At 43.2% G+C, this 71203-nt stretch overlaps 2 protein-coding genes across 3 annotated transcripts; both read left to right on the forward strand.

Annotated features, from left to right (window-relative positions):
• The first annotated feature begins 6701 nt into the window (after positions 1-6701).
• ACVR1B (activin A receptor type 1B) lies at positions 6702-51023 on the forward strand. Of its 2 annotated transcripts, XM_020966199.2 has the most exons (9): positions 6703-6874; positions 27082-27321; positions 28425-28667; positions 30466-30696; positions 40531-40698; positions 41537-41693; positions 42883-43007; positions 44229-44359; positions 47731-51023. In XM_020966199.2, the coding sequence occupies exons 1-9, from the start codon at positions 6718-6720 to the stop codon at positions 47854-47856; spliced, it is 1578 nt and encodes a 525-aa protein (XP_020821858.1). In that variant the 5' UTR covers positions 6703-6717; the 3' UTR covers positions 47857-51023. The 2 variants fall into 2 exon arrangements, with proteins under 2 accessions (XP_020821859.1, XP_020821858.1); XM_020966200.2 differs by lacking the exon at positions 30466-30696 and having other exon boundaries at positions 6702-6874.
• A 10557-nt stretch (positions 51024-61580) lies between these two features.
• TAMALIN (trafficking regulator and scaffold protein tamalin) lies at positions 61581-70852 on the forward strand. Its single transcript, XM_020966116.2, has 8 exons — positions 61581-61954; positions 64418-64467; positions 65751-65805; positions 65943-66045; positions 68949-69042; positions 69641-69707; positions 69974-70040; positions 70374-70852. The coding sequence occupies exons 1-8, from the start codon at positions 61706-61708 to the stop codon at positions 70844-70846; spliced, it is 1158 nt and encodes a 385-aa protein (XP_020821775.1). The 5' UTR covers positions 61581-61705; the 3' UTR covers positions 70847-70852.
• The last annotated feature ends 351 nt before the right edge of the window (positions 70853-71203 follow it).

Genomic DNA, 71203 nt, shown 5'->3' on the forward strand with positions numbered 1-71203 from the left:
TTTGGCTGATTGTTAAGGGAAAGAATACTGATGGGGGCTCCTGATCTAGTCTTTGGGAGGGTAGCTACTCACAAGGTTGTCCCTAGAATGGCTGGAGTAGTAACAGCCACTCCTCTGAGGACCCAAGTAGCCAGTGATGGTGAGATATGCATAGGGAAGACCTTAATGGGTGTTGCATATGCAAAGGCAAGGATGTAAGATGTAGAATTACTTATTTTGGTGAAAAGTGAGACCAGTTTGCTTGAAACAGAGAGTACATGTTAGGAAGTGGAAAGAAAGTTATTTTGTGTGATTGTTTTATTCATCTTATGAGAATAAGCTCCTTTGGGGCAGCTAGGTGACACAGTGGATAGAACACCGGCCCTGGATTCAGGAAGACCTGAGTTCAAATTCGGCCTCAGACACATAACACTTACTAGCTGCGTGACCCTGGGCAAGTCACTTAACCCTATTGCCTAACCCCCCCCAAAAAAAAAGAGAGCATAAGCTCCTTGGTGCTATGTTATAATGAATAAGTCCCTGGACCTGGAAGAAATCCTATCTTTGACACCTGATGACTCTGTGGTCATAGAAATCACTTAGCCTTTCTTAACCTTCATCTATAAAATGAGGTTAGACTTCATGGTTTCTAATGTCTCTTCTAGTTATAAAAGTCATAATTTATAATGTATATAATTCCATGGCTTATGCCTAATTCACTTCTGTGCTTACCACCCCCTACACATACACACACAGCATACAATGTTTTACACATAGTAAATGAGTAAATGAAGCAATGAATGAAAAGCATTTATTAAGTGTTTTCTATATGACAGGCACTGTGGTAAGTGCTGGGGAGACAAACAGTGAACAGGCATTTAACAAATGCTTAACTACGTACAAAACAGTTTTAAGTGCTGGAGATGCAAAGAAAGGTGAAAACACAACTGTATACATAAGACATTCAGGATTAGAAAAATGGGATTAATTAGAAACAGAATCAGGGTCATCTCAGATGGAATACAAAATACAAATAAGCAAAAAAAGATCCTGCTTAGAGGGAGCTTAAATCCTGAATGGGGGAAAGACATAGGACTGCCATGTCTAGGGAAGATATTTTTGTTCTGGGATGTCACAGAGTAGAGCGGAGCAAGCCATAGAGGTATTCACTGGTCTGCCCCTTCCAGAAACAATGGTAATATTAATTTCATTATGGTTCCCAGAGCAAAAGGTAGAAACTGTGAACTGGGGAATTTGTTTCTGGTACTCTCTGACCACCCTCATCAGATCTTCCTCTGTGCTGTCTTTGACCTGACCTGCCCCTCCCCTCATCTTCTACACATGTCTTGTGACTTGTTCATAGCTGCTGGGCAGGTGGTAAGAAGATGACTAAGGTGGATGGCTAGAAACATGGTTCTGTAGTTGAGAACCCAAGAGATATAATGGGCTACCTGAGTTTGCATTCACTGACTCACAAATCAAGGCACTAGGTGACTTTGGGCAGCATAGCCCAAAGCAGGAGTTCCAAAGCTGAGTTCTTAACAAATGTTTGAATAGATGTTTAAGGCCCTCCACAAACTTTCCTAATCTTATTTTATATAAAATCCTTTTCAGGACCCTGTGTTCACCCAACCTGGACTGCTATCATTCCATCCTCTTGCAACATACATTTGTGCAGGCCTGAAATATTCTTCCTCTTTCTGCTTTCAGACTCCTTATCTGGGTTCAAAGCCTAGCTCAGGTGTCCTCTCCTCTTGACCCCTCCCTGATTCTCACTCCCATCCTTCCCCACAATTATGAGTGCTTTCTTTCTCTTCAACTTAATCTTGTATATAGATGGGTATGTATCAGTTTTATCAGCACCACAGTAGAATGTTAGCTTCTTTAGGGCAGGAACTATCCTATTTGTCTTTGTGTTCCCAGACCTAGCATAGCAGGTAATTTACAAATGTATTCAGTAAGTAATTTACAAATGTTCATTGAATTGTAGTATACAATAAAGGACAGCTAGGTGCATGGTGGATAGAACATAGGAGTTGTAGTCAGGAAGACCTGGGTTTGAATTCTGTTTTAGACATTTACTAGCTGCTTGACGCTGGGCAAGTCATTTAACCTCTGTCTGCTTCAGTTTCTTCATCTATAAAATGGGGTTAATAATATCACCTACCTCTCAGGGTTTTTGTGAAGAAAAATGAGATAATGCTTGTAAAGTGCTTCAAGAACTATATAAATGCAAGCTATTGTAAATAAGGTGGGGACTAATTATTGAGGCCTTGAAGGATAGGCAAATGAGTTAAGACTTGAACCGGGCCTATTTTCAACAGTACTAGTACTGGCTTCTTTCTGAAGGATCTAATGAAAATTCTTAAGACATGAAATATAGATGGAAATAGATAACAATAAGAAAAAAGGAAACAGATGGAAGAATTGGATCTGGATTCAACAGGAAAGATGCTTTTGCATGACACCAGACAAAGCTGTGAACTGGGGAATTTGTTTCTGGTACTCTCTGACCACCCTCATCAGACTCCTCTTCCTCTGTGCTATCCTTGACCTGACCTGCCCCTCCCCTTATCCTCTATACACGTCTCGTGACTTGTTCATATTTGTAGCTAGTAATGAATCAATCTCTGATAAGGTATTAATAAAGATATCAGCTAAGGAGCATTCCCAGAGGACATCTGCATTTTTGAAGGGTATAGTGAGAGATCCAAAGATGAGGAAATTGAATTAGCAGTGGACAATACAGACCCACCATAGATTCTTGAACAGGGCAATATCATGAAGATGGTGGTTCAGAATGACTAATACTGGCAATGGTCTGGACTAGGGTCAAGGGAGACTGCAAGCAGAAAGATCAGTTAGGTGTTGAAACAACAAGTCAGGCCAATAAGTCAATAAGCATTAATTAAGTAATTTTTACGAGCTAGGCACTGTGCTAAGTATTGGGGATACAAAGAAATGCAAAAAATAGTCTCTGCTCTCAAGGAGACAGGAGTGTAATGGGAGGAGAAAACATACAGTCAACTAGGTATAAGCAAAAAATAGACTGAATAAATTGGAGGGAATCTCAGAGGGAAGGCATTAAGGTCAAGGGGGATCAGGAATGGCTTCTTGCTGAAGGTTGGACTTGTTGAAACTTGAATGAAGCCAGGAAAACAAGCAGGCAGAGATGAGGAGGGAGACAGCATCTGACACATGATAAGTACTTAACAAATGCTTTATCCATCTCTCTGTCTCTGTTTCTCTTTGTCTCTCTATCTCTGTTCTCTGAGACGGAAAAGCCTACTCCCTACGAAGAGGTTAACACCTCAGGTGAAGATTCCCGTCAAGATCCAATAGGTGGCAGCAGTGAGAACAGCCCAGTAGGGTACACGGAGCAGCCCGTGGCTCAAAGACAGAATGCATTACCTAGTGGGGAGCAGGCCAAGCACAGAGCCACACCCAGTAAGAAACCAGTTCAACAAGAGCAGCACAGTGATGTCACCAAGAAACACAGGACACTGAAACATCAAAGCCATGAGTGGGCCTTACACACCTGTGCCCTAATTGCATCCTCTCTTTCCACTGATGGTATATGCATTTGTGGGAAAATGTGTCCCAAATTTATGGGGAAAATATTCTACTGATATTTTCTTTCCTTTTCGTTCCCCTCTCTCTTTCCCCCTTCCTTCACTTCCCCACTTATTGTTACCTCAGTCATTTCTCCGTACTTCCACCTCCACCAACTGAGTCTTCCCTTATAACGAAGAACAATAGTTCCAGCATTATTTCTCTTACTATGTGATTTCATTAAATGCTTTTGTTTCGAACTAATTGCATCCTCTGAGTGGCTAGTAATAGTAAACACATCAGTGGGGGCTCATGAGCTATGGTTTTGAATAGATGTAGAACCATAGACTACCTTGAAGCTATGACAGCTTTGGGTATTGGAGTGGGCATTATATGGGTGGGGAGTGGGGGGAGTACACTTATGTGTTACAAGAATAATAATACATACATGATCTGCTTACATTGTTGTTTTAGAACAAGTGGGAGGGTTGGACTAAAGGGTGTAATCACTGAAAAGCCTCTGCACATGGGCAAGGAGATTGTGGTACATCTTGGTCACCAGGTCTAGCAAATAGGTTCTCCAGATTGTGGGAGTTGAATGCGGCCCCTGTCTCTCAGGTCAGCATGGAGGTACAACTACCCTAACCTCTTCTAAAAAAAAAGTCCTTTTTACAAAGAAGTGAGATCTCCTTTTCCCCAGAGACTAGGATACCTGGCTAATCTACCTCTTAGAATTGTTAGAATCTTTCAAAGTTTAGTTTCCATAAATCCTTCCTTGATTCTTTGCTCTTTCTCCCTACTCAGTTATCAGTGCTTTCTCTTTCCTAAGCTTACCTTGTATCATAGACAGACAGACAATAGATAGATAGATTTAAAAATATTTATTAAACACTGCTAAATACTTGGGATACAAATACATTTTTCAAAAAGTCCCTGCCCTCAAAGGGGTTACATTGCAATAGGGGAAGATAACACATAAACAGGAGCTAGAAGGTAGGGTGAGAGGATGCCCAGGGGACCAAAGCTGCTGTTGAGGAGGTAGAGGTAGAGAAATTCAGAAAGTGAGGAGTGGTGCTATGAATGAAGTAAACATGGCCTAGGTGCCTTATAAAATGGTAATCAGGGTGGAAGACTGACTGATCAAAATTAAGGGCTATAGGGTAGCAGTATTTCTGGGGTAAGAAGCCTGCTGGCAGATAGACAGATCTGGAGAAGCAAGAGTAGAGCTGGGAGCGAAGATTATGTTTTATTATATTATCTTTGTACATGTTGTATTCTTCCAGTTCCTTGAGAGCAGGGACTGTTTCATTTTTTATCTTTATATTCCCAGTGCTAAGCATAGAACCTTGTACATTTTTTGTTGTTGTGGTTGAACCTATGATTTCATTAGCATAAAGAATGTTCAGTCAAATTGTGCTATCATATAGGTCCATCAGTTTCCTACTATACTTTTACTCTGTTCATTGGGAATGCCTTGCTCATCTCTGTCTTTGCCTGTTGACATCCTATTTATCCTTCAAGCCAGTGTTCAGCAGTGAGGAGAGGATAGGACTTAGCATCAGAAGAGTTCGAACATTGCCTCAGACACTTAGTAGCGCTGTGATCATGGGACAGGTAGGTTACTTAATCTCCCCAAGCCTGTTTCCTCAGCTGTAAAGTGAGGATAAAAGTTGTACTATCTGATTCAGAGAGTTAAAGGAAGTACTTTGCAAATACCATATAAATGTAGTTTCTTATTAATATGAAATCTTAGCTCAAATGCTACCTACCTCTTTCATGAAGCCTTTCTGGGTTCCCCCCTCCTCTTCATCCTCAGTAGTCAATAATGATCTTTTCTTTCCTTAGACCTCAAAGAGCACTTTGTTTATGTTTCTCTAATGCATTTGTATGTATGTATAGTTCCTCACTTGTGTAAATAGATTCTGAGCTCAAGAGGGTAGATCTTGTCTTCTTTAGTTTTTATATCCCATTACAGGTTAGCATAGTGCTCTACTCCATAGTAGGTGCTTAATAAAGGCTTTAAGTGAATTGAATCCAGGCAGCTAGGGTCCTTCATGGCAGACACCTGATAAAACGCAGGCCAGTACACCACCAAGGTTATATTTGTTCTAAGGTTAAGTACAGAGAAGAGTGATTGGGAGTTCTGTTTCAGATATGTAAAGGACAGTGGAGATTAAGGTGTGTACACGAAGTGCTCCCTTGGAGCATGGGAGGCAGGTGTTCCCATGGGTACCATTGGCTCAATGTCTAAAGCAGTGCCTGGGACCAGACCAAAGGCACTGTGACCTAGACATCTTCCCCATTCATACCAAAGGGCACCTACTGTAACTCTTTTGGGGAGCTTTCCTGGGTGTTGGAATAGGGGAAATCTCAGGTCACCCCCTCCCCCCATACATACACAATAATACTAGCTAACCTTTAGATAGCTCCCAATGTGATCCTCCCCACAACCCTTCTAAAGTAACACGAATACCATCATTCCCTTTGACAGAAGGAAACCAAGGGTCAGTGCGACTCCACGACCGGGGGTCTTTTCATTATGTGCACTACCTCTCACCCTGACAGGCCCTCAGCGGGCTCTGATCTGATTGGGGGAGATCTCTGGGTGGTGTCTGGTCACTGACGCATGTACCCATGGGGTGGGCGGACAGTAGGATCAAGGACAAATGGCTCCTGCATGCTGCTACCTTAGACAGGGACTCAGGTGTCCTGACCCCTGGCAGCGTGTGTGTGTGTGTGTGTGTGTGTGTGTGTGTGTGTGTGTGTGTGTGTGTGTGAACGGCAGCTGGTGTGACTCAGTGTGTGTGTGCATGCACCGAGGTTCTGGGCAGCCAAGGTCCCACAGGTGACCGGCCCCCAAAGTGCGCGCTCTCCGGGCTCCTCGTGCTCGGTGCGCAGCTCCGTGCCCAGGCGCGCGCGCGTACACGCACGAACCGTGGCACCGCCTTCTCTGCTCGCGCTCCTCGCCGGTTCTTTGAGAGGAAGAGACTTCAGCGGGGCGCGCGCGCGCTCTCTCCGCCGCTGCCCAGCGCGGAGGGGCGCTCCCGCACACCCCTTGCCCCTCCCTTCGGGGGTTCTGGTCGTCTCCCCGCGCACGCGCGCCGCAGGCGGGCCCCGCGCGGCCGCCGGGACAGCACGTGCAGGGAGGAGGCGGAGGCGGCGGGCGCGCGCGCGGGGCGGGCGCGGATGCGCGCCGGGAGCTGCTGGGCTGCGGTGGCGGCGGCGGCGGCGGCGGCAGCAGCGACGGTTACTATGGCGGAGTCGTTCGGAGCCTCCTCCTTCCTCCTCCTGGTCTTCCTCCTCCTGGAGGGCGGCGGCGGCGCCGGGCCCCGGGGGACCCAGGGTGAGTCCCGGGGAGGGTGGGGAGGGCGAGTGGGGAGAGCGGGCGGGATCCGGGGCGAGGCCTGGAACCGAGGCACCCCCTCCCTCCCTCCCTCTTTCCCTCCACCCGCCGGGCTCGGCTCGGCCCCGGCGGTCCGGGGAGCCCTGCTCCCCCTGCCCGGCGAGGCGTGGCCGCCGCCTTCCGGGCCTGGCCCGGGGAGGGCTCCAACCCTGCCCCCTACCCCGAGAGGCCGGGGGGTCCCTGCTCTCTTCCTCCAGATCTCCCGGGGCCAGGGTCTCCATCGTCCTCCCTACCTGCCCGTGTCCTGGGGAGGGGAATAGCTCTGATCCCCTCCCCCCTTCACCAGGAAACTCCCCCAAATTACACACACACACACACACACACACACACACATACATACATATACACATATATCTATATATACACATACACATATATACATACATATACACACGTCCAGGAGATGGTGTTTGAAAGGACCAGGGAGGGCTGAAAATTGAGAAATGTTTCGCACCCCAGAATAGAGAAATGAATTGACGAATTGACGTGTGTTAAGAGTTGCTTTCCCCCCACCCCAGGGGCCCCATTCATTTAATTACTTGGTGGATGCCTTTTATTTGAAATCTTGATAAAAATCTAAGATCTACCTTTCGACTGCAAGATTACATAAAGATCCTAGGGGAGGAAGTTCTCCCACTGCCCTTGGCCAAGATTTCCCTCCTCCTCCCCCAAGAAAAAATTAGCAAACAAAAACTTACCTTCTATCCGAAACAACCTTATGCTTTCTTGACTGACATCCCCTTCCGCCACCACGGGAGATGGACTTGTTTCAGCAACACTGTCTCTTGTTTGTGTAGCCCTTTGGTTTGAGAGGCGCCATTGATATTCTAAAATATTATTTAGTTTAAGGGATTAATCGATTCTAATGGTTTTGCCATAGGGATGGTAGGTGAAGATTCTCTTTGAATTGAAACGATTATTGACGTGCAGATTTGTCTGGGAGGGATGATCGGAACTCCAGACTAATAACAGAATGTGCTGCTTTGAATTCTCAGCAACCACCCTAACCTTTCAACAATGGAATATAAAATGTGTGTGTATGTATATATTTGCTAACACTATTTTTCCACTAAAGGTGACAGTCTTGGCTTTCTTAAATAATCCAATCAAACAAGAAAGGGATCATTGCACTTTGAGTCTTAAAAGCGATTTTATTATCTTTAGCTTTGATATCTGGTCTTGCTGGTAGCTGGTGTGTTCATTCGGTCTTTGTTCACTTCACCAGTGCTTCTGTTCAGTGTTTCTGTTTCAGTGTTCTGTGTTTTCTTCCTTATTGCTGTATGGTATAGGCAACTACTCTGTGTGGTATGATTCTTGAACACAGTTTGAAGGTGTGTGAGCAGAAACTGACAGCATTTGTGGTGAAATGATGACTTCCATGAATAAGGAGATCTCATGGGGGTGGGGTGGGAGGTAGTTACAATGGACCATGTTTCTGGAAGATATAATGTTATTAAGAAAAAGAGCTTGGTTTAACCTCTCGTTTGCTTGTTAGGATATTATGAATAACTCCTTAATTTCTTTCACAAGTATTTTTATTGTATTCCTACTGTGTCAAATATTGTAACAAGTCTTTCCCTGGTGTCTTTTTTTAATGTCTGTTTTGGAAAGTCTGAGTAAAATAATAAAGTACCTACCTAAAATGTTTAATTGATAATCCAGCTTGTTCTGAATGAGCCACAGTTTTTTCCTTAACCTTTCCTAAAAAGAATGTCCGATAAGGGAGGGGAGGGGGTTGGGCAAGATTTAGTTTCTTTTTTTAATTAGAAAATGGGTTGTATGTCCAGCAGATATTCTCCAATGCCTTAAACTTCTTGGCCAGACGCTACAATTTTTTCCGGGATACATCTAGTTACCCGCAGTGAATGCACCGGAAACCACTGTTGCAAAAGGATTAGAGTAGAACGTCAGTTCTGGGAAAGCAAACTATGGGCCATGGGGTGACAACTAGTTGAATCTTTTCTCCTATGTATGTCCATCGTATATTTATTTTATCTGTATTGAATGGGCTAGAAGTAGAGGCAGGGTAGCTCTAAAGCATTTCAGACTTTGCCTCGGACTCTGTAACAGAAGAATGAGTAGTGTGGGAGGATGTCCATTTAATAAAAAGAGAGGCTTGTGGGGCACCGGGACCTTTGTACCTTAATTAAATGCTGACAGTGGGAAAGGGAAGGAGTTTGTAAAGTTGTGGCATAGAACCCATTTGATTAGGAACACCATGCTTTTTCAGATTCATCTGTGGACTTCACAATTCAGTGCTGTAGTGTTTAAAAATATGAAATTATTTGATTTAGAATAGAAAAGTATACTCATTTCTCAAGATTAGCAGAAACCTTGGTAGTAGCGATACTAGAAATTCTGATAGGAAGATAATGAAATTTAGAGGAACATATTTAAGATCTCATTTGAATCCAGCTGTCCATTCAGCAAAATAATATGCCCAGTAAAAGTGGGTTGTTACAACAGAATAAGTGAATCTCGTCTGTCTCCATGACTTTTATCTGTCCAAAAAGGCTTATGGAAGACGTATTAGTTGGAACATTTGCAATACCAGAACTTTGCTCCCTCACAGGTTGTCCTTGAGCAAGTTTAACCTCTTTGTACCTCAGTTTTTCTTTCTATGTTGTAAAGGAAATGATACATGCTGTTCTTTTTGGGACATTTGTGCGACTGAACTACTGATATCCAGTTGGCCGGGTATTTTTAGATGCAATTTCTGTACTTATGTGAATAAGCAATGTTAGGTTACTTTTTATCTAATCAGGGCAGAATAACTGCTTTGTGATTGAAGGAAATACCATTTGTCACAGTGTTATTTCTTTTTATTTATGCATTTGGGCAGGCTACTTTCAGATTCTTTCAAATTAATCTCTGCCTTAGAGGACAGGTCTTTAACATTTGTACAATTAACAGTGTACCTGGGCCATCTGAGATTCTGGAGGGAGTGACCTGCTTAGCTTTATTGGTTTGGCACCACATTATTTATTATGCAACTCTGGGTATGTTTATGGCACTATGTAAATGTTACGTAAGAACATACAGCCTTAGATTTGGGCCAGTTGGTGACTGAACAAGAGGAGGTTAAACTGAGAACTTCATCTTAAAAAGTTCCTTGGAATGTCAGAGACAAGGGTGTGATTAAAACTACTCCTTTCATGGGAATTTTTATTGTGTCTTTATTATGTCGAAGATTTTAATAAATATTTACCTGATGATTTGGCATAATGTATTTAAAGCTAGAAGGGACTTTAGAAGTGGTTTAGTCCAGGGGTGGGAAACCTGTGGCCTTGAGGCCCCACCCCGGTCCAGTACCTTTGTTTTATTTATGTAGAAAATGAAGCCTAGAGAGGTTATGCCCAGGGCACATATGTACTAAGTGACAAAGCAGGGATTTATCTCACTTTCAATCTTGGCGCTCTGTTTAACCAATTAAACTTTACACTGTCTTCTGTCCTTGAATTCCTTGCCCCCATTGTCCTATATTGCTGCTCATCCTTTTCCAAACCCCAAACCTGGATTCCCCTCGCTATTTCTCATCTTTAGTCCTACTCCATGCTGCTGATCGCTGCTGCCCGGAAATCCCACATCCCAGATACCTGAATCCACTGCAAGTTTATTTTATCTAATCTCACTTGGGCCCTCATTGCCTACAGGGCAAACCTTTAAATTATCTCTCATTCACCTTTTATCACACTCCCAAGAGATCTGTTCCAGGCCTTTCCTTCATTTCTCAAACTACTTGTATCACCCCTTTCCACTCTCCAGGGAGGACCTCATACTTAACCAAGAAAAGGAAGGCCATTCTTCATTAGCGCCTTCTTGTTATCAGTTCTACATCTCATATCCCTTCATCTTTCCCCATTGTCTTAGAAAGAGATGAATCTTCTGCTTGCCAAGACCAGACTCTCTTCTTATTCCCTAGATTCTCATCCTTTCCTTTCTCCTCCAAGAATTTACTCTGTCAATCATCTCTTCCACTCTCTCCAATCTTCAGTCACTCCTTATCCACTGCCTCCTTAATTACTACCAACAAACATGCCTAGATTTCACCATCATAAAAAACAAGTAGACCAACAACCTTTCATTCAGTCCTGCTATCGCTTCAAGCTTTTAGTCCTATGTACCCTCCCTTTCCCTGCCAAGTTCCTAGCAAAAGCTCTCTTCATGGGGCAGTTAGGTGGCACAGTGGATAGAGCAACAGCCCTGAAGTCAGGAGGACCTGAGTTCAAATCCAGCTTCAGACCAAACACTTGACACTTACTAGCTGTGTGACCCTGGACAAGTCACTTAACCCCAATTGCCAAAAAAAAAAAGCTCTCTTCACCCTTTGCCTTCACATTCTTACTTTCCTCTTTCTTGTCAGTCTCTAATCTAACTTCTGACCCTACCTTATCACTTGACTGAAATTGTTCTTTCTAAAAATCTCTTAATTGCTATATTCAGTGTTTTTTTCTTAAAATTTTATCCTCCTTGACTGTTCTACTGACTACCCCCTGCTTAGGGATACTTTCTGTTCCCTGGATTTCCATGACATTCCTCTCTCTCCTGCTTCTCCTCCTGTATATTTGACCACTCCTTCCTCTCCTTTGCTGGATCATCATCATCATTTATGTTCTATTTCTTTGGTATATCTTATACTTCTGTCTTGGGCTTTCTTTTCTATATTCTCTGGGTAATCTTTATCAGTTCTACATATTCAGCTCTCATCTCTCTTCTAAGCTCCAAATCACCAGTTACCTGTTGGGTATCTCTAACTGGATGACCTATAGACATCACCCAAAAAAGGAACTCATCTTTCCCTTTAAACACACTCGTCCTAACTAACTCCTTGTTTCTGTTGAGGGCAGGACTATCCTTATAGTCACCCAGGTTCACAAACTTAGAGTTATCCTTGGTTCTTCTCTTTCTTCCTGACCCTCCCCACCCCCCCCATCTCCACATCCAAACACATGTAAAGTCTGTTTTCTACCTCCACAACTTCCTTCCCATTTGTCTCCTCTATACTCACATAGCACCACTCTAGTTAAGGTCCTTATTTATTCTTGACTCCTGCAGTAGTCTTCTAGTTGTTTTCACTGTTCCAATTTCTACCTTCTTCAATCTGGTATTTTCAGGGGCTGCCTCCCATGCCAGGAAGGAACACTCGTTCTCCTCCTCTCCGCTTCCTTGGCTTCCTTCAAATGTCAGCTAAAGTCCCACTTTCTGCAAGAGACCCTTCCTGGTCCTCCTTAATCCCTGTGTTGATTATTCCCAATTTATCCCATATGTGTATGTGTGGGTGTGGGATGTGTGGATATGCTTGTATGTAGTATGTACATAGTTGTGTGGATGTTGTTTCCCCCTTTGGATTGTGAGCTCCTCATGATCAGGGGCTGTTTTTTGCCTTTCTTTATATCATCAGTGCTTAGCACAGCGCCTGGCATGTAGTAGATGCTTCATACACACTTCATAGACAGCTTCCAAGTAATACTCCTATTTGACCATTGCTTCCCTGCTCATTAAGCTTTAGTGGCTCCCTGTTGCCTCTGCCATAATATACGAACTTACAACAATCTGGCTCCATCCTGTTTTTCACTTTACTTCCTTCACATATTTTGTTCTAGCCAAAGTGTTCGACTTGCTGTTCCCCATACATGACATTCCATCTCCTGCCTCTTTGCCCTTCACCTAGTGGAATTCCTAGATCCAGGCAAGGCTGAGCCCCAGTGCCACCTCTGACACTCTGATTGGAGGCCTTTACTGGCTGCAGCCAGGGCTTCCTGCCTTCCCATCCCATCCCTGAAATTGCTTTGTGTTTACTTCATATGCATTTTGAATTTGGCTCTGTATATGTTGTTTCCTCAGTAGAATGTAAGTTTCCTGGGGAAAGGGACTGTCTCTGCATCTCCAGTGCCCGGTCCAGTGTTTGAGTCCTAGGAGGCACTTAATAAATGCTCAATGACTGGAAATTGAATGGCATTCTTTTGAAAATCCTGTTTGAGTGACTGTGACTTTTGGTGGGCTGTGATATTATAGTTGGGCTAATTCCATCCCAAGGAGCTCATTGCATCCCTTATTGCTACCACATAAATCAGTGAATTGATGAGATCTGCTGCTGCTGCTGCTGCTGCTGCTGCTGCTGCTGCTGCTACTGCTACTGCTGCTACTGCTACTGCTGCTTCCATCAGAGCCTGCTGGAGAGGCTTGTCAGTTTGAATTGCATTTCTTGGCAGTCTGTTCTTAGGAGTAACTGTAGTTCATGCTTCTCACTATCTACTTTATTTAGTCCTAAGAAGAGGTAGAGCCTAAGCTAACACTAAGGTTCATCTCTTTGTGTTATATTTTCATTTTTAAAATTTGTCCTTTACTATTTACAGATACACTCTCTACTTGGAATACTCATCTTGGAATCTTACCCTTGTTTGAACTCGTGTTTGGTTTTTTTTTTGTTTTTTTGCTTTTTTTGTAAGATGGAATTTTTATGTAAGATGATTTTATCTCATTTTCTTTTTGTATTTTTAAAAAGTATCCTAAAGCCTTTCTTCCCATCAATCTCACTGACAATAATAGTGCTGCAGGCATCTTCACCCAGTCTAGGCAGAGCTAATGGGGAACAGTGAAACCTTTAAAATAGTACCTTCAGAAATAGAAGAAGAGAAACTTTCACTCCCAGTCGGTCCATGGAATATCCCCAGGGTCTTCTTCATGGTCCTGTGTTAATTTCTTAATTTTTGCTTTCCTCAGTGTGTTGACTGAAGACATGGTTTACAAAAATCTTCCCGAGATCTCTTCTGATTTAGGCCTGGTGATTGTATATAGTGGAGAAAACCTTATAATGGGGGTCAGGAGATCTATGTTATAGTAGGTACTAACTTATCTCATGACCTCAGGCAGTTCCCTCTTATTGGACCTTAGTTTCCTCAGCTATAAAGTGAAGATATTGGACCAGGTGACCCCTCAGGTTCCTTTCAGCCTTAATATTCCATGAGCCTTGTAAATGCCATCTTTCCAGTTTTCTCTCTGTTTGCAGATTTCTCTATACTTCCCATTTGATCTTTTGTAAACAAAGAAGCACAGTATAAGAGTTTGCTGAAGGTATTATCCTAGAATCTGCACTTTTTCTTATGCATTTTCCCCCCTGGGCAGTCTCTTTGGGTTTGCATATAGTCCCTTTCTGCCTCTTAACAGTTTTCTCTCAGCCACATTCCCTTACCACCAGTTGTTTTGCTGGATGCTTAGAGCTTAACACAGTGAAAACTGCTTAACCCTTTGCTTGCATCATCAAACCAAACCTCATCCAGTCTGAAGTCACAGAAAAGCCAATTCACTTAACTCATCTGTACCTGTTTCCTCATCTGTAAAATAGGAGTCATAGAATAGGAGTCTCCTACCAGCCTCTGATGATTGTAGGAGCTACAGAAAAATAGAACTGAAGCCCATTCTCTCTGTGATGAATTAAGAAACGAAAAGAAGTCATTGACTACAGGTTTTATATATTTGCCATTCTTATCCCTTTCCTTTTCCATTACCCTAAATCTTTGGGGATCCTGTGAGGGGAGGATTATATCGGTAGTTAGGGAGTGAGTATTTTAAGTTGAAAAGAGGGTTGGCATAATGGACTTGAGTCAGGAATACCTGAGCTTGAACCAGACATTTAGTAACTGTGCCAAGTTAACAAACATTTATTCAGCACTTAACCTGGCACTGTGGGGCAGCTAGTTGATACAGTGGTGCACTGAGCTGGGAATCCAGAAGACAGATCTTCATGAGTTTGAACTAGGCCTCAGACGCTTACTAGCTATGTGACCCTGGGCAGGTCACTTAACCCTGCTTGTCTCAGTTCTTCATCTACAAAATGAACAGAAGAAGGAGATGGCAAAATGCTCCAGTATCTTTGCCAAGAAAACCCCAACATAGAAGAGTTGAACACTACTGAAATGATTGAACAGCAACAAAAATGGCATCATGCTAAAGCTGGGAATACAAAGAGAGGCAAAAACAGTTCCTGCCCTCAAGGAACTTACATTCTAATGGGAGAGATGGTCATCGGTCGTCTGTGGGCTCCAAAGGCCCAGAGAGCCTGTACAACCCATCTGACCCTGGCCAAGGCACTTAACAGCTCTAAGCCTGTTTCTACTTCTGTAAAATGGGAATAACAGTATCTACTTCACAGACTTGTTGTAAGGATTAATTAAGGTGATGTACATAAAGCACTAAGTGCTATGTAAATATGATCTAATATTATTAGGTTGGTTAGACTCTTAATTGAGTCACAGTCAAGGGAGTTGAAGGGTATTTCAGCTAATATCTATAGTGTATCTACCAGCTAAGTCTCCTGTGAGCACATGTTAATTATCTGTGCATCGGTTTAAGCTAGAGATTTTATAATAGTAAATTGATGTTGTTGTTCAGTGGAGTCCAACTCTTCATGGCCCCATGGACCATAGTATGGCAGGCCCATCCATCCTCTATTATCTCCTGAAGTTTGTCAAAGTTCATGTTCATTGTGTCCGTGAGATTATCTGTCCATCCCATCCTCTGCCGTCCCCTTTTCCTTTTGCCTTCAATCTTTCCCAACATCATGGTCTTTTCTAGTGAGTCCTGTCTTCTCATTATGTGGCCGAAGTATTTAAGCTTCAGCTTCAGTATTTCGCCTTCCAGTGAATAGTCTTAATTAATTTCATTGAATATTGACTGATCTCCTTGCTGTCCAAGGGACTTTCAAAGGTCTTCTCCATCCCCACAACTTGAAAGCATCAATTCTGCAGTGCTTAGCTTTCCTTATAGACCAAGCCCTTTTAAATAAGTTAGTTCATTCAGTTAATCAAGTTTACCCTTTGATGCAGAATTCCTTCTATAAAAGAAACATAAGTTTCCCTGCTCACCAAGAGCTTGAAATCAGCATGTTTTTCTGTTCCTTGGTTGGTGAAAAAGCTAAAGAAACCTATATAATTCAGTTACAGCTCAGTGGTCTTTACCCTCTTCTTCCTTACAAAACATCCAGTCCTTATAAAAACCAGTTGTTGCATGAGTACATTTTAAAGAAAGCATATACTATCTTAGAATATTCTTTAAGAGAATTTGAAAGTAGATCAAAGCCAGGTTACTATAAACCACACCTGGGAAGTAGAAATCATTTTGTTGTACAGAATCTTCCTTTGAATGGTATTTGCCATATTGAGATGTTACCTATCATAATGTTTTCCAACTTTCTCTAACACAAGTTTTCAGATCCATCTTTCTCTACTTACCAGCAGTTAACCAACTGTTACCTTCCCCCTTCCCCTTCCCCAGCTTACACCATCTGTCACTTTCATTTCCTCAGGTATAACATCACATTTGTACTGCTGCACTTTTAGTTTCACCTCTATTCACCTGTAATATTTTGCCCACCAGTCCCTCTAATAATCTGCTGAAGTCCTCTTTTTGAGCCACTTTGAACAGGATAGACATCTCTTCTTCTTACATCAATCACTTCTCTTCTTTTAGTCTGTTATCTGTTTTGCTCCAACTGTCCTGTTTTTCTTTGCATCTCCTGCATTTAGCATAGTATCAGATAATAGATACTTAATATTTGTTGCATTTATTAAGCCATAATCAGTTTTCTTCCCACCTAAGCCCTTTTCTTTCTCAAAACTGCATCCCCACTGTCTCTAAAATACTTATCCTTAGTACAGTAAGTAGGTCACGAAGAAGATACCTTTCGTAAGCTCCAGTGTCAAATAACTATTGTTGCCCTGATAGACCAGACAAAATAAAAGCCACACAGAGGTTTACTACAGAAAAAAAGAAAGTATTCTTTGTATTTTGTTTTATTGGGGAATAAAGTAAAGGATGGTTGTTTCCTTCCCTTTACCTCACTCACCCTCTTCCTAGTGCTTGGTCTATAATGGGTAGTTTATTAAATATAATGGCTGTGTTGATGATCTTGGAAAGACTGGGGATATTCCCTCCTCATGATTCATTCTGTTCCTGTTCCACCATGCCACTCAACCTCCCAGGCAGCCACAGGTACCCTTCCTAGTGACCGTTCCTATCCTCAGTCATAGATTAAGTTGCACTGACAGTTCCCCTTAGCATAAATGCCAAACATTTATTTGGGGAAAGAACAAAGCTTTCATTCTGTAGACCTGAGGCTTAAGGTTGAACTTGTTTAAACAGCTCTCTAGGATTGGGTTTGTTTCCAAGCAAAATGTCAGAAAGGTATTGTGTAGAATGGATGCAGTGTTGAACTGGCTTCTTTGACACCTTCCCTTTCATGTAAACCCCATTTCTAGGCCCTTTTTCTGGATAGGAGCAAACTAAAGAGCTAGCTTGTCAAGTTCTTATTGTCAAAACTGGGTTTTCCCTTACTGTTCAGCTTACTTTATTAAGTTGACTGTATTTTTCTTTAGCCAAAACAGGGAACATATCTTCGTTGGTTCGTGAAAATCCTATCAGATTTTGGATTTCCAAGATATTACCAATTACACACTCATAGTTTGACTGTGAGACATCTTATATCAGTCTTAAGGAGCTGTTGATTTTTTCTTTTTAATCCTATTTGGTGATTCTAGTGGAAGAGGAAAGATAATTTAGAAACTACAGATAAAGGAAAGGTAATTTCTTTTCTACTGAATTTTTTTGATTGCTGAATTTTATTTCTATAAGAATTTCCTATTCATAACTCTGAGCCTTAGTATGTGATAGTACCAGTTTCCTAAAAATACTTGGAATTCAGGAGACAAGTGAAAAGACCATTTAGCTTGAAATCAAAAGATTCAGATTTACACTGTGCTACTTACTAGCACTGTGGCCATAGGCAAGTTGTGTAATCTCTCAGGGCTTCCATTTCCTCATCTGTAAACTGTGGATAATATTTCAAATTGTTGTGAGGAAAGTGCTTTGTGAAACTTTAAAGTACTATATAAATGTGAGTTATTATTATTACCTTAGTGGTTTTGTGCAGAAGAGCCAAACATCACCAACCTGAGTTCATGCTTGTGGGATTGTAATTCTCCAGTCTTCTATTTCTCAGCATAGCCAATTTTTTTTTGGTGGAAATTCTAGCATTTGTCTAGGCCATTCCTATTCACAAAAGAGGATTATGCCCTTATCAGTTCTCCTTACTAAGAGCAATATCAGTTTTAGAAACCTAAGGAATAAAATGGATGAGTTAGTCTACCTGGCAGCAAGTGACAATTTTCATGTAATTGTTTTCTGGGATACTTGGTTGACTAATCAGTAATTTATAGGCTCTATAGGAAGGATCGAGATAAACAAATAGAAAATATAGCCCAGAACAACACCAATAGTAATGGTGTTAGTAGTTTGGTAATTAAAATCATTACCAAAGTACTATGGAGAATATGCATGGTAATTCTGTAATTATATGATCCAAACATGCTAGTAGAATTATGCTACAGACTACCTAGCTAGGATAGTGAGATTAAGGTGGAAATGTCAAATGGGATTGTGGAAGCTATAGAATTAGTCCTGGCAGTAGTAATTGGGGACTTCAGTTATCTAAGCATAATTTGACAGAATTGGAACAAACTATAGACCTAAGATTTTTGAATACAGAGTTGCTAGTTTTAGAACACACAAGGAATAGAAATATGCCAAACTTGATTTTAAGTAGTGAAGAAGAACTGGTACAGAGAGTCATTATGACTGATTCAGAAAAGAGAAAGCACAGTATTTACCAGACCACCTAAAAATGTCTTATTAGAAGGCCAGGATAAATGTGTACCAAGGATCAAAATGACCTGGTTGGAGGAGAGGGGCCAGATACAGTACTAAAGGAGAGGTAGAGAGTAAAAAAGACTCTTGCAAAGGAAATTGCATCCTTCCAAAAATGGAAGGCTGTTTCTTTGAGGCACCTGGGACGCCAAGAAAGATTATGAGACATATATCCTGCAAGGGATTCCAAAGCAACTAATCAGGTTATCTTAAAATATACCAGAGGGGAGGGAACCACTTTAGAGAATCAGTGGAACCACTTGGTGATCATGGTGCAAAAGGTGCTTTCAGAGATGGAAAAGAAATCAGAAAACTGCAATGAATTACTTGCTTCAGTGCCACACCCATATTATCCCCTGATGCATACAGTTTGGAGCCACTAGACTAAACAGTGTTAAATACACAGGATTCTCTAGATCTAATCAGTAGAATAGATTTAAATAAATTATTGCATCCTCCCTAGAGTTTCAAAGGAACACAAGGGTGAAATTGTAGAGCAGTATCAAAGTGTGTAACCTGTTGCTATAAATGCAAGGCAAGCCAGCCTAGCTGAAGCAACCGAGCATCCTGAGAGAAAGAAAAGTGCCAGGCAAGTGAAACCACTACTGCCACTGTGACTGTCATCTCCCATTGGATGCTAATGAAGACAGCCCAGGTCCATGAATCCAGGAGCCCTTGGAAATAGTGAATTTAAATAATGACATAAAAGAAGAGGCATTAACATCTGCTTTGCTGCTGCACCTTAAGGACCATGAGGCTTTTCCATCAGACTTGCAGCTGAAGCCTTCTGCATATGTTATCTCCTCCATTAGAATTTGGATTTCTTGAGTGCAAGTACTGTCTCATTTTTCTATTTGTATCTCTTAGTACAGTGCTCTTTGGACACTAAAAACACTTAATAAATGATTTTATTCATTTATTTATTCATTTAAACAGCTGCTCTGTCAATGAACTGGTAGATTTTCTTTTCATTGGGAATTCTTGAAAGCCTTCTATTTCATTAAATGTCCATTTCTCCTCCCTGTAGAATCATACTCAGTTTTGCTGGACAGGTTATTCTTGGTTGTAGTCCTAGATTCTTTGCCTTTCAGAATATCATATTCCAAGCCTTCCTTTTCTTTATAGTAGTAGCTGCTAAATCTTGTGTGATCCTGACTGTGGCCTCCTTGAATTCTTTCTTTCATGCAGCATTTTTTCTTAGACCTGAGAACTCTGGATTTTGACTATAATATTTCTTGGAGTTTTCATTTTAGGGTTTCTTTCAGAAGGCAACTAGTATATTCCTTTGATTTCTACTTTGCCCTTTGGTTCTAAGATATCTTAGCAGTTTCCTTTTATAATTTCTTGAAATATGATGTCAAGACACCTTTCTTTTGCTGTCACTCTTGCTCTTGCTTGCTCTCTCTCACTCTCTCATTACTGAGTTTCAGCGGACTATTGTCCAGTGATTTCTTAAATGATTTCACCTCAATCTATTTTCCAGGTCACTTATTTTTCCTATATTTTACATCTTTTTTTTTCCAGTCTTTTGACTTTTATTATTTCTTGATGCCTCATGAAGTTAGTTTTTGTTTGACCAGTTCTAATTTTCAAGGAGTTATTTTCTTCAATAAAATTTTGTGACTCTTTTACCAAGCTGCTAATTCCCTTTTCATATCTTTCTTCAGTAGCTCTCATGTGGTTTTTAAAATAATTTTTAGTGCCATTAACTCTTCTGGGAATTCTTTTTGCATGTGTGTCTAACCTGCATTTTTCCTTTGAGGCTTTGCTTATGGATGTATTATTACCTTTTTCTGTGTTTGAGTCTTGAGCTTCCTTCTCACCACAGTAGCTTTTTATGGTTGTGTTCTTTTGTTGTTGTTGTTTATTCATTCTTCTAGCCTGCTTCTTGACTTTGGATCTTAACGTTAGTGTGAGCTCTGCCCACTTCTAGAGGGGATGTCTGGCCTAAGCATCTTGTGTGTCTTTCTCCTGCTTTCACTGCTCAGTCTGAGGACCTGCAAATTTTCACTACTTCCGAAAGCAGTGTGATCTGGGAAGAGATCCGTTCACTGCCCTCCTGGTCTGAGTTCTGCAAGTTGGCTTGTATCTGTTGGCTTGTATATAGTTGAAGTTCAGTAGAGTGCCGTTGGACTCAATCACTCTTAGCCCACTAAAAGGTTCTACAGGTTCAGAGGGACTGGACTGTAGGCTCCCCTTTGGTCTGCTGTCCTGATTATTCCACTGGGGCTGATGTGCTTAGCTAAAAGGTTAGAACCAAGTCTCAATTCTGCTCCTGGGCTCAGAGCCACAGAGCTAAGTTTCTGGAATTTGTGCCTTGCAACTGTTCCTCTCCATCCTGGATCTGACCTGGAAGTGGGTAATGGGTGTCAGAGTTGTCATATGGGGCCTGTTCCTGTACCCAGTGTTAGTTCAGGGTTCTCTAGGATCTCTTTCTTTTTAGTTCTTTATTTTATTAATTTATTTTAAACTTAAATACACAATAAGAAAAGAAACATAAACTTAAACATTAAAACTGAAATACAAAGTAAGGAAGGAAAAAAAAAACATTGTTTTGTACACAGCAGTATGTGAGAGGATTCAAAATATAGAGCAGTAAATTTCCATTTTAAGAAAGCCTATACCAAAACAAACAAACAAAAAAAGCCTATATAATAAATGCTGTGCATTGTGTTCAGAGCTGTCTACCTTCTTGGGATCTCTTTCTGCCCCAGTGCTTCCTGTCCAGGTGCTCTCTTGTCTCCCTTTTGGTCCCTGGTCTCTAGAATGCTTCTGTCTCACTGCTGCCATGCTGTCCTCCTGCCCAGTGCCAACCCTAGTGTCCTCAAACCTCTTTGTCTTTCTAAGCTGCCCTGAGCCAAAAAAATGACTTACTGTGACTTTTTCTTGGTTTTCCTGATCAAAATTCAGTCTGGTATTTTTTCTAGCTTGTTGTGAAAGAGATGTGGTAGGTGAGCTAGGCAAAAGTACTTCGTCTGTACCCTCTTGACTCCACCTTCTATACTGGTAGAATGTCATATGATTTCCATCTTAATGAAAGCTCTGGAGGAGATCCTATAATACCTGTAATATATGGTAGAAGATATCCCTAAGGCATAAAGACAGGGACAGGACCTGTAATTTCAATGGTACAAGGAACTTCAGTCATAGAGAGCTACCTTTACATCTCACTAAGAAGTTCCGTTCAGTTCGGGTTCACACTTGCCCAGAGTCACACAGACAGGATTTAGTCAAAGGGCTGCACTTGAGAACCTAGAGGACCACATCTGGCCTCAAGGCCACAGGTTCTACACCCCTGTGTACTGTTAGGATGATGAGTGCTGATCTGTTACTTACAATTTGTGTAAAGGACCCAGCTGGCATTGTAAGTTGCTACCTGAAGATAGCAGCCCAGAATGTTTTCAGAGGCACAAGAAGTACAACAGAATGCTAAGCATTAGCAGAAAAATTATTAAATATCAAACAGAAAACATTCTCTCTTTTTACAAAACCTTGCTGTAATTATACCTGGAATGTTAGGTGCAGGTTTGGTTGCCCATCTCAAGAAAGACATGGAATTAGAGATTGCCAACTAAAATAGCAAGAGGGTAGGAAGCTGCTATATGAACACAAACAGATAAGGATTCTCCCTCTATGTTGATTCTATCTCCATAACATCTCTTCACTTGTGTAGTACCACCTTAGTGCAGTCCCTCATCACTTTTTACCTGGACTAATGTGATAGCTTAATTATTCTCCCTGCCTCCAGTCTATCCCCTCTCTAATCCATCCTCCACACAACTACCAAATGGATAATTCCTATATAACCTAGATCTGACTATGTCACTCCCCTGCTGTGGAAGCTTCACTAGCTTCCTGTTGTCTGTAGGATAGAATACAAACACCTCTGTTTGGCATTTAAGGCCTTTCACATCTGGCTGTCAAAGTCCAGCTTAGGTTCCACATTCTTTGGGAAAGTTTTCTTGATCTAGTTTTTTTAGTGCTTTTCTCCATCCCCAAAAACTATGTTGTTTTTCAGTAGTACAGTGCATCCCTTGAACATACCATTCCTTTTCTGTCTTCATATCCTGAGTCTACCATCCTAGCGCATGGTAGACACTCAATAAGTCTAGATATGTGATCGTGGTCTCTAAAAATCATAAAAGGCATGGATAACATGATTTTTTTGTGTGTGTCCTAAATCTTAGAATATGAAAATTAGAGGAATTCCTTTCAAACTTGAAATACATTTAGGGCAAATAAATCTAACCCTCCAAAATGATATTATCTACTATGTTATATAACAGATCATAAATTTATTAAAAGAAAAACCCTAAAAAAGAGATGTGGTGGAGAAAGCTTTAGATTAGGAGTCAAAGGACCTGAGTTCAAATTCCAGCTCTTCCATTTATTATCTGGGTAACCTTGGTTAAGCTCTCTAGGCCTCAAGATTCCTTATATGTAAAATGTGGGGGTTTGATTGCATGATTTCTGAGGGCCCTTCTAGATGTAGACCTGTGATCTTTACTAGACTGCAAATGTTAATACTGTAGTTTCAAAAAGTACATTGGTTGATTCTTTGGTAAACATTATGGTAAACTTGGAAGTTTTGGGACTATCTCTAATCTTTTGGAGTTGATGTCAGGGAAAAACACTCATGCCTTTTATGCCTATTTCAAAGATAGATTACTACTGAATGGACTATAGGTCTCTAAGCTTGGTAATGCTCATGAATTTCAAATCAAGCAACAGAAATGGCAGATTTTCTCCTAGTGTGTTTTTCCTCCTAGTGTTGGTAAGGGAAAAGAGGGCTTCATTTCCCTTGTTAGTAATTACTTTTTAATGTGTTTTGAAGCCCAGCGGTGAATTAGATGTTTCAGCTCATGTACAGCCAGATTCTGATTCTACCCACAGTGGGACTTGTAAGCCTTTTTCAAAACACTGGCTCACTTAGAAACTACGTTTGCATTTTGTCACCAACCATGTTCTGATCATGTTTTGGAACCCCATTCAAAGTCTTCTGGGGATGCTTGGGCACATCCACATTTGACTAGCAAACTTGTTAATAGGAGGTCTTCGTAAAGGAAGCATGAACATTGACCATTTTCTAACATGTTTCTAGCCAGACTGGTTTAGTTACCCAGTGTGATTCAGATTTTCAAACTATTTTTTACCATAAATCTCATTGTTTGTGGAAATAAGAAATGTATATGCAATGTGTGTGCAACTAGAGATATATGCTTAAAAAAACAGATTGTAAGGGTTTAGCATCTATGACTCAATTTAGTTTCCTGGAGAAACTTAACATTTAGGTCCAGATCAATGAGAATAATGAATCCAGTGAACTGCTGCTATTATTCTAATTTGCAGTGCATATTTTCATTGGGCTGGAATAAATTATCATATTTTACATAAATATGACTTGGAATAGTACAAATTGCAAGCAGCTTAGTGGTACAGTGATAGGGTCCTAGGGCTGGAGTCAGGAAGACTTTAATTCAAATGTGGCTTTGGACACTCACTAGCTATGTGATTACAAGGTTGTGAGGATCAAATGAGATCATATTTGTAGATCACTTAGCACAGTGTGTAGAACATAGTAGACACTTAATAAATGCCTGTCCTCATCCTTCTCATTTTCCCTCCTGCCTTCTACTTCATGGAATTAATTATTTGAACTAATCAGGACTGATACATAGTAAACTTAAATTTTAAAATAGTTTTATTATCTTTTATTATAATTCATCAGTGAGCAGTAACAGTTTAAAAAGCATAGCTAAGTTGCTCTTTTAATTGAAATTCAGGAAAATATTTGTGAACTTTAAGCACTATTTTCTAGTGTAGTATCAGTGACCTAAGCTGCATGAATTTTTTTTCATTGTTGTTGTTTAATTAGGAAAGAGAGCTTTGGAATTTTAAACAATGATGCTTCCTTTTTTCTGAGACTCAGTTTCTCCATCTTGTCCCAGGTTGGAAGTACAACAGCTACTGTGACTGGCCCCTTTCTCTAAGGTGCTCACCATATTGGTGCCAGACTTAGTGGACATCCAGTAGCTTAGCCCACTGTAACTCTGAACTCCTAAGCTTAAGCAGTCTAGTAACTTCAGCCTCCCCACTGGGAAGGGATCATAGGCTGTTGGCCACCATGCCCAGCCCTGTAAGGAAGCTTGACTTTTTTTTTTTCTGTTTTCAGATTCTCAATTTACATGCAAATATTTTTGTAAAGAAAACCTTTATCTGAGTTACTCAAAGCACTCTGTGGCACTAAAGCTTTGTAATCCTAGTTAAGGTAAATAAATATTTATAGGTGGGCAAACTGAGGCCCAGAGAGTCTAAAAGTACTTGCAGAAAGCATTAGATAGCAAACTCAGCAGGGGAGGAAGAATTAAAACTTAGACTTCCTAACTTGCAGTCCAATGTTTTGTCCAGTCTGAATACATTTCACCACTTTTGTTCTTTCCTGTCCTATGCCAGGATTGTTTTAGGAGCTTCCCAGAAATAACAAGCCATATGTGGGTGTTTTATCTCCAGAATGATTCACCAGAAAGAGGCCACGTATTTAACCAAAGCAGAGTAAAAATGAGAATGACTCTTGTCTGGCTAACTCCAATAAATGATGGACAGTAGAGTGCGTCCTTTTAAAAGGCCACTTTGCTTTTGGTCTTATATATCTCTCTGTACTCAGAATAGTTGGGTATTAAAGTTGTTGGTTTTCCCTTTCTCATTCCCCAAAATAGAACAAATGTTGTGGCTTGTGCTTAGACCCCAAGTAGCAAGAAGCAGGCTTTCCAGTCTGGAAAACATTGTGAGACAAGGTTTTCCATTTGACACCATGAATTAGATGTCAATATCCGTAGTTTTTCAGGAAGGAGTATTTTTTTAAACTTTCCCATCAGAACCCAGAGTACCTTAAGCAGTTGACAGTGCTAATTCAAAATAGTTGGTACCCTCAGAATCTTCCCCTGCATCCTTCAGTTTCTCCCCAAAGGCTTCTTTTCTGGTATGTGACAGATCTCTAAAAGTTTCTCTTTAGAATAAAATTGGAGTGTATGAAAAGAAAGAAATGGAGGGAGGGGGAAATTAAGCTAGCAGGAAGGATTAAGAAAGGAATGATTTGGAATAGGAGTTGAAAGTTTGAGGGAAATTGACTTTTAAAATCTGTCCTGTTATTTGGATCCTTTAAAGAATTACTACCTTGAACTCTCTGCCTTAAACACAGACAGGCATACAAATCATCAGCACAACACAGACTTTTTAAGCAGGTAGCTGCATGTTTTAGAATTTCTCCTGGGAAAGAGGTATCTGATGAAAGATTGGGAAGAAACACAGAAGACTATGAAGTTGCCTATACTTTTCAGCAGCCAGTGTATCCCAGCCAAGAGAGGGTTCTAGGATGTTGGAAAAGACAAAGATAAATTGTATCTGAACAGAAGCAGGATTGGCAGTGGCAAAAGGTAGGGTGAGGGCAGTATCTTATGAGACTAGTTACAGGCTTTGGTTTGAGTTCAGTCCGAATTGACAGTGGCTGAGTTTTACTTCCATTTTATTGCCAATCTGTGGCCCATTTCCATCTGTTAATGGGTAAGTACCTCAGTCAGCACCAGTAGCCTTAACTTAAAGACCTGGATAGCCAAGTCCAAAGTCTTCTTTTTGTGTTAAGAAGTCAAGATTAGGGTTCAATGTTGAGGAGACAGTATTGTGGGGAGATCTGGTTGCTGCTGTCTGTGCTATTTCTGTTGTGTGAATAAATAAAGGATTTCAGATTCCAGGACTGTTGCACTGACTTTCAGTCAGGCACCAAATTAATTTATAGTACTTTACTGTCTCTAGACCACACTTCATGCTTAACAGTTACATCATTAGTTCTCTTAACTACTGCACATTCTTCATTTTAAGCCCTTAAGGTAAGTTTTTCAGTATGAGACAAAAGGAGAAAACTACCAAGGGGTCTGGTTATATGTATGAACAAGGGAAAAGGAAAAATGATCAGAGTTGGTGAACTCAGTGAAAAAAATTTTCATATAACTATTTTGCTATGGTTATTTTCCTATTTTAGTTATTCCTTTCATATAGTATGGAAAGGCAAAATCTGTCCCGCCTCAATCCAGAAGCTACAAATAAGCATAAGGAAAAACTCTTTGATGGTGGCACCTAAGTCATATTCAGGTACAAAAAGGAAAGGAGTAATTTGGAATGGGAGTTCCAAGTGTAAAATTTTGATCAGAAGCTAATTTTCTTCATGTCTCTGACCTAAAATGTGGTGCTTTGGGAAGAGCAGTAGGATATGGATAACTTGGTTTATGGAGTAAGTCAAAAAGCTGTCAACTATTAGGCTAATATGTTCATGTCCTCACCTCTGTTCATAATAGGTAGATGTAACTCATCTTTATGCCCTGTGTCCCATATGAATGGGGACTTTAAAAATTCAGGATCCCTGTTACCAACATCTAGTCTTAATTTTCCAACAGCTCTGATATGTTCATGTACAAACTGTGTACACACCAACTACACATGCGAAACGGATGGGGTCTGCATGGTTTCCATTTCCAACATGGATGGAATGGAGCACCATTCTCGAACCTGTATCCCCCAGGCTGAGCTGGTCCCCGTAGGAAAGCCTTTCTACTGCCTTAGTTCAGATCATGTTCGAAACACACACTGCTGCCACACTGACTTCTGTAACAAGATTGACCTGAGGGTGCCCAGTGGTGAGTGAATATTATTGTAGAACCATTGATTGTTGTATCTTTGGGAGATGGGGGTGGCTGTATATATAATTTTGTCTGTTACCATCTACTGCAACTCCTTTGATAGGTGAGGTGAACCCTTTGTCATTTCAGTGTCCCCCAGGATTATGGGGGAAGGAATCTCAATATTTGAGGATTAAGGATTTGGTGAGGAGAGCATCAAACCTTGAATGTAATATCAATAGAAGCAGGGCTTAGTGAGCAGTCACTGCCACCCAGAAGAAAAAGGAGTGCAATGGAACAACAAGAATCTGGTGAAAAGTCAACCAAGATCAAGCTAGGGATGGGAATAGGCTAGAGGCAGCAGAGGTATTCAGTTGTAGGGAACTAACTCTTGTTGAAAATAGAAGTAAAATGAGGGGCAGCTAGGTGGCACAGTGGATAGAGCACCAGCCCCGAAGTCAGGAGGACCTGAGTTCAAATGTGACCTCAGACCAAATACTTGACACTCAGTAGCTGTGTGACCCTGGGCAAGTCACTTAACCTCAATAGCCTAAAAGAGAGAGAGAGAGAGACAGAGAAATAATATAGAAATAAAATGAAGAGAGATGGAATATGGGGGTGGGCAACATAAACAGGTATGAAACAGAAGTATCAAGAGAGAGGGACAATATCTCCCCATTCTCTGGAATTTTAAACTTTTTGGCACAAAGGGCAAAGACTTTTGGAAGCCCCCTTTATTGGAGGTGTCATTAGAAGAAATCTCTAACAATAGTTAGGCAGGGAAAAGGAGAAATAGAGACTAGTATGAGAGGAAAATGTTAACATTTGGAAATTATTTGGCAGAAAGGAGTTGGTACCCCCACATACTGTGGACTATGAAGAAAGATGCAGATTTACCATGTTAATTGGTCCACCCCCAACTTTAGTCAGAAGCCGTGGTCAGTGTACAAGAATTATTTGTTGAGGAGCTGGCTTAACAGGGACTGAAAGGAGAAGCCAGCGGAGGTGGTGGCAAAGTGGGAAGGAGATTGTGTCTCTTTTGAGGATGTTTTATGGAAACCTCATCTCACTACTTTCCTTTATTTTACTGTTTTTTTTATTCCACCTGTTGAATCTCTCAGGTCACCTGAAGGACACCCCTTCCATGTGGGGTCCTGTGGAGCTGGTCGCTGTCATTGCTGGCCCAGTGTTCCTCCTGTTTCTCATCATTATTGTCGTCGTCTTTGTTATTCACCATCATCAACGGGTTTATCACAACCGCCAGCGGCTGGACATGGAAGATCCCTCTTGTGAAATGTGTCTGTCCAAAGACAAGACGCTTCAGGATCTTGTCTACGATCTGTCTACTTCAGGGTCTGGCTCAGGTACAGAGTTCTCCAGGGCATTGTGTCTGTGGTTAGCCTGCATTGTTGTCTCCCAGTAGGGTAGTGTGTAGATGGGGTAGGCTGATCATCCTGTGTTTGCTTCTACCAGGACTGTGAGTCACTTGGTGTTTTTATAATTCCCCTTCCTCTGGAGCCCCATGTGTAATAAGGTAAGGTAGCAGGGTCACATCATTTTTTTTATTTCTTAAGATCCCCCAAATTAAATATAAACGACTCTTCATCCTGAAAATGCTATCACTTCTAGCATTTAGCATTTGTGTAGCTATTAACATTCTGCTGGTTCTGCCTGAGTGATGATTGCAAAAAGTTAGTTGGTAGAACACTGTTCAGCAGACTTTTTGAGCATGTGCAAAATTCCCATAAGGTGGTAGTAGCTAATCATTGATCTTGCAGTGTCTACAAGGTGAATTTAAGGGCACTGAGTGTTGAAGCTTAGAGTTGGTCTTTGGTGAATTATTTACTTGTACCAGTTGCCCTAGGATTTTGTGACAGGGGTTTGAAACAGGCCACCTGCTCCATATCCTGAATGACCTGCCATTTACTTGACTGAAGCTTGCTTCATCAAAGGAATCAAGCAAGAATTTGAACCCCAGCATTAAATCTTAGGATGAAGTTATTAAAACTCTTCAGACTTTAGGGATCCACATGATCGATATGATCAGCTAAATTGTTGGGCCTGGACAGAACTACAGGGAGCCTAAGGATCTTGACAATAGTGTAATCTTCCATTGTTGGAAAAAAATGTCCTTAAAAAGCATTGTTGTCACTGCATATAAGAACTAGCATGGGCCTTAGAGATCACCTAGCCTGACCTCCTCATTTTGTAGGCAAGGAACCTGAAGGAGTGACTTGCCCAAGATCAGTGAGATTTGAGTTTAAGTCTTCTAATTCTAAATCCAGTGAAGATAGATGACTTCTTTGTGACAAGTTGGTTTTTTTTTTCCTTTCGAAGTAAATTTTAATATCTTATCCCATCAGTAGAGCGGTTGGCATTGGAGGGAAAATAATACTCAGGCAGGACAAAACTTTTCCCCCAAAAGTGGGAGATATTTTTAGGTATAGCAGAGCACTCTAAAGTGTCTCACCTTTATATTTTTAGAATGTGAGAAAGCAAGAGAAAATATATGGCTTGGTCTTTGGAGAAGTGTCCTCTGATCCATTTTTATGTGCCCCACACCACTGCCCTCTAGTGGAGGAGGAAAGCTGCCAATGGATGTCTCTGAGTGTTTTTGTCCTTCAAGCTTCTTAGCTCTCTCTTCACTCCTCTTTAGAGACCTGATTATCTCATGCTCTAGTTCTTCCATCAGGATGCATGGAGCAGAAATGAGTGGGTGGACTGGGAGATAACTGGTTGCATCAGCTGATAAATGTGCAGTGTTAAATGCAAATCTTTTGACTCATATATATATATATATATATATATATATATATATATATACACACACACACACTAGACTGGTTACATTCAAGTCTCACTTTTCCTAGGAACAGAAAAGGGAAGAGGCATGGATAGTACAAAACAATGGACATTTATATTCTTTTCCCATTCTTCTCTTCAGTTCCAATCTCCTCAGCTCAGTGTTACAGTAGTTAGCTTGGAGTTTAGCTGGAAATTTGTGAAGAGACTTTAGATTATCATAAGTGATTTTTGAGAACTGAGTGTGCTATATGCCTTTTCACATGTGGCACTAAGGTAGACACTTTTTATAAAGTGAAATAATGGGCTGGCTTCTGGAAGCCTACACTTTAGTGTCACCTTCTATTCTTTGGTCCACAGGGTTACCACTCTTTGTCCAGCGCACAGTGGCTCGTACAATTGTCCTACAAGAAATCATAGGCAAGGGCCGATTTGGGGAAGTGTGGCGTGGCCGGTGGCGGGGTGGAGATGTGGCTGTGAAAATTTTCTCCTCCCGGGAAGAACGGTCTTGGTTTCGAGAAGCAGAAATATACCAGACTGTCATGTTGCGTCATGAAAATATTCTTGGATTTATTGCCGCTGACAACAAAGGTAAAGGACTGGGTTTGGTGTAGGGTGGAGTAGGAATGATGCTTCTTTCTACAACATTGCTAGATGAAAGGGGCACTGAAAAAAGTGCGTGCTTAACACAGCTTAAGTTTGTAGTTTTTTGCTTTGTTCAGGAAGGCAAAAGTCTGATCAAGTAGTTAAGACTTATTAATCCCAGATGGAATAAGATAACCCCAAATGGCAGTTGAACATTTGGATGATCTAGAGCAGAGGTGTCAAACATGCCCAACCAGATTAAAATGTAATTGGAAAGTATTAACAAAATTAATGGAAATGCAGTACAATATAGATAATGTTAATATATGGTTTTCTAAGTCAATATTTGGACCAAGGGATCCTTATATGAAGCTTACATACAATGGTCCTGGTTTCTATTTGAGTTTGACACCACTGATCTAGAGTAATTAGCTCTATATATTTTTTCTAGAGGGGCAGGGAAAAGAGAAAACCAATCCTGGAAACTGCCTAGTTGCCTGTTGTCATGGAAATGTGTTCAGCCTACATTGTAGAAGTGATCTGTTCCTGGCTCTTAGGTATTTCTCAAACACAAGGCAAGTCACTTGAACTTTTTATGCCTCTGTAAAGGCATACCCAAAAGCAAAAGTATGCCTTTTTGTAAAGTGGGAACCTGTTACTGTTTTTCTCGGCCATAGAGAACTTCTGAGGTAACTTTAGGAGTTAGTATTTGAAGTCTTTGGAAGATGCTAAATGTTTCTTGTCTTCTAAAACAACAGCAGGCAACTGTATTCCTTACACTGCTATGGAGGTTAATAACACCTTTAGCTACCGCAAGGAGGAAGAGTCTTTGATTCCCAGACAAGTAAGGAAATGAGAAAGAACTACTTTATTTGAGTATGTGTTCTTTAAAATAAAAAATCACATCACCACCCATTGTTACAAATTTTAGATCTTTAAACAGAAAGGCAGAAGGATTTTCCTTTGAACATAGTAAAAAGATACCCAGATTTTAACTGTGGACAACAGTTATTTGTGTAAAGAAGTGAGAGCTGGTATTGAGTGAGCCCTCTGTTGCCAGTGAGAAACCAAGAGTTGGGATTTTTTGGAAGCTACTCCCTTTGTTGAAACTGCTGACTATGAACAAGGATTTAGCTGTTGAGAGCTATATTAGATCTGAGGAAGAGAAAATCTCATCCCTTTATTTAGTCTTTATCACTTTCCTAAAAATCCTGGAATTTGGGAGACCTGGGTCTGGTCCACAGCTCTTTCATTGATAGTGGATTATTTATCCTTTGTTGTTCTTGGTTTGCTCGTGTGTGCATGCGTGTGTGTGTGTGTGTGTGTGTATTTCTCAATTTCCCGTTAAAATATTATAGTAATTTTGTTTCCTCCTCACAAATATCCTCGATTGATTTTTGCCTTCCCTTTCCCCACTAAAGCAGGCAAACCATGAGTGCTTGTAAAATGGATTGAAGCCGTGAATCTTTTTATTATGTGAGGGTACAAATTATTAACGAAACAAGAAACAGATCCTACTAGTTGTAGGCAAGTGCTTCATACTGCTTTTAGTCAGTGATGTCCTTAGCTCCAAATTATAAAACAAAATATTGCCAACAATTGTAGTGCAGTCATTAAAAAAGAAACAGAACCAACCTTTGATTCCTGTGTTTATATTAAATGAAATAAGAGATGAAATTGAGCAGCTACTAAAATTTGAAAGGGGAAATGAAGATCTTGCCGTCATTGAAAATTATCATTTTATGCAAAATCGAGACATTATGCTTTATAACAAAACAGGACAAAAACAGCACTGCTCCCTCAAATAATTTTGAAAAAGGGCTGGACATACACTAGAATTCCAAAAAGCTCTTTTTTAGTTTGACAACATGGATATTATTAGCAAGCCAATTATTAAAAAAAGACAACTCAGTAACTTTTAAAAGTTGGTATCTACTATAATCATCACAAACAAATCCATTCTTCACAGTGTTTGACAGAAAGTATAAAAACATTTCAGGACCTATGCACAGCAATTGATGTGACAGTCATTGCCATAGTAAGATCAGTAGGAGGAAACAGAGCAGTCCTAAGGACAGACATCAGACACCAGTGGCAGAAGTGACTTGAGAGAGCTATTGAAGAGCTGCAGAAAGACATTGGAAGATCACGTTAATGCTTGGCTGGTGCACTTAGTAGGAAATTTGAATACCACATTGCCCAGTTAAAAGCAATAAAAATGAGATATGGAAAGAAATCAGACAAAAGAATATAAAAATTCTAGGTTTCTGCAATCAGCTAGTAAAAGTCCGAAGGGTAAGGCAATAAAAAGGACTCAGAATAGTGCAAAGAACAAAAGCAAGCAATGTCATATTAACCAAAAACACAATTAAAGAAGCTTGAGAAGTAAAACAGTCAGAGGTGAAGCAGCTTCTGAAGAAAGATGGCAGGAAAAATGACCCTCATTTCTGATCACAAGAAGGTCCAACCCAACAAAAACTCAAGTTGAACCAAACAAGGAAAACTTGTTCACTGTTAATACAGTGAAAACCAGAGCAGTTATTTTAAGGGAGGTGAATAAAACTCCAGCTTTTCTGCAAAACCTGAAATTGCTGGGGCCAGCGAAGACCCATAAATCTTGGCATAGATGCCTCACATTGGCACATGAAGTACTACCCTAGCATTTTGCCAACTTACTCTCAGACACAAGTCTGATCCTTGTGCCTGAGCCCTTCTAGGTAGAAGGTAATACATATCTTATTACCAAAAGGTGAGAACATCAGTGATCCCTACAAGTATAGGCCACACTCCTCCTATAAACAGCGCCTTTACCTCATGGAATCTTTCTCCAATGACATGAAGATGTCATTTGGACTTCAGCATAAAATTTTTAAAGTATGCCAAGAAAAATAGAGACCGAATGCTTTGAGCTTGATCCAAGTGTTGCATTGTATAAGTAGAAGTCGCTACTTAATGAATACTTTGATCTTCTCTGGGGAAGACACATGGAATATGGACCATGGCTGTGTATGTTAAGATCTTTACTTGCATTCTTAATGGAAGCTGAATGGGAAGAACGTTTTTAAAGCAGTTAGCATCTATCCAATACTAGCTTTAATGTACAACTTTGGAACTGTAAAATGAACTGTGACAAATTTTAGAGTATTCATCACAAAAACAGCCTTTATACAATATTAGTAAAAGGGTCCATCAGCCTAAGGTAAAAGAATAACAATATTGTTAAACATTCTTAGAGTACATGATAAGCAATACTTTTGGAACAAGCAAACATTGCTTGATTGAGCAGCGTAGTAAAGGCTGATAACAGGTGCATACTACTGGATTTGTCTAATATAACTGAAAGTGGTTTGCTGCTGCATGCAGCCTATGAAACAGCTAAGATCCAAGAGTGGAATCAAAAAAACTTTCAATGGTCCTTTTGTATGAACTCAAGTCAAGAATATGTTAATAAAGAAGTATTGGAGAAAGACCTGAGTCATGCATATTTGTTTATGGAAATAGCAGGATTTATGATGATAATTCAGGACCAAGTTATTGCCACTAGAAATTATAGAAAGGTTTTATCCTTCAGGTGCCAGAGTTTGTGATCAAGGTAGATAATGCAAGGAACTGGTAGAAGTTGTGCATTACTGTAGGCTATAAGAATTTAGTTCCTAGAAAGACAGAATCTGGTGTCTAGAATTATTCAGTAGAAGCTAGTTGTTTTTAATGGACTGACAGATGACAAATTCCCATGCTACAAATATTATATTAATCAAATATTTGGTAAGTAACTGTTATGTGCCATGCACTGTTTTAGGTACCAGGGATACATGTACAGAAAATAAAATAGTTCCTACTTGCAACAAGCTTACATTCTGAGAGAAACAAGTACACATAAAAATTTATACAGCAGTCCTGATGGATTCACAGATTTCCATTAATGTGATGGAATCTTACTGTGCTATAAGATGGAGGTATCAAACATGTGGCCGATGCCGCATCAACACTTCCCAGTGTAGTCCGAACCAGATTAAAATGTAATTGAGAACTGTTTAACAAAATAAAAAAAAATACAAAGAGCCTATATAACATAACATTTTAAAGTTAAGTCAATATTAGGCCTGCAGGAATCCTTCTGTACCAATTAGTGAGCCCCATTTCTGTTTGAGTTTAATGCGCTTGCTGTAAGAAATTATAAATATGATGAATGCAGAGAAGCATGGAAAGATCTATATGAACTGATACAGAATGAAGTAAGCAACACTAAGAAAATAATATATGCAATGACTACTATAATAGAGAAAAACAGCTCCCTCCCCAAATGAGAAATGAATGTTGCAAAATTATGGCTGAAAAGAATTACCTTCCAAACTACTCTAGGTTATATTGGGAGGACAAGAAAAGACCATCCAGAAAATGGTCTGTGAGCTGTGTCTTTCCCAGAAAGAGAGGAACTGCATGAGGTGGTAGTAAGAAGAGAGTGCATTTCCAGGAATGGGGAATGGCCAGTGAAAAAGCATAGGGGTGGGAGATGGAGTGTTGTGAGGGAAGAACAGAGAGAAGCCAGATTGCCAAGATTATGTACTATGGGAGGGGGAATAATGTTCAGTGAGTCTAGAAAGCTAGTTTGGGGCCAGGTTGTGTAGGGCTTTCAAAGATGAACAGAGGAGTTTATGTTTTAATCCTAAAGGCAGCTGAAGTTGATTGACTTGGGGAGTCATGTGGTCAGTTCTGTGCTTAAGGAAAATTGTTTTGGCAGATGTGTAAAGGATGGGCCGGAGTGGGGAGAGACTTGAGACAAGGTGACCACTTGAAGTAGCCTAAGTGAGAAGGGATGAGGCCCTGAACTGAGATGGTAGTGCTGTCTTGGAGACGGGGAGAGAGGAGGGGTTAGTTGTGAGAAGTATTGTGAAGGGAGAAGTTGTAAGGTTTGGCAGCTGACTGTGTGTGGGGCGAGGAAGAGTGAAGAATCCAGAATAATGCCACAGTTTTCAATTTGAGACACTATAAAGATGGTGACATCTTCAACATAAATAGACAGTTTGTAAGAGTGGAGAACTTTGGAGGAAAAATGAGTTCAGCTTTGTACATGTTGAATTTAAGATTCCCCCGGGACATTATTCTGGGCTGGGCCTCAATCATCGGTAGTTTAGATTTAATATCTGAACAAAATTAGACACTCAAAGGTCATTTAATAGTTAACAGAAAGATATTTATTTAGCAGGAGAAAGATATTCAACAAGGCTAGGTAGGCATTGATGATACTTTGACAAAGGTACTTTGGACATAGGTCTAAACATGCAGATTTTTTTATGATAGAAATTCAAGTTATTTCATCCTTGCCCTCAGAAATTGTAGAAAGCTCATTGTTTAGGAGCCAGGACATGATAATCAATGCAGATCTTGTAGTGAAGTGGTGGAAACCGCATTATATCACTGCAAGTTGCAAAAATTTAGCATCCACTGTATACCTAGGAGGAAAAAATGATCAGGTGTCTAAGATTATGTACCAGAAGCTCACTATCTTTTATAAATAAAAAAGATGGGGGGGGGGCCAGAGCCAAGATGGCAGAGTAAAAGCAGGGACTTACTTGAGCTCTCCCCAAAACCCCTCCAAATACTTGTAAAAAATGATTCTAAACAAATTCTAGAGCAATAGAACCCACAAAAAGATAGAATGAAACAAATTTCCAGCCAAAGACAACCTGGATGGTTAATGGATAAGGTCTGTTGCGCCAGGCTGGAAGAGGAACACAGTTCAGCGTAGGCCATGCTGGCAAAGACTGGAACCCAGCAAACCTGGAGCAGGCCTCAGGGGACTGAATCACTGCTGGCTGTGGCAGCTTCCAGACTTCTCAACCCACAAACACCAAAGACAACTTAGAAGGTCAGTGGGAAAGATCTGTCAGACCCGCGTGAGAAAGGAGTACAATCCAGCCCTGGCTCTAGCACAGTCCCAGGGTGGTGCCACAGTAGCAGCAGCAGCTGCTTCTGGAGCTTTCAGCTCACAGAAGGTGAGGGGATCGAGCGGCTGATCAGACAGGAATTGCAGAGATCTCTTTGCTGGTGCTGAGGCAGGATGGCTTTGCCTGTACCTGGATCTGGATCCCAGTCCTGGGGCAAGGAGGAGCAGTGGCATAGCAGAACTTGTGGCAGCCGTGAAGAGGAAACCCTCTTCTCATTTCCAGGGCAGAAAAGAGTGCTTGTGATCATTCACAGACCAGAGCACAAGCCAGGAGAGAGTAAACGCCTCTGCTTAGATCATACCACTTCGGAAGAACTGAAAACTTACTAGTCCCTAGAAATATCTCTGAAAACAGCTGTACAAAACCCCTGAAGCTTGGGACAGTACATTCTCCACACTGGAAGCAGAGCCCTACTTTAATAAAAAGTTTGAAAGTCAAGTAATAGGCTGGGAAAATGAGTGGAACAGTGGAAGAAACTCAGACCATAGAGTCTTACTTTGGTGACAAGGAAGATCAAGACATACAATCAGAAGAAGACAACAAAGTCAAATCTACTACCATCCAAAGCCTCCAAGAAAAATATGAATTGGTCACAGGCTGTGGAAGAGCTCAAAAAGGATTTTGAAAATCAAGTAAGAGAAATAGAGGAAACATTGGGAAGAGAAATGAGAGTGATGCAAGAAAATCATGAAAAACGAGTCAACAGCTTACTAAAGGAGACCCAAAATAATGCTCTAGAAAATAATGCCTTAAAAAATAGACTAGACCAAATGGCAAAAGAGGTCCAAAAAGCCAGTGAGGAGAATAATGCCTTAAAAAGCAGCATTGGCCAAGTGGAAAAGGAGGTCCAAAAGCTCACTGAGGAAAATAATTCCTTAAAAATAAATTTAAAAGATGACAAATACCAACCTCTCAAGTATCTGCAAATTTAGCAAGTAAATTATACTAGAACTAGAACATCATGACAGACCGAACTGTTGCCCACAACTGCATGGACATAAAATTAATCTATAAAAGTTTAAAAGCAGTGTTTTAGTAGGTGTTGACCAATCAAATATTCATAACTTCCAAACTACATGGAATAAAAAGTGTTTAAAATATAGAGACTTACCAGAAAAAAATAAAATCATGTGGGAACAGGTAAGGTAAATGTTACTTCTGTCATTCTGTCACCTACTGAAATTTTTCTTATGTTACTTTGTACAGAAGATGAGCTTACCTAATAATCCTCTTATTCAGTTAGAAAAAATTATTTTATCTTTTTGTGCAGTAGTCCACAGTGACTTATCCTCAATCTATTTCTCTCTGAACTTTGGTGAGAAAGATGAAAATGAGATAACAGAAATGATGTTGAGAGTGACAAATTACTCACATGTATTTGATGATTAAAGGTTTACCCGGTGTTTTTCTCACAACAACCCAATGAGCAGATACAGCCTTTTCAGAGAGTTGGCTATGAAAAGTAGGAGAGAAATTGAAAGACCTTGTGGCACATGACCTAATAGGTTTCACTGGATTGATACTGTAACCATTGATGATTATCTCATCCTTTGAGTTTGTATCTCTGGGTAGTTGTATAATTAGTAGTGTGTTGCACAACATATCTTCTTCCTGACATGCTCATGAAAATAAGAATCAAAGGCAGTTTTGAAGGCTAACTGCTTCCTTTTTGTGTTTCCTTCTTTTTGATGATTTCTCATTCTGAAAATTTCGTTCATTAAAATAAATCCTAGTCCGAAATCCAAGAACTTACATAGTCAGGAGACCTAAAAATGAATGAATGAATGAATGAATGAAGCTTAAAAATATGCTCTCAATTTCCTTTTCATTGGTTTTTTAATGAAGCTGAATTTGTGGAGTGAATGAATGAATAAGCATGTATTAAATTTATTATTATTATTATCTTACTATGCGCTAAGTACTGGGGATACATATAAATACTAAAGCCCTTAGGGAGCTTATACTCTAATGGAGCAAACAACACATGTGGAATGTGGTTTCTAGTGAGCAGCATTTTGATCTGGAAAGTTACAGAGATGATGTGTGGAGTCTTAGAGGAGTAGATTGGCACAGGCTTATCCCTTTCAAGAGAAATGGTAAGGTTGATTTGATCACAGTTCCAGAACTAGAAAGGGTAGGGTAAGGCAAGGCAGCTGGTGAGATGACGACTGAGAATTAGTAAGTGACATCTAACTGAGTTGGGGCTTTCCTGAAATAGCGTTCCCAGACAGGCAATCACAGTCAGGAAATCAGTTCCCTAGGGTTTTTCCAAGGTCTCTTTGCTGGTGTGAGTGGAGTAGGTGAAGAGACTGTAGCTGAGGTGGTATGGGTCAGCTCTGTTGTGTGGACTGGGTCCACTACAAATGTATGTTCTCTGATCTCATCTTGTCCCTCACTGTAGCAAGGCAAACATTCTGTTATTCCCTAATTGCTTTGCCATCCATTCTCCAAAGTGACTGTTCTAAACATTCACAACACCCCTTGCTGCTGCCACCTTTTCAGTTGAGGATTTTGCCTCATACTTCAACAATATGTAGACTGTAGAGAGCTACCCCTTCTCCCCTCCTCCTCATCTCACATCATAGCATTTGTCTCCCATTATCTCCTCCTCCACTCTGGTCTTGAATGAAGAGGTGGCCTTTCTCCTTGCTAAGGCAACCCCTCCTATGTAACCCTTCGATCCCCTCCTCCTTGCAGCTGCTCACACTATAATTCCAACATTCATCTTCAGTCTTCTCCCTACCTACTGTCTACCTGTAAACATACCCATGTCTCCATATTCTTAAAAAAACAAACAAACCTACGACACAACCCTCACTCAATCTAGCATCCCTACTCTCACTATCTACTATTCTGTATTTCCCTTGAAAAAGCCATCTATACTTTGTTCCTCCACTTCCTATCATCTTGTTGTCTTCTAACCTGTGTGGCCTCCCGCCTCCCAATCCCCGTCTCCTTGGAAGGTTCTTCAGTGGTGTCACTCTCACTAATAGTGGGCTCTATCTGCAAGGCTCTGTACTGGGCCTGCTTTATTTGCTCTGTATTATCTCACTTTGTAATCTTATCAGTTCCCCTGGATTTGTTGATCACTTCTATGCAGATGATTCCAAGGTCTGTCTATCCAGATGCCTGGGTTCTCTCCTGAGCTGCTGTCAAACATCAGCAATTACTTCTTGGACATCTTCAACTGGATGTCCCAAAACTCAACATGACCAAAACAGAGCTTATTATCTTTTGCCACAAAATCATCTTCTCTTCCTAAGTTCGCTATTACTGTTGAAGGCACCCACCATCCTCCTACTTACCCAGTCTCAACCTCAGTGTCATCCTCTACCCCTCACTCTCTTTATCCAGGCCATTACAAAATCTTATCATTTCTTCCTTCACAACATATACAGCCCCCTTCTCTCCACTCCCACTCCAGGCTGTCACCCATACTGCTGTGATAACCTTCTAACTATCTAAGTGCCTTCTCTCTGAGACTACCCACAATTTATCCTTTATATATCCTGTTTGTACATAGTTATTTGCATGTTGTCTTCTCCATTAGACTGTGAGATTCTTGAGAGCAGGGACTAGTTTATGCCTTTCTTGCTACCCTAAGAACGTAGCATAGTGCTTGGTATATAGTAGCTATTTAATAAATGTCTAGTTCATTGACTGACTAACTGGCTTCCCACCTTGTCTTTTACTCACTCCAATTTATCTTTCATTTAACTGGCAAGATGATTTTTATAAAGTGTAGATAACTGAAAAAACGTGGAAGGAATCTGTGTAAATTTTGCAAACTAATAAAATTAATCTCTCCCATTCCTCATATATTTCCTTTTCTGTCCCATTCTCTGCCAATAGCTGTGACATTCTAAAAATCCTTCCTTGGTTCTACCTGCAGATAATGGTACTTGGACCCAGCTGTGGCTTGTTTCTGATTATCACGAACATGGTTCCTTGTTTGATTACCTTAACCGGTATACAGTGACTATCGAAGGCATGATTAAGCTGGCCTTGTCTGCTGCTAGTGGGTTGGCACACCTGCACATGGAGATTGTAGGTACCCAGGGTAAGTGGCCACAACCAAGGAAGAAAGAAGTTAGGTAGTCCTTGAAAGGACTGTGTCTTCTGATTGTTGTCCCTAACTTAGAGTTGTACACGGCTAAGTAAGTAAGCATCATCTGCCAAAAGAACTAATCTTGCTTCTCATTAAACTGGACTGTATGAGCCTTATACCTAGTATGAAGTCGGCTAAGTTTGATCTTCTTTTTACTTTTGTTCAGACTTGCCCTCAGATAACCAAACAGATTAGTTATTTAGTTACCTATCATTAGGTAGTAAGATTTTGTGATCTGTCGGCAAGTATTTATTGAATGGTCTCATGTGTAATCCTCTAAGAAGCCTATTAAAGGTAGGAACATCTAATGATGTAGATGAGACTGATGAACTTGCAATCAGTAGAGATATCCATGAAGTAATTATTTAAATGTGTCAAGGGGGAAAGCTAGGTCAGGAATATGTTGGTAGGTTGGATACTGCTAATCTAAGAATACTTGCTAAAGAAGGTAAACACAGACCTTGAGCTATGATGCCATATTATACCCTAAACTTGCCAAAAAGTCCTAGTCTTTTGTAGACTGGTTGGTGTCTTCTCTTATGGCTCAGTTGATAATTAGGGAGATAGCCATCGCCAGCCTTGATAATGGACAAATCTATAGAATTTAAGAATTGGAAGGGTCACGTAGTCCAAACCTTACCAGAAAAAAGCATGAGTTATCTGTTAGGTCTTGGTCCCGTCCTCCTTGGCATGTACATGCCAGAGAACTGCCTCTTGGCCTGATCAGGTAGAAGAATATAACCAACAGTGCTGGCTTTGTCCTGTTAAGAGATCTTGTTTTCTTTGCCAGGGAAGCCTGGAATTGCACATAGAGACTTGAAATCAAAGAACATCTTGGTGAAGAAAAATGGAATGTGTGCAATTGCTGACCTGGGCCTTGCTGTCCGTCATGATTCGAGTACTGATACTATTGACATTGCCCCAAATCAAAGGGTGGGGACCAAGAGGTATGGAGAAAAACATGGTTTTAGACTTAATAAACAGTATGCATTGACTGGTCCCCTCTGTGAAGAGCTTCATCAGAGCAAGAGAAATGAAACATAGAGAAGGATGTGGGTCCTGCCCTTGGAAAATCTAAAATCTAGTTGAGAAGACAGGATTCACATGTAGGGGGGAAAGACATGCTATATACAACAAAAATATGTATAAATTAAGCAAATTCAACATAAATAACCTTTAGAAGCTACGAAACTCTAGTCAGTGTTACCATGTTACCTAAGTTGAAAAGGTTCTTTGTATCTCTCTTTCCTGTTGACAAATGTATGGGGGGAGTGGTGCTAAGTATCTGTGGTATAAAAATGAAATGTATCAATAATTTTTTTTTCAAAGACAGTGTCAGTTGTCCAGCTGCACAGTACTATATATCTGAATATAAGAGGGCAGTTCAGACAGAAGTAGCAGCATGAGCAAAGGCATGGAAGTTTAGAAAGCTCAGGGCTCGGGATGCAGCAGGTAGTATAATGTGGCTTTTATTTTATTTCATGCCAATTCTTCCTTCTCCTACGGTCCTACCCTAAATCATTGCACTAGACATTGTGTCTGCCTACTAGTGCCCACATCAGTGTTTTCACAGTCTGGGGCCTGAGATCTAACATTCTCTACACTGGGAGGGGCAGCTTAATAAAAGCTTCCAAAAGTCCATGATGGAAAGACCAAATTTAAATCCAAAATATATTGGTGTTAAAAAAATTCAGAAATTGATTATTATTCATAGCCTTTATAATCCTGCGAAATGGAGATGATAATTATCATATCCTTCCCTCCATTATCCAAAGGGTCCTTGAAAAGTACTTTCATTTAGGGGTATTCAGAATGCACTCCATCTTGGGGTCAGGGGAGGGATGAGATGGGGAGAAAATTTGGAACTCAAAATCTCATGGAAGTAAATGTTGAAAACTAAAAATAAGTTAATTTAAAAATTTTTTAAAAAGGAGAAGAAGTGATAACTTGGGATAACTATGATGATGTGAGAAACAGAAGACATCAATAAAAATTTAATGAAATGGTAAAAAAAACATAGAAAAGTACCTTCATTTGAAAAGAAAAATCATCTAATTGCCTGTGTTACCGAGTAGAGGAGTATATTAGCTATCTTCTTCCAGAAACCACCATATTCTTTTCCCATTACCATTTCAGATACATGGCCCCTGAAGTACTGGATGAAACCATCAACATGAAACACTTTGATTCCTTCAAATGTGCTGATATTTATGCCTTAGGGTTGGTGTATTGGGAGATTGCCCGAAGATGCAATTCAGGAGGTACCATCTCCTTTTGGTTTCTTTCTCCAAAATTCCAAAACTCTTAGTTCAGCTGTAGTTGATGATATCTGACTGCTCCCTTTAACACCTTTCTTTTCAGTATGTGTGATTTGGGGGTGAGAATCATGCTTCCAGCTCTCACCAAAGGGATAAGATTCTTGTATCCAGGGTTCTCTAGCAGACTTTGTTAACTTCCTATCACAATTCTCTTTTTAGGTCATATACAGCATTGTCTTTATTAGGCCACAGCTACCTGTGGAATTTAGGGATTGTTCTGTGTGAGTGTAACATAGTATTATTTTAGAGATCTTCCCTGGATCCCTAGGTCTTCAAGCAGTGGATATTGAGAATCTCAATGCCATTCAGCTCTGACATAAGGAGACTGAAAAGGTTAAGCTAAAGAATGATGAAAGAAACTGAGAAGTCTTCTCTGCCCTAAGATATCCAGCCCCTTTCCCTATACCCTCTCTTCTTACGGACTCTCAGAAGAAGCCTCTCCTCACTTGTGTTCTGCATCTTTAAGCTTTCATATTCTGGGTATAATGAGGCCTGGTAATCATAAGTCACAAATGATTTTGATATTTCCAGAACAACAGTGGGTTAGACAAGTACACTGGTGAAGATTTTATAAAGATAATTATTAGAACATTCTTTACAAGTTATTACCTTTATCCTTCTATGCAAAAGTATGGCACTGTGTAAAAGCTACTTATTTATTTTGTCATATACTGGCTTCATCTGTAAGACTAGGCTAAGGATATACCTAAAATAGTATATGTTTTGAGATAATACCACCTTATAATTATATATTGCTTCAAGGTTTACAAAATACTTTGTTTTAAAAGCAGTCCTATGAGGTATGCAGTACCAGTATGATTCCCATTTTACACATGAAGAAATTGAGTTTCAGAGAGGTGACCCAGAGTCAAGTAGTATTAGAATCAAACTTGTGTATCCTGAGAATCAGGACCAGTTCTCTTTTCATTCTGTCACCCTGCCTCTAATTTCTTAGTGAAGGCCCTAGATGCTTAGAGTATAAGCTTCATATGATCCAAGTGCTTCCCGTAGACTTGTATCCCCTCCCTAGCTTAATACATCACCTTGTTGGATTACTTTGTTATTGTTTTCCTAGAAAATTCCTTAAATTGTCACATCAATTTTTGAGGAAATGTCAGTCTGCTTTCTTGCTGACCACTCAGGTAAATCTCTCCTTCTGCCCAGGGATCCATGAGGAATATCAGCTGCCATATTATGATCTTGTGCCCTCGGACCCTTCCATCGAGGAAATGCGGAAGGTGGTGTGTGACCAAAAGCTGCGACCCAACGTTCCCAACTGGTGGCAGAGTTATGAGGTACGGAGCTGTGCTGCTCCCTTTTGTCTTGTCTGCCAGCTTCCTTCACTTGAGGATAAGGGGTCTCTAACTTATGAAACCAAATTGCCACGAGGTATGGTGGTTAGTTGATCAATCGGTGCAGTGTACTGAGCATTCCGTGAGCATAAAACCGCTGAGTCTGGTTACTGGAGAGAGTGAAGCAGAGAGACATCAAAGAGAAGGAGACGTAGTTCCCTGCTCTTGGAGAGTTTGAAATCTAAAAGGGAATTGACATAGAACAGAGGCAGTCAGTCAGCAAACATTTATTAAATGCCTCCTATGTGTCAGCAATGTGCTAAGCATTGGGAATACAAATAAAGGCAAAACAACAGTCGCTGCTCCAGTGAGCTCACATTCTAAATAACTAGGTACACAAAAGATTACACAGAAGAGATGGAAGGCACTAGGAGAGGGGAAAGCACTAGTAGTTGGGAGGACGAGGAAAGGCCTCCTGTGAAAGGTGGGGCTTAAAGTCTAGTCTTGAAGAAAGCTGAGGAAACCAAAAGGGAGCAATGAAGAGGCAGGACGTTCTTGTCACTGGGGATGGTAGTGCCAAGACCTGGACAGCCAGTATAGCTGAATCACAGAGTACATGGAGAGGAGGAAGGTAGAAAAAGCCTGGAAAGCTAGGAACAGGCCAGGTTATGAAAGGTTTTTAAGGGCCCAAAGCAGGGCAGGGGTGGCATGGCCATACTTAAACTTCAGAAGAATCACCTTGGCAGCTAAGTGGGTGATGGATTAGAGTGAGGTAGGGAAGCCAGTTAGAAGGCTATCACTGCGATACAGGTGATAGGTGATGACAGCCTTAGGGTGACTGTATGGGCAGAGAGAAGATTTTTGCAGTGGATTGGATGTGTGGGGTGAAAGAGAGTGAAGAGTTGATTCTGTAAGCCTGAGTGACTGGGAGAATGGTGGGACCCTCAGTAGGGATGTGGAAATTGGGAAAGAGGAGGGTTTTCTGGGTAAAGACAATGAGTTCTGTTTTGGACATGTTGAATTTAAGATAGCCAATTGGAGATATCCAGGAGGTAATGGTTGTTGTGTGACTGCAGCTCAAGAGAGAAACCAGGCTTCTGGATAGCTAGACCTTGGAATCATCTCCTAGAAGTGATCATTGAATCCATGCGATTACAGAGCAAGATAGTATAGAACAAAAAGAGAAGGTGGCCCGTGCTCTTTGACCCAGAGATCCCGCTGACACATATCCCAAGTAGGTCAAAGACAGAAAATAAAGTTCCATGTAGAAAGCATTTATTAAGCACTTACTGTGTGCCAAACGTTGTGCCAAGTTCTAGGGATACCAGTAAAAAGCGTGACAGTCTGCCCCCAAGGAGCTCACATTCTCATTGGGCAAATTAGCATATAGTCATAAAATTCTTTGTGGTAACAAAGAATTGTCAGTAAAGTAGATACCCATTGAGTGGAGAATGACTGCATAAAGTGTGATACATGAATGTAATGGAATATTACTGTGCCATATGGAATGATGACTATAAAGAATTCAGGAGACAGCTAGGTGGCGCAGTAGATAGAGCACTGGCCCTGGAGTCAGGAGGACCCGAGTTCAAATCCGGCCTCAGACACTTGACACTTAACTAGCTGTGTGACCCTGGGCAAGTCACTTAACCCCATTGCCTAACCAAAAAAAAAGGAATTCAGAAAAACATGGGACAGCTTATGTGGACTAATGCAGAGAGGAGGGAACAGAACCAGGAAAACAGTATATTCAGTGACCATAACAGTGTAAATAAAATCAGCAAAACAAAACTGAAAAATGTGTGATTAGATGACTGAGCTTGGCCCTAGAGAATAGATGAGAAAACAGATCTCCCTCCCTCTTTTGCAGAGGTAAGGGCTAAAGATGGGCAATGCTGAACATACTGCCAGACGCCATTGGTGGATCATTTGGTTCTGCTGAACTGCTTTTTTTCCTGTTATTTTTTGCTAAAAAGAATGGATATCTGGGTAGTGATATGCTGTATTTTGGAAATGGAGGTGATGAAAAACAGTGTATCAACAAGAGATTTTTAATTGGAAATATTTTTTAAAGTTGATTTGCAAAGTGAGTGATGAGGCCCTTACTCCCTGGAGTGTGTGATCATCAATATGACTGGGATACCAAATGGCAGATAAGAGTTCTGGGATCTTCATCGTAAGTGGGAAAATAGTGCTCACATAACCTCATCTCAAAAACTGGGCCACTAATTTAGTACCTATGGTGACCCCCTCCCAGGATTGTTGGAAGATTGAAATAAAGATAAGATATGTAAATCTTAAAATGCTATGTAAGTGGCATCTATTGTTATTATTACCATTTGAGGAAATTCAGGGAATAAATGACCAAATTCAAACAGCATCTCTGTCCATTTTGAGACCAAACCTAAAGGACAGGAATTTTTTACTTTTTTTGTGTCTTGGACCTCTTAAGCAGTCTGGGAAAGCCTGTGGAGGCCTTTCTGGAATGATATTTTTAAATGCATAAAATAAAATATATAGGATTACAAAGGAAACCAATTATGTTGAAATACAGTTATCAAAATATTTTAAAAACAGATTTGCCATATAGTTCACAGACTCCCTAAAAGAGGTTAAAAATCCCTGCTGTAGTAGATGTTTCTGAAGCTAAGAAGCAACTTCAGCTTGGCTACATTACGGACCACGTGTCCCCATTGCATTACTTGGGAAAGCAAATACTTCCCCAATCAGGTAGGGAAAGTCAGGACAACTCCTTCCACCTCTACCACCTCTTATGTACAAGCCACAGGTTCAGTTTAGTTCTGAATAATGCTTTAACATCAGACTCAGTCTAATTTTAAACACAGTTACGTCAATCAGGGTAATTAGCTACAATGTAGAATATACATTGTGAATTTTTAAAATCCTAGGTGACTTCCCCGCCGCTGCTGCCCGCCCGCCCCCCGCCCCCGCCCCCCCGCTAGAATGTTTCTAGGCTGCTGTCTCCTACTTTCTCTTAGATTGTGGTATGGGACTTCAGATTCATTTTAATGTTAGCCTAAGCAAAACAAAATTAGGTGAATCCATTTTTAACTTCATAATATGTAATTCATTCCAAAGCTAAAAAGAAATATGTTTTAGATGATTTGGTATTTTATATCGTTCAGTTTATATATGTAATTACTAGGGGTATGAGAAGGTTCCTATTGAACCTTCAAGGATATACCTCTCCTCAGCTTCAGCCCTAGAGAAGGATCAACTCGAAAGCTGATGGAGACAGCAGCAATAAGGGAAGTCTGCCTCTTACCAAGGCACTGAGGAGGAAATGGTAGTAAGAGGACACGTTTCTCAGGCAGTGACAGTTGTGCATATTTTGTGGTCTCTTTCTCCCCCAGGCATTACGGGTGATGGGAAAGATGATGCGAGAGTGCTGGTATGCCAACGGTGCAGCGCGCCTGACTGCCCTGCGCATCAAGAAGACTCTTTCACAGCTCAGTGTGCAAGAAGATGTGAAGATCTAGTCCTTTCCCTAGCCCGTCCACGTGCAGCTCTGGGCATCCAGAACCACACAGAAACCTGCCATGCTAGAGGGTAACGGAGGCCTACCTCTCGTTTCTGCCCAGCCCTGTGTCCCACGCTAGCCTGGGCCATGGGAGGGAAAGAGCCTGGGAGAGACGCTCTCACCCATTTAGGGTTTGAGACGCATACCTTTTTATGTTCACCTCCTCATGGCGTGGAGACTGACGAGCTATGGTGCAGAGGACTTGATGCCAAGCTTATAGCTTTCTTCCAGTGGAAAGCTAAACCCAGTACCTCTGGTGGTCTGGCTGGGAACTGTTACAGGGACAGCTTGGGACAGGGCCAGGAAAAGCGAAGCTGTGTCGCCATCCCCAAGCTGCTGTAGAGTTCTCTTCTGGAAGCCTGAGCACAGCCCATAGAAATGGCCCAGAGGAACCGAGGTGATGCCTCCTTCGAGGGGCAGCTTTGAGCCAAATGTTCCCCTCCTCCCTTGCACGAACATCTGGAGGAATCATCCACGGAGATGGAAGAGGCTGCCTGTTGTGTTCGTTCCAGCTGCGTGTGCATGTGCGAAGGCGTCTCTCCCCATGCCGGGTCCATGCCATGCCCTTACACGTGTGTGTATGTGTCTCTGTGTGTGTGTTTGTGTGTGGCTGTCTGTCCGTCTGTCGGTACGCACTTAACTGCTTGAGCTTACTGTGCATGTGCAAGTCTGGGTTGCAGTCAGTTGTCTTTCAGTCTCAGTGTGCTGGTGCCTCTTTATTCAGTAGTGAGCAGAGTCTTGTTTCTCCAGGCTTCCCAGGGAGGTCTCTGTCTCTCCATCCCTGGACTAGCCCCCTTCACCAGGTGACCCTCTCTGCCTAGGGCCTCTTCCTTTTTCCCTTACAAGTGACTGCCCTCACTGCACTCCTCCATTTCAGACTTTGGAACCAAAGCTGGCACAGACTGGTCATTTTTGCTTGGTGCCACACAGTTGCCTGTGGGTGGGGAGAAAATTTGAGGTCAAAATATGGGGCAGATGGAGGGTGGGAAGGATTGGGGAGTAGGGGTGAGGGAGGTAGTACTATGGCCAGTGGCAACTGCAGTCTCAGCCAGAGCAGGAATTTTATCTTCCACAGCCCTGAGAATGAGCTGTGAAGTGTAAGGACCCAGAACTTGAGAATCAGATTGGAGTACCCCATCCTTCTTTTGTATCCTAGATCCTGGAAACAGCAGTGTATATTTTTGGTGGCGGCTGGGTTAGTTTTGGGGGTGGGGGGAGGGAAGGGAGGGTACTGCATGGGTTTTGTTTTACTGGATTATTTGATCAAGGTGGAGGACAGATGAGAGATTTGCATCCATTTCAGGGGCCCCTAGTAAAGACAGGAAATAGTTTGACAGGACCCTTTTTATTTAATCTGAGCATAGCATTTAATGAAGTCTAGAAGCAAGGTTGTGGGTGGTGATTTGGCCTGTGTCTCTTCCGTATATAATAACTCTGAAGCCATAACTTTTAACTGGAGTGGTTTGATTTTTTTTGTTGTTGTTGTTATTGGGAGGGTTTGGATTTTAACTTTTTTTAATATTGTTAATTGTTTGTAAAAGAAAAACCTCTCTGTGTGTGATTACCTCTCAATCTATTTGTTTTTAAAGAAATCACTGAAAAAGAGAAACCATCCAATCAAATGCACACAGCTTAATCACACTGGAACTGTTTGTTATGTGTACCTGAGCCTGAGAACTTCCTCCCTGCTTTGGGGTCCAATCCTCTTTCTTTTCAGCATCCCATCCCCATTCCCCCCCCCCCCAGTGGAGTTTCCTGAACTGTGACCAGAGCTCTTCACTGGTCATATGACTGGTTACACCCTCTCTCCTGAGCCAGCAGGCGGACCTTACATGCAGACTGAACAGACTGATTTTGTGGAGTGGCGGCTTTGGGACAGAAACACACTTGGCTTTGAGAGCTTTTGGAGCCAGAGGTTACTGCTCATATTTGAAAGAGTCCTAACCATTGCTGGAATCCTTTAACTTCTCATCCCTCAGATTGGCCAAAAGCCAGTCAGCAGCATGTGTTAGGTGCCCAGTGCCCCCTTTCTACAGCACCCTGTATGCCATGGGAGACCACAGAGCAAATTGAAGACAGCAACCCAGATACCAAAGGTGAGATGTGTGGCCAAGATTAGCTTAGTGATCCAAGCCTCAGGTTGGACCTGGGACCCAGCATCCCAGATTAAATGCCAGCAGGATTACTTTAAGAGTTACCATTCACAGGTCTTCCTTTCATCCCCTTACCCCCAAGGGGAAATCTCTTTGCCTTTGCTGACCAGTAGAATCCCATCCCCTCCCTCCCAGCAGGCCGATGCCAGAACTGGTATGTGTGAGGGAGGTAGATTCTCTCCCCATTAGATCATTAGGGTGACTACCCTAACCCCCTCTTTTTCCTCCCCGTATTTATTTTGTTGTTGTGATACTCCATTTCTTGCGTTATGGAAATTCTCCCTATTCCCTAAACACTTGAGGCCATTTGGCCAAAGACAAATCTTTTAGCACTTAACTTTGTCATTAGCAACATAAGTTTACCCCCCCTTCTGGCCTCCAATTGACCCTCCTCATAGCAAAGCTTTGGGAGCTGGAAGCCAAGGGTAATGATAGGAATTTAAGACTCCTAAGTCCCCATTTATAGCCAGCTAGCCTTCAAGGTCTGTCTGATGCTCTTTCTCCAACCAGTGACATCCAAGTGGATCCTAAAGCACTTAACTAGGTCCCCTGGTCATTTCATTTTTGCTCACCACCCCCAGAGTTAAGCCACCTCAGGGGAAGAATGTGGCAGCTGTTTGGGGCAACCCCACTAAAACACCACCTGAGAATTAGGGAGGGACTGAAGCTGCGTCCTCGGATCAACCAAGGCCAACCTTGATCCTGAGGATCGCCCTGTACCTTTGGATCCTCGATTCACAGACCAAGTTCAAGCCCGTTCTTACATCGCCATCAAGCCCTGGAGCGGCTCCTCGGTACTTGTTTGTTATTTTGTACATTTTATTAGAAAGGACTGTAAAATAGCCACTTAGACACTTTACCTCTTCAGTATGCAAATGTAAATAAATTGTAATATAGGAAATCTTTTGTTTTAATATAAGAACAAGCCTGTCCGATTTCTGCTGTATATTATTAAAATGTTTTATTCACAGGGCTTTTCATTTGCTATCAATCATATGCATGTAGGGTTAAGTAGTGGCTCCAGAATGGACTCTGCTGCCTGCAAAGAACCCGTGTGTTAAGCTTCCACAATCGTTTTTCCCCAGCCCTTTGGTCAGATAGACATTTCTCAAATCATAGCACTTTACTGTTCAGTGTGCAGAGTAAGAAGACACACTAATCCCACACCCAAAGGACCTGCTAATATTGTGGATTGGGCTTACTGACCTTCCTGAAGCCCTTCCATGTAAAGGAGAGAACATTTTGCCCAAGGCAGTGAGCACCACCAGCAAACAGTTGGGCTAAGGAGGAAAGTCAAGCATCGTTTTTCATTGTTTTTCTGTGAGCTGAAACATTTTACAGGCCTTGGGGCAGAAAAGAGGACTTCTGTTCCCATTTGGTTTTTTTCTCCGTGTACCTTCTTTAATGAGAAAGGCATTTCCAAAACGAATTTGTGGGGAGTTGGTGCGGTGGGTAGAGCACTGGCCCTGAAGTCAGGAGGACCCGAGTTCAAATCTGGCCTCAGACCAAACACTTGACACTTACTAGCTGTGTGACCCTGGGCAAGTCACTTAACCCCAAGTGCCTTAAAAAAAAAAATTTGTGGGGAGTTGCCTGGATGCGATCAGTGTATTTGTAGGCTCCTCTTTGGTTGTGAGTGAATGTCATTTCTCCTCTCCATCTGTAGTTTAGAGAGCCTGGAACAGTGAGTCCAGTTGTGGGGTCTGACAAGTTAATATTCTCCCCGCTGGGTGGCCTGCATTAAACATCAGACATTTACCACAGTGAAATCAAACAGCTTCAAGGATGGTAGGCATCCTAGTACACCATAAGGTAAGAGCTCCAAGGGCCAACTCTCTTTACAAATGAGGAAATGGGTCCATAGAACTAGAATTACTTGCCTCCATCACAAAACTAATGAACATCAGCAGACCTGAGACTTATAAATCAGGTCTTCTAATTCCAAGTCAGGTATTGTTCTTAGTTTTAAAAAAAAAAAAAAAGAAAGGGAAAAAACCCAAAACATAATTGTTGTCATTTCCTGATTAAGGCTCCCCCTCTCCCTTGACATATCTGTTACATTCGTATACTTCAGTTCAACCATTTCTTAACTGATGGACACTTCATGTCTTTTTTTTTTTTTGCTACCATAGAAAGTGTTACATGAATTTGTGTGTTATATGTAGGACTAATATATACTCCAGAGTGAGGCTAGTGGGTCAAGGGGTATGAACACTTTGATTCCTTCTCACATGGTTCCAAGTTGTTTTCCAGAATGATTGGACCAACTCACAACTCTTATCAACAGTGTGTTAATGTGGCTCTCTTCTCATATCCTTTCCAGTATTGACTCTTTCTATTTTTCAACATCTCTGCCAGTTTGAATAGGAGGTAGAAATTTGTCTGATTTTGTATTTCTCTCATTAATTTGGAGCATTTTCCCATATGGATGTTGGTCATTTGCATTTCTCAAGTGTTCTTTGCATTATGCTCTGCCACCTCCAAGGAATTTAGAGTCAGAGGACTTAGTTTCCAGTCCCATTTCAGTCACATCCTACCCCTGTATGTGAGTCCTTTACCTCTTGTGGCTTCCCTTTCCTCATCTCCAAAATGAGAGTTGGACTGGATGGTCTTGAACTATGATCTTGCTTCCAGTCCTCTGGGAGACTTACAGGGAAGATTTATTCCTTAAGCCTAATCCTTAGCAAGTCCTTTCATTGATCCAACTTTGTGCTCTTCTGATATCTTATCCCAAAGGACACTGCTATACACACCTCATATTTTTATACTTTTCCCATTCAACCGCACTTCACCCTTCCCAAGTCCCCATTTCCGTTGGACCCTTTACCTGGGATTTAGAAAGGAATATGTGAATCTGCCCTGTTGTTCAATTTTCCTTCATATTCCCTTGGGCATGAGGAGTGGGCATCCCAATGCTTCCCATCCCCATTCTAGACACTAAGCGTCTACACATCTGAGTTCAGTGCTTTAGTGCCTGCCCTTTTAACCCACATATTGCCATCCCTAGATGGGGTAGAGTCAGTCATGAAATTTTTGATTTGAAAAAGACGAGATCCTCTAGAGCAGTGGTGTAAAACTCAAAAATAGGCAACACAACCATACATAAGGATCCCTGTGGGTCACATATTGACTGAGGAAACCACAATGTTAAATGTTTCTATTTTTTAATACATTAACACATTCAAATCAGTAACTACATTTTAACCTGATTTAGACACACTCGGGAGTGCTGTGGGCCACAGTCATGTTGGACCCCTCTGGTTATAGACCAACATTCTTTCCAAATGTCCCAGTGTCCCTGGATCGTGGTCCTCTGGCTTCTGCTGGAACAGTTACAGTACCAGGAAATTCACTGTCTTGTGAATTCCAAGTATTTATCATGCCCACAAATGCCCCTGCCTGGAGGCAGCGTGCTTTTGCAAATCCCATTGAAACCCAAATTCGAACCCTAAGGGTCCACCTATCTCAAATATAAGAAATTTAGGCTGCCCTTTGACATCACACACTGACAGAAAGCTAATACTTAAATCACAGATGAAACTGAAAGGCAAATGATTGAGGATGGAGGGAAGTTTAAGATTAGAAAACAGACTCAGGTTAAATAATTTTAAGAAGGTCATGCGAGTGAATGGTTTTCTGACCCCCAAAGCATGTACTTTTTTAAAAATTCGTTTATTTTCAGGTCCACATTTCCTCAAACCCCTTTGAGAAAACAAAGGAACACAAAACCCATTAGAAACAAGCTCTTTCTTGAAACACTTCTTTGATTGCTTGAAGTGAGATGTTGGGGTGGGACAGGAGAAGGGATGGGGGCAAGGATGTCCTTGGATAGTTCCATTTACTCTGGGATCCTGAAGTCTTAAACTTTATAGGCATTAGGGTGAGACCCAGGGCCAGATGCAGAGTCTTGGCTTAGGTACCAAAGGGGATTTAGAAAGAGGAGGAAATCCAGACTGGGACACACAGACAACATCCTAGGACCAAGCTGTTTCTCTGTTGTTGCTAAGTAATTTTTCAGCCATGTCTGACTCTTTGTGACCCCATGAATTTGTCCATGAGCTTTTTGTGGCAAAGATACTGTAGTGGTTTGCCATTTCCTTCTCCATTGTGTCCCCCATTTTACAGGTGAGGAAACTAAGGCAAACAGGGTTAAGTGACTTGCCTAGGGTCACGTAGCTAGTAAATGTCTGAGATCAAATTTGAACACAGGTCCTCCTGACCGCAGGCCTGACACTTTATCCACTGGGCCACCTAGCCTCTTCTGTAGCCAAGTTCAAGGAACCACAGAAAGCTGAGCAATATAGGTGATGGGGAGGGGGCAGGGCCCAGTTAACCATCAAAAATGGTGGGGTTTGGGGGGGGTAATTTATTTTTAGTTTTCAACATTCACTTTCATAAGATTTGAGTTCCAAATTTCCCCACCCCACCCCAAGAGGGCATGCAATCTGATATAGGCTATACGTGTACTATCATATTAAATATTTCCATATTAGTCATGTTGTGAAAGAAGAATCAGAACAAAAGGGAAAAACCAAGAGAAAGAAAAAACAAAAAAAGAGAAAATAGTATGCTTTGATTTGCATCCATATCTATAGTTGTTTCTCTGAATGTGGATAGCATTTTCCATCATGAGTCTTTTGGAATTGTCTTAGATCATAACGATCTAAAATTAACCCCTATTTGAGCACAGTACATTTCAGAAAGATATGATTCTGCCCTATGGGCGTTCACAGTTTGATACTGACTTAGGGGTGACATAGCTAAAGAAAAAGTCCTTTCTGACTTTTAAAGTATGAGACACCTTGAATTAATATAAGCAGTAAGATGTTCATCATCAGGGACCTCTGCATGTTTACCACAGTGAGGCCAAATGCCCTTGAGTGTTCTGTGGCCAGATGGTGAAGTTCAGCAGAGTTAGATGGTTTCAACCTTGTATCAATCTGATACAGCTCCCTAGGGAGATTTGGGGCAATATAGTACTTCTGGCTCTGGAGGTGGAGGACCTGAGTTCAAATTCCACATCTGTCACTACCTGTATGGACTTGGCAAGCTGCTTCCTCTCCCTGGGTTTCAATTTTCTCATCTGCAAAATGAGCTTAAATTAAGTGACCTCTGGGGTCCCTTTGAGCTCCATATGATCTGTACCTTTCAGGAACAATTGTAATGACTAAATGATGGGCTAGGAATGTTCCAGGCAGATGATAGCTTGGAGGGAAAAAAGGAACAACTTTCAGCAGTGACATGAACAGGTGGGCCTGAAAAGAGTGGAGAAGCAGCTGAAGGAGTGATATGAGGGCCTGGGTTTTGGGATAGGGCTGTTCTTACTCTGATGTTTGGGGGAAGGGAAAACTACTGTGTAAGGAGTGTTTCTACTAGCCTGACTTCTAGAAGCTGACATCTTAGGTAGACTCTCAAATCTCTCTGAGAAATTTAATTCATGTGCAAAATGGGGGAGGAGGGGTGTAAGTAAGGATTGGGCATTTTGGAAGACAGTACCCTGAGGAATGCCAGAAGAGGCCCTTGCTGGAGATTACTAAGCAGCCCCAACATCTGTCACTATGCCCTCCATCGGGATTAGTGGAGGGAAGGAAAAGGAAAGTAAGTTCCAGGGCCAAGATTCTTATGTTCTAGGTTGGGCGGAATTTATGATGACTCCCCTTTCAGAGACTACCACACACACACACACACACACACACACACACACACACACACACACACACACACTCTCCCATGGAAATCTTTGGCCTTAGAAAGTCATTGAAAAAAAAAACACCAGCTCCCAACCCACCCAGCTGCCCACCAGCTGTCGCTGCTTCCCTGGATTGGATGCCATAGAAAATGCCATGCAACTCAGGACCCAGCCCCTCATTCTTGGTGGAACTGGCGACCCAGCTGTTTGCTAAGATCCTCCTCAGCCAACCTCCTAACAAAATGGAAGCAGCCAGAGGCCAACGTAATCGGGAATCCAGCATTGGAGCCTTCTGATTACCCATTCAGAGCCCTGGGGAGACCAAATTCCCCCTCATGTGACTTAGAGTATAGTGAGGATTTAAGTAGTGGGAGAATGACAACAAAAAGTTGTTTGAGTTCCTTAAGGGGCCAAGGAAAAGATGGGCCTGGCACCCAAGTTTACTGACTCCATGACAATAGCATCCTTCATCCAAAGTGGCAGAGGGCAGTTTCCAACTCCTGACCCTATTTCTGGCCTATTTCTATTCTCTGGGATTCACGACTAGACCATTATGGTAAATTCTGAGTATTTTCCAACCTTGTCTTTTCCCCTCCTTCCTGATCCCAGCCCTCTCTCCTGAGCCTTCTGGTGTACTGGAGAGAGCCCTTTGGGAAAAGAAGCTATGTCTCTTCCTCTGAGAATGCCCATTTTGATGGGAGAGACAATACAGAAGAATCCATCCAATTGAGCACAGATGTGCTAAAAGGACATAGTATAATTGGGTGATTTATAAAAGAATAAATCTGAAGGAAAATCCATTTCTTCTCTAGACAGCACATTGTACTCTTTCCTAACTTAGAAATGTCTAAACAGCCTCTGCAGTTTCCAACCCCTGTTTCAAATTCTTCCCTCTGGGACCAAGGAGAGCAAGTTAGACCCCTGTTCCAAATGACAGCCCTGCAAACACATGAATACAGCTATCATGCTATACTCCCCCCCACCAAAAAAAAAAAAAAAGCCTTGCTCTTCCCTAGATTAAAAATACCAAGTTCCTTCAATTATTCATATTTCATGTTCTCAAGGCCATTTGCTATTCTGGTTGCTAGAAACTTTCCAGTTATTTCACCGTACCTTGTTTATATTGAAGTACATTACGGAAGTTTCCCTGAAAAAGGAAGAGCTATAGAGAAACAACAGCTCACCTTACATAGGCTCTTAATGTTTACTAAGCACTTAATATACATTATATTTACTCAGTTCTTAAAAAAGGAGGAAGTTAAATGGGAATGACAGCATTACTTGCACTCACTGTCTCAGGGGAGATTTGGAGGAGAGGAAACAAGGGAGAAACTTCTGGCAGGAAGATTAAAAGTGAGATGTTATTATTGGTTTCTCTTCTAGCCTACCCAAGTGGACCCTGGGGCCTGAACCCTAGGTAGATAGTGCAGGTATTCTATTTTAATAATTCAAGGATCTGTGGCTGTATTGTATGGGTCTTCCCTCCACAGAAGCAGATTGCAATTTCCCCTAAAGGGTTCTAGTTGAGAAGCCTCTCCAAATTTAGGTGGGCTAGGCCTCCTGGGAAGGGGAAGGCATCTGGGTAGTACAGTGGTTAGAATGCTAGGCCCAGAGTCAGGAAGACTCCTCTTCCTGAGCTCAAATGCAGCTTCAGACTCTAGCTGTATGACCCTGGGCAAGTCACTTAACCTTGTTTGCCTCGGTTTCCCCATCTGTAAAATGAGCTGGAGAAAGAAATGGCAAATCACTCCTCTATCTTTGTAAGAAAAACCCAGGTGGGGTCACAAAGAGTTGGACACAACTGAAAAACAACTAAACACAACAAAAAAGTCCTTATGGAACAAACCCATAATCCTTCACTGGGCTAATACTTAAAGCCTTTCCAGATTGTTAAGATGTTCTAGAACTTGTACTTCACTGAGGAAGCCTTATAAAACCCAAGATCTCCTTCACTTCCACAGCATGAATCAGAGGTAGACTCAAGTCTAAGTATTATTATTTCCATTTTACAGATGAAGAAACTGAGGTACAGTGAAGTTAACGAGCTAAAGATCTCACAGCTTAAGTGGCAGAGCCTGAATATGAACCTGAATATGATCTCTTCCCTCCAAGGCCATCATTCTTTTCAACCTACAATGTTTAAAGATTAGGCTAAAAGGAGACAGACAGTGAACACTGGGGAGTCTGCTGGGCTCCCCAGTTTCAGTGATATTTAGAGGGCACGAAAAAGGATGAGAAGGCAGGGGTGGGCAAGAGAATCCTACCAAAGGAAAAAGGGGAATAAGGCACTGGTCAGCCTAGGGAAGAAAAGGCAATGAAAGCTGAGTGACAAACCCCAAGAACCGTGTAAGATAGAAGGGGTTATCTTAAGAAGGATGAACTACTTCTCTTCCCCTTGCCTGAGCACACACTAAGAGAAATTAACTGGAGCCACAGCAGAACACAATGAGGTTAGACTGAATGTAGAACTTTCCAAAGGTAAAAGAATCTCTTGGTCCCTCACATAGAATCACAGAATGCCAGAGGTGGAAATTTAGAGATTATTGTAGTACAAGCCTAGTATTTTATAGATGAGGATACTTGAATCTCACGGTGGGGAAGTGACTTGTCCAAAATTACACAAATAATTAGAGGCTGAAAGTGGAAAGACAGCCCAAATGCTTCAAGAGATCCAGATGTTAAACAGTTGTGCCACTTAGGTGACCTTGTGGAACAGCTGAATGACCTTGGTCACTCATCTACTCTGAGTCTCCATTTCTTCTTCTGAAAAATGAGAGTGTTGAAGAAACTGATCTCTGAGATATTTTCCAGCTATAGTTCTACATCTCTAGTTCTACAACTGTCTCCAGAATGAGGTGACCAAAAGAAGCTTAAAGACCAATTTAGATGTCTGATCATAAAACCCTGGGGTCAGGGTAGAAAGAGGTGTGAGGCCGTGGCATATCTTTAAAGACAACAAACGTTCACAGCTGTCTGGCCTGGCTGGATGCAGAGAGACAGATAGATGGATGAGATTTTTTCATAAATCCTCTGCCAGCTAGTTTAGTGTTTCCTGCAGAGAAAGCCTATGGCCTGCAGAGGGAACCACTACTCTATACCAGCCCTATCCTTGGCGGCTATGGTCTCTCTCAGGGGCTAGGGAGCTTTGTTTGCCTTAAGGAAGGAAAGGAGAGGCGGTGAAAATGGTGGGAGGGAAAAGGGAGAAGGAGGAAAAACAACTCTTCTGGCTTCTGGCATAAGGACCGAGATGCTTTGTGACCTGAAAGGAGCCAGGATCATCAACATAGCTTGGGAACCTAAAAGAAACTAGGCAATGGGCCAAACAGAAATGTAGTCTCTCTGCCCTGCCCCCACCCACCCACCATGGCTTTCAGCTAGTGTTCTTTGACTTCATGGCATTATACACTCAGAGCTAGAAGAAACCTTAGCCATCAGTTAGTCCAAAACCCTCTTCCTTTACAGATGAAGAAACTGAGACCCAGAGAAAGGACATAACTTGCTCAAGGCCGTGTGAAGAACTGGAATTTAATAATATTTTAAAGGACTAAGCAGCCTCAATTGGCACTGCATTTTTTTTTTAATCCATAAGGCAAAGACAATAGAGATAGGATGAACATTTTTATTTCAAAGTAAAATTATAAGAAAATTTTTATGTCAGTTGACACATGTGGGCATTAGAATGTTAGTAAGTGGCACATCCTGGACTTAAAATGCCTAACTCCTGATACCAAGCCCAATTTACTCCTCCCAGTCTGCCTTCATACCAAGAAGATGGGTAAAAGTCAACTCAAGATTTCCTTTTGGTAAATTTGGAATATGGGTTCAGGCCTCAGAGTCCACCAGAATAGTGGAAAAACTGGAATAGAAACCAACTTCTTCCTCTCCTGCCTTTCTTCCTTCCTCCCCGCCACCACACACCCCCCCTAACACAATCTGGAAGTGGCAGCAGACGTCTGTGAGGACTTTGCTCTCGTTACCAAGAATTGCTGCTCCACAACAGACCTTCAGATTGCTCCCACCAACCCTCAGCCTGATGGCCACTTGGTAGCAACTTTGGTGGAGGGGAAGAGGGATAGGAGAGAAACATTGAACATCCCAGTAATTTCCAAAACCCCACGTCTGGGCTCCAGCCATCTGTACCTGCAGCTCCTCAAGGGTATAAGGAGTATCCTGTGCTCCCCTGCACACACATCTAAAAAAGAAAGGAAAGGCTTTTTTCCCCCAGTCCTGGGTGTAGACAAGCAGAGAGGCAGCCCATCTACCCTGAACACTTCCCTGCTTCCTGGCTGAGGTCATGTTCTGGTGGAGGTAGGGTGGGAATGAGTTTCTAAACCCTCTGCTCTGACATCCCAGTTCCTGGCCATAACCATCACCTCTTCACCACCACCCCAACTTGCCCTTTTAACCTCTTAATTAAGGTCCACACAATGTTAGAGACTATTCCATCCAGAACATCATGGCATCCTTCAAGAACTGAGTCTAGAACAAGGTCAGAGCCAGGCCAGACCTCCTTCCCCAGCCTGTGTCCTAGGGGCTCTTGCCCTGCTCTCCTCTGTCATCTGCTTCCCCAAGAACTTAGTCAAAGGGTTTCAAGCTCTATGCATCTGTGGGAGCTCTGAGCAGTTCTGTGCAGGAAATTCTGTTTATTTAAAAATCTGTTTATTTATTCATCAGCCCTCTCCAAGGTAGATATGAGCTTGTTCTCCCTCAGGGGTACGGATGTGACATTTCCAAGGCACAGCTCAACCAGGAGTTTTTCCAGGTGGGGCCAAGTCAACCTGACACATGTAGGGACTGGGCTGTCTTTGGACTAGTGAACTTCCCTTTCTGGGCCTTGGGTTACTACCTAACTGGTAACATCTGGTGGCGCAATGAACTGGATCTAGTGCCAGGAAGACCTGAGTTTAAATCCAGCCTGAGACACTTCCCCACTGAGTGACGCTGGACAAATCATTTAACCTTTTTCAGCCTCAGTTTCCTTAACTGTAAAATGAGGATGAAAATAGCACCTACTTCTCAGGGTTGTTGTGAAGATAAAACGAGATATTTGTAAAGTGCTTAGCGCTGTACCTGGCACATATTAGGTGCTTAATAAATGTTCATCCCTCCTTGCCACCTGACCCTTTTCTCTCCCCTTCTCTATCCTCCCTTCTCAGGGGTAAAGAATTCCTTCTAACCTATCCTCCCTTCCACCCACCCACCTCCAACCAAGACTTTGGCACTAGTTAGCCCTCTCTGCTTTCTTCCCATCTTCAGCTTCCAATCCTGATCCAGGGAGGGAGGGGGCCCGCCTGGTTTCAGTGTCCTTTCTGTTTCCACCCTCTAACTGCCTCTCCTTGTTTCCATCCCACCCCCAACTCAGCTTCTCCTTCCACTACTTTCATCTTGGACCCCTTCAAACCAGGCAGACCCAGCCACCTCCCCCGATCTTGATCATCCCTCCCAAGAAGACCCCCTCTTCTCCACCAACCATCCCCTTTGTAGCCCTTTCCAGGGAGTTTCCCCTCCTCTCCCTATCCCTCAAATTTCCCCCCAGAGAGCCCCCACGACTTCATACTTCTCCACAGAGACTTAGCCTCCTCTCAAGAGCTGAGGGGTCCCATACCTCAAACCCAAGCCTAGCCCCCTTTTCTGCCTTCGCTGCTCTCACAAGGGTGGAAAGCCCAATTTCCCCACGAGTGGGCGGGGCTTAGCCATGGGGCGTGGCCCTTTGGGATGCGGTGGGAAGAGCTTCCCTCGTAGGCGGAAAGGAGCGAGGTGGAGCCTCCCGCTCTGGGGGCGGGGCCCTGGGGCGGCCAAGCTCCGCCCCCTCGTCTGCTCGAGGGGCTTATAAAGAGAGCCCACTGAAGAGTCCGGCCCCCCTCTCAGACCAGAGGAGAAGCGGCCGAACCTCGAGCGGATTGTGGAGCGGCGCCTCCCGGAGGATCGGCCTCGGGCGCCGGAGACCCCGGAGCCCGGCCACAGCCATGACCCTCCGCCACCTTAGGAAGCTGCAGCAGAAGGAAGAGGCAGCGGCAGCGCCGGACCCTGCGGCCGCTGCCCCGGATCAGGGGGCGGCCCCGGCCCCGGCCCCGGCCCCGGCCCCGGCTCCGGCCCCGGTCCCGGCCCCGGCCGCCTCCGCAGGGGAGGAGCTGTACGCCGCTCTCGAGGACTACCACCCGGCCGAGCTCTACCGCGCGCTGGCCGTGTCCGGTGGGACCCTGCCCCGCCGCAAGGTGGGCTCGACTGGCAGCTCGCGCCCGGGGCCCCCTGGTCCTCGCGCTCTTCCTCCCTGCCCCCCGCGCCCCCCTTTGCTGCTGCTGCTGCTCCTCCTCCTCCTCTCTCCATCGGGCTTTCTCCCACACACCCCCTCTGTTCCCCTCTCGCCTCCCATCCATCTCGCCCGCACATTCTAAGTGTTTCGGCGGTCTGGGACCTCCCCCCTCCTTCTCCCCGCTGGGTACTATGCGCCCCCCCTCACCTCCTTCTCACTCCCTTCTCTATCCCCTCGACGTCTTCTTTCGATCGCCCCTACCTTTTACCTTCCCTGCTCAGAACTCTTTTCCCCACCTCGCCCCATCCCTTCTCTTTTTGGGACTCTTCTTCCTCTTCCCCCCACCTTCCCTACTTGGGACGCTTCCCTTCTCCCCAATCTTCCCTGCTGTATACCCTTTCCCTCCCTCCCTCCCTCCCTGCTTGGGACTCTTCTTTCCCTTCCCCACCCCCTCATCCCCCCTCGGGACTCTTCTTTCCCTTCCCCCACTCCTCTCTTCCCCACTCGGGACTCTCACACCCTGACCCCATACGTGACTATTGGCTTAGAGAGCTTGGTGCTGTTTGCCTGCCGGCCCTCTCTGGAAGAGCTTCCGAGGTGCGCTAAGCTACGGTTAGGATCCTGAAGGCTTGGCGCGGGGGAAAGAGTCCTGGGGGTCCCAGGAAACCTGGCTGGACACCTCTCTAAAGGCCAAGATGGGAAAGAGGGTCCCGAAGGAGGCAACGGCGTCTATTTTGGATGTGGGCGAGAGGCAGGGAGTATTGGAGATAGCCCTTAGCAAACCCAAGGGCTCTGTGTTGGATAAAACCTCTGGTCTTGAGGGTAGAGAAAGGGATTGGAGAAGGGGCATCCTGGCTCCGGAGCTGGATGTCTTGGCCTGCTAACCCAGGGCGGGGGTGGGGGTGGCGTGGGGTGGAGATCCGGAGCCGCTAAGTCCCCAACACTGGCCCCTAGTCTCTTCTCTAGAGCCGCCGGGAAGGCTGGAGGGGGGGGGGCGTCTTTGGGGCAGGAAGGATGCGAACCACGCCCTCCTTCACCCCGGCCCCACCTCCAGCCCATAGAAGCTCTTCTTTTTAGCTCTGGGGCTGAGGGAACTGGAAGACCCAGAAAAAGAGAGGAGGGGACGATAGCTAGTTAGCTTTCAAACGAGTGGACAATTCAGGTTAACGAGGGGGAAGGGGAGGAATTGGATCTGGGCTGGGGGGCATTCACAACACAAACCTTGTGTTCCTTATTCCCCGCCACGGGTGCCCCGAGCCCCACCCCCACCTGCACCGCCCCCTCTCCCCACCCCCCACAATGAATGGCTTGTTACATGTTAAGAATTTGCATTTTATGAAAATCAGATTGGGGAACAAAGAGGGCTCTCTCTGCCACCCCCACATCGAGTTTAGAGGGGACCCCTGCCTTTGGCCGCTTCTTTCCGGGACATTTCAGTGAGATGAAGGGGAAGAGTTAGCCCTTGGGGGGCTACTAGGAGGGGTGAGGAAGAGCAAGGAGAGGGAAGTGTTCTGTAGTTTGGGGCAGATGTGGTGAGGGGAGGAATAGTGGAGTGGAGGCAGTGATCTGTTGGGAGGCATTTCAGAGCTAGGGTGAGGGTGGGCATGTTGTTCACCAGCCCCAACTCCAATAAGCATGCTTGAAATTCCACCTCCAAACAAAAACAACTATGTTGGAGAGGGACCCACTGAGTTGGCCATAGCTGGTGAGGATACAACTGGGTCTTCAGAGCTGGATTTTCAGAGAGCTCTAGGGTCCATGGGAGTCCTCAGTACCAGTTGTCCTCAGTGTGGCCAAGTATCTCTGACTTGAGTGAGTCAGGTGGGAGGGTGGTTAACATGGTCAAAGGGAGCTTGCTCCCACTAGGAGGGTGGAAAGCCTGGGTTGGACTAGACCAACTTTAGGGCCCCTTCTAGCTCTAAATCCTGTGATCCCTCAGCCAGAGTTTCCCTTGTGATACAGATTATTTCCCTTGAAATAATGGGAGGTCCTTTGGCCTCCATTAGGGTAGTTGGTGGTGCTTTGGGCGACTGGGAGTCCAGAGGGTCAGAAGCTTCCCTCTGTCCCTCTGCACATGTCCTGAGACAACTGTTGCTCACAGTCACTCCAGAAGTACTTGTTGAATCAGAGTTGGGGAGCACACTTGGTGGAAAATGACCTAAGAATAAAGAGCATGGGAGCAGGTCTGGTTCGTGGTCTGACCTTGGCCTTTACTTTCTCCATTCTTCAGCCCTGGATTCATGTCTCTTTCCCCTAACCCCATCCAAGGTAAAACTAAGAAGCAGGGAGGGTGGATGCTAGGAACAGTGTCCTACTCTGAGGCCAAGGTTCTCACCACCTATCCTGTTGGTACCTGTGCAGGGGAAGTCAGATCCTTGCCCTCCCTATCATCCCTGCTGATCTCTCTCTCTCCTTCTTCCTTTAGGGTTCAGGTTTCCGATGGAAAAATCTCAACCAGAGTCCAGAGCAGCAACGGTGAGCTGTCCTCCCCTTTCCCAGTCTCCTGTCCCACTTCTCCCCATTTAGGGAGGAGTGGGCCAGGTGGAAGAGTGGGCTGAGTGAAGGGGGTGGCAGAGAAGAAGGGAGTGGGAAGGTTTGAGTCATTGGGTGTTCTACAAAGCACCCTTTTCTCCTCCCCCCAGCACTTACTGCCACATCCCTTTGGCAACTTTGGGGGCTGGAATGGGAGGTGGAGAAGCTAGGAAAGAGGGAGAAGGGGTTGCCTGCAGAGCTGTGGGAGTGGGGGCAGAGAATGAAAACAGCTCTGACTGCTTGCCACCCACCCACCCTAGATGATCTTCCCAGAGCCAGTTCAGCATAAAATCCTAGAACATTGGACTGGGGAGGCCTCGTTCTTCGGCTTTTATGAACTGTGACCTTGGGCAAGTCACTTAACCCTATTTTACAGATGAAGAAACTGAGGTTCAGAGAGGTTACTGTTGGCTACCTACTTCATAGAAGTGATATGAAAATCCAGTTAGTTGATATATGTAAAACAGGAAATGATGCCAGGCTACTAGGAGCACACTGCTGATCTCTGGTGCCTCAGGCTGTGGTCCCTTTCTTAACCTCAGAAAAAGATCCCAAAGACCAAAGGACAGATGACTATTGCTCTCTGGTTTTCCCTGTCTTTACCCTGCCATGTGAGGTGGGAAAGAAAGCCTCTGGGGATTGGGGGGGGCAATGGGGGAATAAATATAACAACTTGGGGATGTTCTCCCGTTGGAGCTAAAAGGTCCCAGCCATGAGGAGGGTTTTTTTCCATAACCCAGAGCTTGGAGGGGGCCACCAAGGCAGCTTTAGTTCTGTGGGAGGGGTAAAAGAGAAGGAAGAAAGGGGGTGGAGTGGGGGTGTGTGTGTGCGCAAAGGAAACTGGTGGGTCTGGATCAGCTCCAAACCATTGTGTCCAGCCATTCAGCTCCCCCACTGTCCGGGAAGGGGCTGGCGGAGCTGTTCTCCTCCCAGCCTGTCACATCTGGCACACTTCTCCCAACCCCCTCCTACTTTCACAGTGGGAAGGCCCAACCACAGCTGGGCAGAGCAGGCTGGGAATTGGGCTGTGATCTCCAGACAAGCCTGAGTAGGGGCCAAAGCTGTGGAGCAGATACTCCAGGGAGTCCAGTTGGACTCTTGTTTCTGGGACCACTGATAAAATGGGTGGGAGCCCCAGGGACAGTGTAGAAAGCTCTCCACCCTCCCTCCTACCACCACAATAGCCCATTCCTAGTGTTACAGCCTGACCCTGTTGTCTCCCGCAGGAAAGTGCTCACATTGGAGAAGGAAGAAAATGAAACCTTTGGCTTTGAAATCCAGGTTGGGAAAGGAAATGGTGTTGGATGGGAGTGGGGCTGGATGACTGAATTGGGCTCTTTAAGTGAGGGAAGGTGAGACCTGGGTTATAGTACCCAGCCTGACATCCTGGACTTAATGGTTTGATTGGACTGTTTCAGACTTATGGCCTTCACCATCGTGAAAAGCAGAAAGTGGAGATGGTGACCTTTGTGTGTCGAGTTCATGAGGCCAGCCCAGCTCAGTTGGCAGGACTCACTCCAGGTGAGGACTCAATATTGGATTTGGAAGCAGGGAAGGGAATACCCCAGGGAGATGGGCAGGGCAGGGATGTGGCTCTGTTCTTTTCCTATGAGATCTTGAAAAATAGGGTGTATGGAGAGTGGGCAATAAGGGTAAATCCTATTTGCTAATGGGAGTAGACAGCCGAGGTGCCATTCCTATCTCCTTACTCCTGGGGCTGGAATGTGAGCCAGCCCTTTCTTTAGGAAGGCCTCTAGCACTTCTGCTGCATGAAATATATTAATAAACATTTATCCCATTTTTAACAATGGAGATAGAAAGAAGAAAGATAAAAGTCTTTGTCCTCAAGTTTTATTGGTGCCTTTGGATTTTATATCACGTTCATTTCCAAACATACTACCGAGTAAGGCCTACCTTGTGGTCATTTTTTAATTGGCAGAACCAATTAACACATCTACTATGTCTGATCTCATGGAACACTGAACGAAAGGAGGAAGATTGATGTGTTGATTTTCCTCAAGATGTTTTCTTGTGCATTATCTCATTTCTACCTGTGTGACCTTAGGCAAATCATTCCAGGCCTCAGTTTTCTCAATGAAAATATAAAATGAGGAATCCAGATTAATGATCTCTAAATTCCCTTTGTGTTCCAGATCCTGTGGTTCTATTTCAGTTGGCAAGCATTTATTAGGCCTTTACTATTTGTCATGCACATGTGTTTCCTACCCGATGTGAAGTAGGTAGGATAATGTATTTTCATTTTGAGAAGTAAGCCTTTAAAATTTTAGAGAGGGCTGCCTAGCTCATGCAGTGAGTTAGTGGAAAAGAAGCTAGGAAATGAAGAGTAGTGATCTGATCTCAAAGGTCCCTTTTTATTTTTTATTTTTTTTTGCTTAGGCAGTCAAGGTTAAGTGACTTGCCCGGGGGTCACACAGCTAGTGTCAAGTGTCTCAGACCAGATTTGAACTCAGGTCCTCCTGATTCCAAGGCTGGAGCTCTATCCACTGCGCCACCTAGCTGCCCCCTCAAAGGTCCCCTTCAACCCTAGTGATGAGGCAGCTTAGGCGTAGGTGGAGCAGTGGATTGAGGACTGGGCCTGGAGTAAGAATGATCTGAGTTATCTCCAGCTGCACACACTTCCTAATTCTGGGCAAGTCACTTTATCTCTGTCAGCCTCAATTTGCTGAACTATAAAATGGAGATAATAGCAACTACTGCATAGGGTTATTTTGAGGATCAAATGAGCTAATATTTGTAATGTGCTTAGCACAATCCCTAGCACATAGAATTTTGTTATTGTTCTGTCTGATCCAACTCTTCCTGACCCCACTTGGGGTTTTCTTTTCCTTCTTTTTTCTTTTTTTTTTTTAGGCAATTGGAGTTAAGTGACTTGCCTAGGGTCACACAGCTAGTGTCAGATGTTTGGTCTAAGGTTGGATTTGAACTCAGGTCCTCCTGACTTCAGGGCTGGTACTCCATCCACTGTGCCACCTAGCTGCCCCCACTTGAGGTTTTCTTGGCAAAGATACTGGAGTGGTTTGCCATTTCCTTCTGCAGCTCATTTTACAGATGAGCAACTGAGGCAGATAGGGTTAAGTGACTTGCCCAGGGTCACGCAGTAAGTGTCTGAGGCCAGATTTGAACTCAGGGAGAGGAATCTTCCTTAACTCAGGCTGGGCACTCTACTCACCAGGCCACCTAACTGTCTAGTACGTAGAAGGACTTTGGTTAATGCTTTTTTTCCCCTTCCTGTGGACTTAAAGCCTAGGTCTTTTGCTTCTCAGTCTAGAGTTCTGCTTTTAAGCCATTTCTTCCCCCGTCTCCAGCCCTGCTGAGAAATTGGTCTCATGACAAGTTGTGGGCTAAGCAGCGATAACCAAATTGGGGGCAGCAGAGCCCCAGAGGGGAAAGGATTAGAAAGGATTCAACCATCAGGAAGAAGGTCCTCCCTTTAGCCTGCATGGGGCAGGCCAGAGGCAGCACATGGCCCTTGCTCTCTCAGCTGGGAGGCCTGAGACGGGAGAAGTAACTGAGAAAGAACCTAAGGCTGAGAGAAAACAGCAGCTGTCGTAGCCAGGGCCCGGTGGAGGTGGCTGGGCTTGGTGTGGGAGAGGTTGGGGAGGGTGGGGGTGGGAGCTGACTTCCCCAGACAGGTGGTAGAGGTGAGAACTTCCTCTGGGCTAATGTCCTAGTGCCTTTTAAGTAATCTCCCCCTACTTTTTTAGGCTAAAGAAGGAGAGAAAAGAAATGTTCTGGGGGTGGGGGTGGGAAGAGTCATGTCCTGACTCTTCCATGGCCCCATTTGGGGTTTTCTGGGCAAAGATACTGGAGTGGTTTGCCATGTCCTGCAGCTCATTTTACACATGAGGAAACTGAGGCAAACAGGGTTAAATGACTTGCCCAGGGTCACACAGCTGGTAATTGTCTGAAGCCACATTTGAACTTAGGTTTTCCTGACTCCAGACCCCACACTTTATCCACTGTGTCACCTAGCTGCCTTTTTTTTTTTAAGGTTAGGCAGTGGGGTTAAGTGACTTGCCCAGGGTCACACAGTTAGTAAGTGTTATGTGTCTGAGGCTGGATTTGAACTCAGGTCCTCCTGACTTCAGGCTGGTGCTCTATCCACTGCACCACATAGCTGCCCCACTGCCCTTTTTTTTTCTGCAACATTTCCCAACCCAGCCCCCTAGCCATACTGAGTCCCATCTGTGTGGTAGTGTTCAGTCAGAAAGCTTATGTTTAAGTCCCAACTCCGTGTGCATATATGTATATGTGTGACCCTAGAAAAGTCACTTCTCTTCTCACGTGCAAAATGTAAATATTAGCTCAGTCTCTCTCAAAGAGTGGTTATAAAGAAAACATGATAGGTAAACCATAGGGCACTCTGCAAATGGGAGCTATTATCTATTATCCGTGCTACACAGGAGATACGATTGCCAGCGTGAATGGTCTCAACGTGGAAGGAATCAGGCACCGGGAGATCGTGGACATCATCAAAGCATCTGGCAACGTTCTCAGGCAAGTCCAGGCAAACGCTGAGCACTTCTCTGTAGGGAACAGCTATCAGAAAGCTACCAGGGAAAATGTAAAACCCATTAGAAATACAAAGCACAAGAAAGGAGTAAGACAATGTGAACAAAACGCTTGGGAGGGAGAGAGGGCCTTTGGCTGAGAGGATCAGGCTGCATTTCAGTTGGACCTTGAAGGACTGGTAGGGAGTTTTAACATGTGGGTGGAGGGGCTGGGGAATAAATTGTGAGTGTGAGCAAGACAAGGACTGGAAAGCTTTGGGTATTCCATCCAAGAGGAGTGGGGAAGTTGGGTTTGTCTGTAGCCTAGAGGTTAGGGGAAGAAAAGAGTAGAAAGGCAGGTTGGAGGAAGGGAGGACAAATGTGGAAGAGCTTAATGCCAGAGCTAAGGAAAGGTGAGGAGTAATGGTGGGTGGGAAATGCTGCCATGATCCAAAGCATCTTAGGGCCCTAGAGAAAGATTGCTCAGCTCAACTCACCTCTGGTTTGGTGGTCTGGTGCAGAAGATAAGTCTTAGGAATTTGTTGGGCCCATAGACCTTAAGATTTCTCCTCTCTCTTTCCCCCTCCCCCCACCCCCTTCCTCAGACTGGAAACAGTATATGGAACCTCAATTCGGAAGGCAGAGTTGGAGGCCCGGCTGCAGTATCTGAAGGTAGAGAAGTTCCAGACAACCTATACCCTGGTCCTCAGAAGAAGCATCTTGCTTCCTCCAGCCCTCATGGAGCCCTGGCTTCCTCACCCTGGGATTCCCTGGGCTCCATCCCTTTTGGAGGGAGGCATCTATCCATCCCTCTTCAACCCAGTGTGCCTTCTATTTATCCTGGGCCCCTCAAATCCTTGCTTCATTGCCTCTGTCATTCCCCCTATCTCTAGGTCTGTCTACTCAGTCTTAAGGGTGGGGGGCATCCTCTTTTGCAGCAAACTTTATATGAGAAGTGGGGGGAATATCGATCACTGATGGTGCAAGAGCAGCGACTAGTACATGGTAAGTTGTGGAATGGTTGCTAACTCTAGCTCCCCTCCCCTCCACCCAGGTCCTGCCTGTCATTAGGTGGGGGGTAAGTTCTTCAATAATTATTTACCCCAGGACCTCAACTTTCTCCAGGTCTTCCTTGTTCTTCTGAGTGTGGGAAGGGAAGGCAGAAGTTTTCTCATTAAAGGAATGGTTCCCTTTCCTATAGTAGAGTGTCCCAGTCACCTGTTTTCTTTCCCCTACCACCCCCATCCCCCAACAAGGAATCTGGGCCATCTGAGTCCCAGCCCTCAAGCTTTCCTTCCTCTGCTGCATTCCCCTGCCCCATGCCCTTCTCCCGCCCAGGCATCGTAGTGAAGGATCCCAGTATCTACGACACCCTGGAGTCTGTGCGCTCCTGCCTCTACGGAGCGGGCCTCCTCCCGGGCTCCCTGCCCTTCGGCCCACTGCTGGCCGCCCCAGGCAGCGCCCGAAGCAGTTCTGGACGGTCCCGAGAAGGCTCTGATGACTCAGTCTACCACACGTGCTTCTTTGGAGGGGCCGAGCCCCCAGCCCTGTGCCCTCCGGCCCACACCCAGGCTCCACCCCCGCCCCCGGCGCCCCGGCCCCTGCTGAGTCGCAGCGCCAGCGTCAAGTGCCCAGGACCCGGCGGAGGCGGGGGTGTCGGCGCCTTGGGCCAGCTGTGGACAGAGACCCGGGAACAGGGCCTGTGCGGACCCGGGCTGCGCAAAACTAAGTACCAGAGCTTCCGCCGGCGGCTGCTCAAATTCATCCCGGGACTGAACCGCTCCTTGGAGGAGGAGGAGAGTCAGCTGTAGGGGGGGGGGGGCTGCAGAAAGGGGGGGGAGGGGGAAAACAAAGTTATTTATTTATTTATTCATCAGTTCCTGCAACTGGACTCGAGGAGCTCAAGCACTGAGCAGGGTTGGGGTGGAAGGGCTTTGCCTGACCCCACCCCCCCAACGCTTCTCGAATCTGGCTGACCTCTTGGAGGAAGGAGCTGTTGAGAGGAGAGAGAGTTTTGTGTCCTGCCTAAGGGGCTCTCTCTGATAGCCCTTTGGGGAAAGGAGCAGGGTGTTTGGTTGTCCTGGCTGGGTCTGTGGAACAAAAAGCAAAGACTGTGGAATCTGTGTATGGGGCTTATAAAATATAAGCTTGGGAGGAGGGGGGAGGCA

This window comes from Phascolarctos cinereus, unplaced genomic scaffold, assembly GCF_003287225.1.
Source record: "Phascolarctos cinereus isolate Bilbo 61053 unplaced genomic scaffold, phaCin_HiC Scaffold_1;HRSCAF=81, whole genome shotgun sequence".
Taxonomy (NCBI): domain Eukaryota; kingdom Metazoa; phylum Chordata; class Mammalia; order Diprotodontia; family Phascolarctidae; genus Phascolarctos; species Phascolarctos cinereus.

Excerpts from the sequence above, each read along its gene's own strand:
- ACVR1B (XM_020966199.2), top strand. The coding sequence starts at position 6,718 with ATGCGCGCCGGGAGCTGCTGGGCTGCGGTGGCGGCGGCGGCGGCGGCG. Across the intron at positions 6,875-27,081 it reads CGGGCCCCGGGGGACCCAGG|CTCTGATATGTTCATGTACA; the intron begins GTGAGTCCCGGG and ends ATTTTCCAACAG. Across the intron at positions 40,699-41,536 it reads GGAGATTGTAGGTACCCAGG|GGAAGCCTGGAATTGCACAT; the intron begins GTAAGTGGCCAC and ends TTTCTTTGCCAG.
- TAMALIN (XM_020966116.2), top strand. The coding sequence starts at position 61,706 with ATGACCCTCCGCCACCTTAGGAAGCTGCAGCAGAAGGAAGAGGCAGCG. Across the intron at positions 64,468-65,750 it reads CAGAGTCCAGAGCAGCAACG|GAAAGTGCTCACATTGGAGA; the intron begins GTGAGCTGTCCT and ends TGTCTCCCGCAG. Across the intron at positions 69,708-69,973 it reads CCCGGCTGCAGTATCTGAAG|CAAACTTTATATGAGAAGTG; the intron begins GTAGAGAAGTTC and ends CCTCTTTTGCAG.